This window comes from Myxine glutinosa, chromosome 1 (assembly GCF_964187855.1).
Source record: "Myxine glutinosa chromosome 1, kmMyxGlut1.1, whole genome shotgun sequence".
Classification (NCBI taxonomy): domain Eukaryota; kingdom Metazoa; phylum Chordata; class Myxini; order Myxiniformes; family Myxinidae; genus Myxine; species Myxine glutinosa.
In genome coordinates, this window is record NC_136261.1 from 117,635,229 (window position 1) to 117,707,317 (window position 72,089).

The 72,089-nt window shown below is 42.0% G+C and overlaps 1 long non-coding RNA gene across 4 annotated transcripts; it reads left to right on the plus strand.

The window, feature by feature from the left end:
- Window positions 1-8,051: 8,051 nt before the first annotated feature.
- Window positions 8,052-31,370, plus strand: LOC137413897 (uncharacterized). 4 transcript variants are annotated; one of them, XR_010981783.2, is made up of 5 exons: window positions 8,052-8,211; window positions 8,318-8,468; window positions 23,589-23,768; window positions 28,693-30,591; window positions 30,636-31,370. It is a non-coding gene; the product is annotated as an uncharacterized LOC137413897 (long non-coding RNA). The 4 variants fall into 4 exon arrangements; XR_013622043.1 differs by having other exon boundaries at window positions 8,070-8,211; window positions 23,589-23,647; XR_013622044.1 differs by having other exon boundaries at window positions 8,104-8,211; window positions 8,318-8,452.
- Window positions 31,371-72,089: the final 40,719 nt, after the last annotated feature.

Sequence of the window (72,089 nt, forward strand, 5' to 3'; positions counted from 1 at the left end):
TCACGTGTGCCGAACGTGGCGAACAGACTCTGCCTCGGACGGCACATTTGAGAGCGTATTCATTTATTTCACGTTGGCAAACTATGTTGGCGTTCAACTATGTTTTAAAACTAATTAAAACTAATTTGCGATTCATCGTAACTGCGATATGCGACCTTCCGGACAGTGAAGACTGCACTTCCGGCAGCCAATCACAGAACGCGTTGTTGCGTGGGCGTGGCCGATGTGAGAGCGAGCCGAGCCGAGCGCGTGCGCCATTACGGTTCGTAATTCGATTTCTTCCGGAGAAAATAATAATTTCTCGATTTCTTATGCGCATTATTTCTCCCAATTCAGTCAGAGCGAAGGGCGGAAGCGAAGAGCGTTGTTTTTTTTGTTTACGGGCGTACGGGCGGGGTAGAGCGTACGGGTAGCGTTTTTTTTTTTTTTTGGCAAGGAACGGGCACCCACGTACGGGCATGCCCTAGTACCAGTAAATCCACCAAGGAATGGCTGAAAAGAAAGAAATGGAGGGTTCTGGAATGGCCAAGTCAAAGCCCGGATCGAAATCCCATTGAGATGTTGTGGGGGGATTTGAAACGAGCTGTGCATGCAGAAACCCCTCAAACATCGCACAGCTGAAAGAATTCTGCATGGAGGAGTGGGCAAAAATTTCTCCCAGTCGATGTCAGAGACTGGTAGACAGTTATGCGAAATGCCGAGTTGAGGTTGTTTCTGCCAAAGGGGGCAATACCACCTATTAGAGCCAAGGGTGTACTTACTTTTTCCACATGCGAAATTTGCATTTATGTTTATTTAAATTATACAATGGACTACAAAATGTAAATGTTTCATGATATTTGTTGTATTATATCACCTTTATCTCTCAATATTGTTGAAATGAAGATCAAATAGCTGTATGTTGAAATATGTTTAAAAAGTCAAAACTTTACATGGGGTGTACTTACTTTTTCACGTGACTGTATATATATATATATATATATATATATATATATATATATATATATATATATATATATATATATATATATAGTATATATATGCAGACTTGGCATTTAATATGGAATATTTTTTTTGTGGGGGTGAACTTACTTTTCAAGATGTCTTAGACCCAAAAGTTCATTGGAATTATGTTGAAATTATTCTAGATTTTGTTAATGTGACCTTTAAAAGAAACAAAAACCACATTTGACATTTCGAAACAAATAAATTGATCCTTGAAAGTGATGTAAACTGATATCGAACTCAATTCATGGACAGTACTGTGTTAAACTTCTGTACGTTTTCCAGAAATATCTCTTTATTTTGCACATTAGCCCAAAATTTTTTTTGACATAAACAAAAGCTAAATTACGACTGGGATTACGGACAGTAAAATTACAGTTCAGTACTTCGTGTAACCCCCACGAGCATTCAGGAGAGCACGTACACGTTGAGGCATGCTGTTCACGAGATTTGCCAAGGCTTGGACAGGAATCGCTTGCCATGCAGTGACAATAGTCTGCTGCAATTCACGCACAGAGGTCGGCTGCTGGTCCAAGTGGTCGATTTAACGCGTTAATTCTGCCCACAAGTTCTCTATCGGATTCATATCCGGGGACATGGCAGGCCACTCCATATGCTCTACACCACGGGCAGCAAGAAAGTGTTGGATCATGCGAGCACAATGAGGGTTTCCCCTCAAAACAAAGTTTCAAAACCTCAAAGAAACAAAGTTTCCTCGAAAGGCTGCACGAGCAAATGGAAGCAATGTTTCTTCCAGAATGGCCCTGTACTTGAACTGGTTCAGGTTTCCATTCAGAACAACCAGGTCACTTTTGCCCCCTGCATGAAAAGCAGCCCAAACGGTCACCCCACCACCTCCACCTTGGACTCTTGGCACTATACAATCTTTGTTGTAGGCTTCATGCACTTGTCTGCGCACTCGGACGCGGCCATCTTGACGATAGACCAGAAATCTAGACTCGTCACTGAAGATCACGTGATTCCAGTGTCCTGGCTGCCATTGACGGTGCTCTCTGGCCCACTGCAATCGGCACTGGCGGTGTTGTCTGGTCAGGCGTGGCTTTCTCAGGGGACGCCTGGCACGATAGCCTGCTTGAACTAGTCGTTGGTTGACTAGCCTTCTGAATACAGGCACATTTGTCAGTTGCTGCCATTCAGCCCTAAGCCGATTAGCTGACCTGGTACGGCCATTGCGGACTAACCGGTGCAGCTGGCGATCATCCCTCCTTGTGGTTCTGCGGGGACGTCCTGGCCTCGGTATTGGAGTAGGTACACCCCTCTGAGCATTTCGTTTCAGGATCTTTGACACCTGACCTTGAGTGATGCCATACTGCCGAGCAATAGCATGCTCTTTCATGCCGTAATTTCTTAAAGCCACCACTCCATGACAAACAGCATTGTTGAGTTGATGGACCATCTCCAGAGGAAGCGACAATAACTTTTGTAGACGTGCAGCAGTTGTTTTCCACTAATACAGAACGCACAACCCTTGTATACCCGACTGTGAAGCCAATCGTCAAATGCACCTGTCCGTACATTTTGCCACGCCACCTGTGATATAATCCTGTTGTTGACTTCTTGCTGTGACAGACAATCAGTGACATGGTTCTTTTAACAAATAAATCACCAAAGTGTAAAAGAAACTCACCAGATTGATATCCTGAGTTAAGAAAGTAAACCCAAGTCAAGAAAAAAAAAATTCCATATTAAATGCCAAGTCTGTATATACATGCCGAGTTATACATGCCGAGTGTATATATATATATATATATATGTATATATATATATATATATATATATATATATATATATATATATATATATATATATATATAATCATACTGCCTTCATTCTCTTTTTTTACCTTTTCAAAGTGCATTTGACCATTTTAATTTTACCAGTATCTCATGCTTTGTGGCCCTGACAGAACACAGACTGCAGAGGTAACGTTGTACACTAGATGTCGCTGAAGGCCAGAACTATCGAAAGAATATCAACCTGTGCAATTAATGGCACACGTTTGTGTGTGTGTGCGTGTGCATATGTATGTGTGTTTACACTCCAAGTATTGTATTATTGTATCTCGTAGATTATTTTATTGCATTGAGATTTTTGTCATTCATACATATTAAACGGAGTGAAAATTTCAAGTAGCCTAGATTAATATATGGCGATATTAATACCCGGCAGGTCTTCTTATCTCCATTCCTGGCTCGCTTCGAGTGTTGAGATTAAAATGTCCGGTCCTGGCTCGTCGCTCCATCTCGGCAGTGATTTTCCTCCCATCGCTCGCTAATTGATGCAATATATTAAACGCTCCGATTCCGATAGAGTTATTCTTCCTAGCTTGACGCCCAAACACTCCTCAAAGTCTGCGTGGTGGACTACTGTGGTGTGCAGATGTTGGGAATAGACGTTCAGGCATGAGAAGGAGAACATGTAAACGTCTCTGTGATCATAATGTAGGAATTCCTCCGGCATCAGGCAATGTGATTGATTGTGTTTGAGTGGAGGAGAGAGAGAGGGGAGGGGGACAAAAATATGTAATTGCGCCTCACTTTGGAGTCAAGACAAGATGAGTCAACATAATTTATACTTTACTAGCGAGGTACCCCTGCTATGCTATGCACGGATAGGAAGCCAAAAGCAAACAAACAATGCGGAAATGGTGAATGCTAGGCCATTGAACCATTAAATTCCACACACCTGTGCCACCTTCAGTCGAATGTCAGACATGGACATCCGGCTCGTGAATGACTTAGGTAAAAAAAATGGCGAATGGAAAATGAACCAATAATTTCCACATACCCGTGCCACCTTCAGTCGAACATCAGGCATTGACAGCAGGTTCGTGAAGGACTTGCAGACAAAATGTACCCAGTCTGAATGGATCTATACTCAGTCAATGACGAATCTGCATCTGGCAAATTCGTGAATGTCATGGTTAGAAAGGAGAAACCCTCACGCCATTTCCTCATTCGTATTTCAACTCAATATCTCTATTTTCATTCCAAACACCATCATTCCAATCATACATTAAAAACAAAATATTGTGTTAAATCACAATTGTACTGAGATACCATATTATCAAACCAGCCCATTGTCGTCATGTGTTCACTTCCAGATTTGAGAGCAAGATCCATGTCAATCGCATTTCAAAATCATAATTTTATTGAGGAATTTTTGAAACCTCATACCTACCTTACAACATCCGATAGGACCCCAAAACGTTCCACAGAAGGTTTGGCTGGTCTTGCCCCAAAACTGAGGGAGTAGTCTGCACCCCTAGGGCAGGTTCTGTGTTGGCGAGTGATTCTCTGTTACATGGAGGGTATTGTTTGGTGCTCTGTCTGTGCCTCGGGGGCAGGTTCTGTGTTGGCGAGTGATTCTCTGTTACATGGAGGGTATTGTTTGGTGCTCTGTCTGTGCCCCGGGGGCAGGTTCTGTGTTGGCGAGTGATTCTCTGTTACATGGAGGGTATTGTTTGGTGCTCTGTCTGTGCCCCGGGGGCAGGTTCGGTATTGGCGAGTGATTCTCTGTTACATGGAGGGTATTGTTTGGTGCTCTCTCTGTGCCCCGGAGGCAGGTTCGGTATTGGCGAGTGATTCTCTGTTGCATGGAGGGTATTGTTTGGTGCTCTGTCTGTGCCCCGGGGGCAGGTTCTGTGTTGGCGAGTGATTCTCTGTTACATGCAGGGTATTGTTTGGTGCTCTGTCTGTGCCCCGGGGGCAGGTTCGGTATTGGCGAGTGATTCTCTGTTACATGGAGGGTATTGTTTGGTGCTCTGTCTGTGCCCCGGAGGCAGGTTCGGTATTGGCGAGTGATTCTCTGTTACATGGAGGGTATTGTTTGGTGCTCTCTCTGTGCCCCGGAGGCAGGTTCGGTATTGGCGAGTGATTCTCTGTTGCATGGAGGGTATTGTTTGGTGCTGTGTCTGTGCCCCGGGAGGGGGGGGGGGGCAAAATTAAATTAAAAATCATTAAAGCAGAAAATTAAAAATCATTCCAAGCAGGAAACGAACTCGTTTTATGGGTCATAAAGGAAACAAACAATAGGCACAAAAAAACTTTGTTCGTTCATTTTTACGCAGCATAAGGCTGTGGCATAGTAGCATCGTTGGGTGATGGTGATGGTGCAACAGTGCCGTGGATGCAACGCCCTCTGCTGGTTATGGCAGGAATTTGGAATTTGGCCATAATGCCGGCAATAGCTCGCCTACCCTTTGCGAAGGACACCGTATGGTCTCTTAAATCCACCAACGAATCTCGGCAGACAGAGCACCCGATTAACGTCCATCCACATTGATGAATCACCCTGACTGTGAAACACCAGGATGACCGTTCATGGGTCGGTCACAATTCAAACCCAGGTTAAACAAATAATTATACAACCTTTTAAATCTTTCTTTTATTTAATTTGAATTATTCACTTGAACACTGCACAACACAAATCCCCTTTTTGGCAACTTTCAAAACCCTTCTGTTTAGGACCTGGATAAAATATTACAGCATATTACATCATCACGACCAATCAAATTTTCCGCTCGCAAACCACGTGCATGTCCTGTTCCTCAAGACTGTGAAAGGAGTTCTATGTACTCTCTAGTTAATACTAGTTACCCTCGCCAGATGAGAGCGTATTGCATTTGAATCAGTTTGTCTGTCTGTTTGTCCGCACAGAATAAATATGATTTTCTCTGCAACCGTTCGTCAGATTCACAGGAAATTTTCACCATAGGTGCAGCTCCACCTGTAACATTTTAAATGATAATTATGACGTCATAGGTCACGTGTTGTTGTGGTTAAGGTCAGCGCCATCTTGGAAAAACCCAAAAAAATTGCACTTCTATATCTCCGAAGGCGCTGCATAGAAAAAATTGAGACATGGCTCATTGTACAGAACTTTCAATGGGGGATAAAATATGTTAATGATGATGTCATAGGTGCCTCCATTATGACGTCATAATTCGACAAGTACAAAACGTCATCCGATCAAGATGAAATTTATTGAGCGTCATCTAGGGATAAATTGGTGGACAAAAAAAATAAAATAATAACGTCATTGGTTTCATGTTTCGGCCGCCGTATTTGTGTTAACACAAAAGCCTTACAAACCACTAATAACACGTCCTGGCGAGGGTCTGCAATCTCTGATTGCTCTTTCTTCTTTGTTATGCATTGCTCTTTCTGCAGTTTTTCGTCGTTGTGTCGTGAATCAAACCTAAACTACATAGCTCAGACGTAGGTGCAGTACTATTCGTCTCCACAATCCTTTAGGGTGCATGTACATATATTGAGAATTGCAAATAGAGACCTTTATTATTGCTCGTCTTTCCTCTCTGTTGAAACCCCACGTGTGCTCCAATTCCACGTGCAATTAGTGCTGTGAGGAGTCGCCGCTTATCTGTACGTAGTTCACGACACCGATCAGGAGGAGATCCTCTCAACACGGGGTCTCTATTCTCTCGACATACCCAGCATTGCATAGGTTCTCCAAAGGTCAATTATATAGTTAGGTGGCTAACAACCATTATCAAGGTGAATCGTTCACTTTGTGATACATGCATGAACTTTGGCATTGATCTTTATATATAGATCCTTTTTAGATGCAGTAAATTAGCCAACTCTTCAACATGGCGGCCATGTTTTTTTTCAAAACAAAATTGTTTTGAATTTATTTTCCATTTTTTTCCAAAATGGCCGCCAAAATTGCTAAATTGTGCCATAAACCGATTAATATTAAATTTAGGATGTATAAGTATCCATACAAAATCACAGAACTACATATTATCTAGGATTTTGACTACTCTTTCCATTGTGATGATGCATGGGACTGCGTAAGCAGTTTTTTGACGATTGGACGCAATCCTGGATGGGTCGCCACTCCGACACAGGATACTCGAGTGGCTCATTCATCCCAGCAAGCTGGTACTCATTTTGCCGACCTTGGAAGGATGACAGGCTGATTCAACCCACCTGGTGTTAATTCAACGGTTGACAGGGGAGGGTGGGGGAGGGCTGAGATCTCAAACCAGCCACTTTAACCGTTAAGCCAACACCAGGCCAGATATATTATCTATAAGTGGCAGTTGAAATATAAAATTTACCTAATTAAGACAAATTTAAAATTGAACGACCTCTTGTAGATAAATATGTAGCTCTGTGATTTTTTTATTGATGCTCGTATGTCCTAAATTAAATATTAAAAAGTTTATGACACTTTTTAGGATTTTTATTTTTAATACTTGGGGTAAAGCTCGTAATGGAGTTGACACACACACACACACACACACACACACACACACACACACACACACACACACACACACACACACACACACATAAACATACACCCACACACATACACCCACACACATACACAAACACAAATACACCCACACACATACACCCACATACACCCACACACATACACCCACACACATACACATACACCCACACACATACACCCACACACACACACACACACACACACACACACACAAATACACCCACACACACATACAATCACACACACACACACACACACACAAACACACACATACACACACACACACACACACACACAAGGACAAACTGACGAGACAAACACTTAACAGCCACTGAGCTTGGGGGAGCTCTGTGACTTTAAGTGTTTTGGTTAGAGCGGTAAACGAGCAGCTTGCTAACGGAACACGTTCCAGATCGATGTTCTGAATGATATTTATAGCTGAAAGAAATAGCAGCACCTAGGTGATCATCAGCTCTATAAATGAAGGTATCATAAATGTAAGGGGTAGTTTTTGTTTTACAATACAGTATTGTATGTGCTGTAAACATCACTAACCCATCTTTGGGAGCCTGCAGTGACTTGTTGTTGTAAATGCATCACTTTCTACATGAACAGATGGTGCAGACAGAATCAATTCACCAAGCTCGTCCTCACATACTGACGCGCTCCTAGCGGGCGTGGTTTAAAACCAGGAACAACCAGTCAACTATACGGAGGATGCACGATGGTGAAGAAGAAGAGGTTTTTACTTGGAGTTTGGACTCTCGAGGAGTTTTGAGCTAAAAGGGTGCGATGACATGGAGTGGATAAATACTTTACTTCACTGTTCTTTGGTTTCCCTTGGGACTATCAGCAGAGTTCTACTTCATCACCTGCTCACTGTTCACCCAACCTAACGGGCTTTTTCTACTTCCTGGGGTTATTCTTTTTTTCTCCATTTTAGATCGCTTTTTTAAAGTGGAATATTTATTTTGTTTTCACCACCGCTCTGGTCACCACGAAGGATTGGTATTTTCGTCTCCAGAAAATCAACATTTCAAGACGGGTTTACCGACCTTGGATTGGCTGCATCTCAGTGGAACATCCACCTTTACTCCCGTTTCGCCATGTTCGTCGAGTATAACGGAGATGTAGGACTGCCAGGAAGTATCTAACCACCGTACGACCGACCACACGTGAATAGAGATTCGCACACATAATTTCTACAAGCCTTTGGAGGACTTATCATTGGAGTTTCGAGCCCGAGGCAAAAGTTAAATTAGATGACACATAAACATTTAGATGTAAACAACTTCACAGATATTACACTCCTGGATATCCTATGCATGCACCATATATATATATATATATATATATATACAGTCACGTGAAAAAGTAAGTACACCCCATGTAAAGTTTTGACTTTTTCAACATATTTCAACATACAGCAATTTGATCTTCATTTCAACAATATTGATAGATAAAGGTGATATAATATAACAAATATCATGAAACATTTACATTTTGTAATCCATTGTATCATTTTAATAAACATAAATGCAAATTTCGCATGTGGAAAAAGTAAGTACACCCCTACATTTATCACCACTTCAAATACCTAAAATTAGAATCAGGTGCACCAGCTCAGGTGCAAATGAATAGAACATCGTTAGAGAGGATCTTGGAGGAACCTGTCTTATTTAAACCTCAGACATTTAGTTTGGTTTGCTCTTTGTTGTTGAAGTGTGCGGCGTCACCATGCCTAGATCAAAAGAGCTCTCTGAGGCCTTCAGAAAGAAGGTTATAGATGCCTACGAGTCTGGGAAGGGATTTAAAAAGATCTCCAAACAATTTGAAATCAATCATTCGACTGTCTGGAAGATCATCTACAAGTGGAGAGGATTCCAAACAACTGCCAACTTGTTCAGGCCAGGCCGCTCCAGCAAGATCAGCCCGAGAGCAGACCGCAAGATGCTGAAAGAAGTCTCTAAGAACCCCAGAATGTCATCATGGGACCTACAGGTAACTCTTGCCACTGTTGATGTCAAAGTGCACGAGTCGACCATTAGAAAGAGGCTGCACAAATTTGATCTACATGGGAGGTGTGCCAGGAGGAAACCTTTGCTGTCCAGAAAGAACATCAGGGCAAGACTAAAGTTTGCCAATGAACACCTAGGCAAAGACCAGCACTTCTGGAACAATGTGCTCTGGACAGATGAGTCAAAGGTAGAACTATTTGGCCACAGTACCAGAAGACATGTTTGGCGAAAACCAAAGACAGCATTTGACCACAAGAACCTGGTACCAACTGTAAAGCATGGTGGTGGAAATATTATGGTTTGGGGCAGCTTTGCTGCATCAGGGGCTGGGCAACTCACCATCATAGAATCCACTATGAATTCTTCATTGTACCAGAGGGTGCTTGAGGATAATGTGATGCCATCTGTCAGTAAGTTGAAGCTCAACCAAGGGTGGACCTTGCAACATGACAATGACCCTAAACATACCAGTAAATCCACCAAGGAATTGCTGAAAAGAAAGAAATGGAGGGTTCTGGAATGGCCCAGTCAAAGCCCGGATCTAAATCCCATCGAGATGTTGTGGAGGGATTTGAAACGAGCTGTGCATGCAAGAAACCCCTCAAACATCGCACAGCTGAAAGAATTCTGCATGGAGGAGTGGGCGAAAATTTCTCCCAGTCGATGTCAGAGACTGATAGACAGTTACAAGAAACGCCTACTTGAGGTTGTTTCTGCCAAAGGGGGCAATACCACCTATTAGAGCCAAGGGTGTACTTACTATTTCCACAGAAGGAAATGGCATCTCTTTTAATTTTTTGTTGAATAAATTATTGCAAAGTCAATTTTTCATTGTATTTTGTTCAACTAGATCATCAGTATCCATAGATACTGGTTACATGAAGGTCAAATATTGATATGTCCACCTATGTTAAAAAGATTTTTTTAAATTTCAAGGGGTGTACTTACATTTTCCACATGCGAAATTGGCATTTATGTTTATTTAAATTATACAATGGACTACAAAATGTAAATGTTTCATGATATTTGTTATATTATATCACCTTTATCGATCAATATTGTTGAAATGAAGATCAAATAGCTGTATGTTGAAATATGTTGAAAAAGTCAAAACTTTACATGGGGTGTACTTACTTTTTCACATGACTGTACATATAAATATATTAGCTTGGCTCGGCTCGCTAAGCTCGCCTCACCACGCGTCGTTACTGAGGAACGGGCTTAATTTAGCTGAGGATAATGTTTGTATCTGAGTTGCTGTGTTGTCATGATTTACACCAATCATAATACAAACAATTATTTTGCACAAATTTATTTGTAGTGTTTGTGATATTACATTTTTATAAGCAATTTAGGTTGAAGATTTAGGTTGAAAAAATATTGAAAAAATTCAAAAAAGAACCCTCAGCACATACATACGGGAGGGGAAGGTGCATAACAGAAGTTTGGTACGATTTCACAAAAGTTTGAGGGAGTAATATATATATATATATATATATATATATATATATATATATATATATATATATATATATATATATATAGATATATATGTATGTATATATATATATATATATATATATATATATACAGACTTGGCATTTAATATGGAATATTTTTTTGTGGGGGTGAACTTACTTTTCAAGATGTCTTAGAACCAAAAGTTCATTGGAATTATGTTGAAATTATTCCAGATTTTGTTAATGTGACCTTTAAAAGAAACAAAAACCACATTTGAAATTTCGAAACAAATAAATTGATCCTTGAAAGTGATGTAAACTGATATCGAACTCAATTCATGGACAGTACTGTGTTAAACTTCTGTACGTTTTCCAGAAGTATCTCTTTATTTTGCACATTAGCCAAATTTTTTTTTTACAAAAACAAAAGTTAAATTACGACTGGGATTACGGACAGTAAAATTACAGTTCAGTACTTCGTGTAACCCCCACGAGCATTCAGGAGAGCACGTACACATTGAGGCATGCTGTTCACGAGATTTGCCAAGGTTTGGACAGGAATCGCTTGCCATGCAGTGACAATAGCCTGCTGCAATTCACGCACAGAGGTCGGCTGCTGGTCCAAGTGGTCGATTTGACGCGTTAATTCTGCCCACAAGTTCTCTATTGGATTCATATCTGGGGACATGGCAGGCCACTCCATATGCTCTACACCACGGTCAGCAAGAAAGTGTTGGATCATGCGAACACGATGAGGCCGTGCATTGTCATCTTGGAAGACAAAGTTTCCTCGAAAGGCTGCACGAGCAAATGGAAGCAATGTTTCTTCCAGAATGGCCCTGTACTTGAACTGGTTCAGGTTTCAATTCAGAACAAACAGGTCAGTTTTGCCCCCTGCATGAAAAGCAGCCCAAACGGTCACCCCACCACCTCCAGCTTGGACTGTTGGCACTATACAATCTTTGTTGTAGGCTTCATGCACTTGTCTGCACACTCGGACGTGGCCATCTTGACGATAGACCAGAAATCTAGACTAGTCACTGAAGGTCACGTGAAATCCAGTTTCCTGGCTGCCATTGACGGTGCTCTGTGGCCCACTGCAATCGGCACTGGCTGTGTTGTCTGGTCAGGCGTGGCTTTCTCAGGGGACGCCTGGCACGATAGCCTGCTTGAACCAGTCGTTGGTTGACTAGCCTTCTGGATACAGGCACAATTGTCAGTTGCTGCCACTCAGCCCTAAGCCGATTAGCTGACTTGGTACGGCCATTGCGGACTAACCGGTGCAGCTGGCGATCATCCCTCCTTGTGGTTCTGCGGGGACGTCCTGGCCTCGGTATTGGAGTAGGGACACCCCTCTGAGCATTTCGTTTCAGGATCTTTGACACCTGACCTTGAGTGATGCCATACTGCCGAGCAATAGCACGCTGTTTCATGCCGTAATTTTGTAAAGCCACCACTCCATGACAAACAGCATTGTCGAGTTGACGGACCATCTCCAGAGGAAGCGGCAATAGCTTTTGGAGACTTGCAGCAGTTGTTTTCCACTAATACAGAACGCAACAACCCTTGTATACCCGACTGTGAAGCCAATCATCAAATGCACCTGTCCGTACATTTTGCCACGCCACCTGTGATATAATCCTGTTGTTGACTTCTTGCTGCGACAGACAATCAGTGACATGGTTCTTTCAACAAATAGATCACCAAAGTGTAAAAGAAACTCACCAGATTGATATACTGAGTTAAGAAAGTAAACCCAAGTCAAGAAGAAAAAAAAAAATTCCATATTAAATGCCAAGTCTGTGTATATATATATATTTATATATATATATATTGTAACGGATTTGGGAAACTGTGCACTGTGTGTGTAATTTATTGTAAAAATACTCCCATTGTAAATAATGTAATAATTCTTTGTAAATACCTCCATTTGTGTAAAGGTCAAAGGTCGTCCCCTTAGCTTGTCCATGTACAAGCACGTAGCCAATCATAGAACCTCTCTATCGTTATTTCTTTATTCTATGTTAGTTTAAGGCTCTGTTCCCATTAATTGACTCTGCATTACACCAAATGGAATAAGATAGGTCCCCTTCAAGGATTGCATTTCCCAGCCAAACTTTCCCTCTCTGTCCAAAACCGCTTGACAAGCGTGGGGTGCACACCCTCTCAACTGGCCCTGGTTTGGAAGCGGTGTTCGCCGCCATGGTGAATATGTGCTCCGTGCTCTGTTTGGACAAGAAGGGCAGGGTCGCCGAGAAGAGACAAGCCCATGGCGCGCCATGGGGGCGGGGCTGTTCAGCTCCATGCCCAAGTAAGGCTACAAGACCGTGGCTCGCCACAGGGGGCGGGGCTGTTCAGTTCCATACCCAAATAAGGTAACAAGACCGTGGCATTGCCATATAAGGCCACAAAACAGAGCATGGGGGTGGTACCCAAAAGGCCAAGGGCGTGTCACGACTCCGCTTGATATATGCGTGCGACAATCGCGAAGTGAGAGATATACATGCTCCTGGGCTGGTACGAGAAGCTGGTACGTGCTGCTGAACTGGTACGAGAGCGGGGTGCATGCTGCTGAGCTGGGTTCGAGGCTGGAGCTGGGTTCGAGGTACTGGAGAGGAGAATCCCAGTGTTACCGACAGAGAGAGAGAGAGAGAGTCGTGGGTCGGAACGGAACCTCGCCAGATAAACGAACCTCCTGCCATTCCTGTCATCATCCCCGTGTAAGTCTGACTGTCGTCTGTCTGTTTGTTCTGTCTGGGGTATAAGTTAAGCCTGTATAGATAAGCTAGAATTGCACTGTGTCTTCTTCTCCTTCTGTAATTATTTTCGTTTCTTTCCTTCTCCCTTGGTTTCTTTGATTTGTACATAATTAGTAATAAATTCCTGTTCCTCCTACCTTCATCTTCTTCTTCATGCTCGTCCGATCGTCATTGTGATTTCCATCATTGAACACCTGTGGCACGATTTGGCCAACGCTCGGAATCGGGTTAGTGACTGTTAAATGGCTCGGACCGCGGGCTGCTAAAAACCGCTCAGCAAATACCATCTCGTCTGCGGTCTCAAGCGGAGTTGCCCACCTGCCTCATGGAGGGATTGCCGGAGGCGTACGGGAGTCCCTTGACCAATCGCTTTTAGTGGGGCAGATATGTGAAAAAGATGTTCATTTCCGGCAGAAAGTGTGAAATTTCGCATACAGGGGTATTTTGGGGCGCTGATTTCAAAAATTGGCGGATCCAAGAGATCTAACCAATGGACCGGCCGCCATCTTGAATTCCAATATGGCCGCCAAGACGAAATGTTGAAATTCCCTATCTTGGGTTCTAAATGACCTGTGGCGCTGAAATTTGGTACACAAGGGTATGTTGACATGCTGAGTTCAATAATGCAATAATTTGAAATGTCTGACAAACGGTATGGCCGCCATTTTTAATTCCAATATGGCCGCCAAGACAAACATCGATGTTTTCATTGCTTTAATAGCACAGTGTACGGTAATGTCATAATGTTAAATCATTTGAGCATTATTATGATAACTGGAAAATTGTTGCATCTCAAATCTACTGATGGGTTTGTAATATTGTCGAAGGCAGTAGAAATTTGGGAAATTCAGCGCCCCAAAATACCCCTGTATGTGAAATTTAACACTTTCTGCCGGAACTGAACATTCACATGACATTCCAATAATTTATTTTTTTTATGTTTTTTCTCTTTCAAATCCAATGTCGAAATCAAAGAAAACATCGTCAACAATTCCAATGCCAACAGACTGGAACATTTGCGCTCTTTGCCAGAAAAATTCTGAAAATGAACCACTAAGAGATGCACGTAAGGGCAGCAATCAGTCGTGTCTAGACGTCTACGAGAATCTTGCTCAAAATCTCAAGGCATTGAATGATTTAGGTGCCTTGCCTTGCGGGATAAACATTTCCCGACTAGATGATGGTTGCGGTATTGCAGAAACCCTAGCTGCGCATGCTGCCAAATGGCACAAAAACTTTTATGTGCAGTGCAGCAGCTCTCGTGTGGCCAGGGCTGAATCAAGGGAAAGAAAGCAAAGTTCAGACCTTAAACTTGGTGAAGAAACTTACTCGCCTGTTAAGAAAAGACTCAGAACAAGTTTCAAATCTCCATCCGTTGAACAGAGTACTGCTAGCACATGTTTCTTTTGTGATAGCATTATCAGTAATGAAGAAATAGTCCACAGAGCGGCAACAAAAAATGTAGATTCCAATGTTCGATTGATGGCAACAGAATTGAGGGATACAAAACTCCTGGCTAGATTGTCTGTAGGTGATATGACGGCATCAGATGCTGTTTATCACAAGAAGTGCATGACTGTTCTCCACACTCGATACAGATCATTTGTAAGAAAGAATGAGGAAGCCAGTTCAAGTGAAAATATGCCACCAGAATCAGTAGCTTTGGCCGAATTGATAGCCTATTTGGAAGAAATGAAGTGTACAGATGACAGTTACACTTTCAAGTTAGCCGATCTCATAAAGCTTTATACAGAACGTCTGGCACAACTGGGAGGTGATATCTCAAAGAGGATTAATTCAACTCACCTTAAGGACAAGCTTCTCAGACACCTTCCGCAACTTGAGGCACATAAGAGCAACCATGAAGTGGCACTGTCATTCAAAGAGGACATTGGTGAAGCTTTATTGCATGCTTGTAGACAAAACTCTGACAACGACGCGGTCATTCTCATGAGAGCTGCCCAGATTGTGCGCAAAGATATTTTGCAAAAGCAATACCAATTCAATGGATCCCTAGTTAACGAATCATATAACAACTCACCACCATCATTGGCAGCGTTGATGGAAATGATTCTTGCTGGTACAAACATACAAAAACAAAACGCAAACAACAAGGGAGGCGTCTCTGTGCAATCCTTAACTCAACTTGTAACATTCAACACTATGAAACGAGGAAGGTTGGAAACTACAGCAGTACGTCACAATTTGAAACGTGAAACATCACTGCCACTTTACCTGGGTCTTCTCATTCATAGCAAAACAAGGAAACGGGATCTCGTTGACGTTCTTTTTCAACATGGTTTGTGTGTTTCCTATGATCGCATACTGGAGGTATCCACAGATGAGGCCAACAGAGTCATAGAAATATACAAACATGACGGCGTTGTGTGTCCAACAAAATTGCGAAGTGGAATATTCACAACAGGCAACCTAGACAACATAGATCACAACCCATCATCAGCATCAGCACAAAGTTCATTTCATGGAACCGCGTTATCACTGGCTAGACACAACATGTTTCACATGACAAAAGTGGCAGCATTCGAAATCATGAGAATGTCACTGAGAATGAGAACAAACAGCGCTCCAAAACCATAGCCGCCCTTCCTGCATCTTACAGTGATGTGCCTCCTGAAACATTTCCAACTAATAATCCCATTCCAAGAAAACCAAAAGGTCCATCCACTCCAAGTGTGTCCTCCGGAATACAGGACAAAGAAAGTCAGTGGCTTTCGTTTGTACAAAGTCTGCAGGAGAAGGAAGGTCTTGAGAGTGAAGATAATATCTCCTGGTCAGCATACATGGCAAATCTGCAGGTTGAAGTTCCTCGGCCTCCTGCAATTACAGGACTGCTACCTCTGTTCCGCGAGAGTGCTCACACATTGGCAATGGTGAAGCATGGAATGAATTTAATCAAGCAGGCGACAGAACTAGTAAACCCCGGACAAGTTCCAGTTCTGACCGTTGATCAACCACTCTATGCAATTGCAAAGAAGTCAATGGACTTGGCCAGGTATATATGGTGAAGACAAGATTGTTGTGATGATGGGAGGCCTTCATGTAGAGATGGCCTTGTTGAAAGCGATCGGCAGCTTCCTGGAGGGGAGTGGCTGGGCAAGTGTAATGACCAGTGCTGGTGTAACAACAGAGGGAAGAGCAGATAGTCTTCACAAAGGTTCGCAAATATCGAGGTCACAATGGGCACACCAAGTCACAGTAGCGGCGTTGTACGCTCTGCAGCGAAAGGCATACGATGACTACCGGAAAACATGTGAAACTGAAGATTTACAATCATTTGATCTTTGGAGCAAGAAGATGGCTACAAAGTACCCCCAGTTTTGCTACTGGAATAAAGTCCTGCAGTTGGAGTGTCTTCTCTTGGCATTCATAAGATCACAACGGGAAGCCAACTACACGCTCTATGTGGAGACTCTCACGGCGATCATTCCGTGGATGTTTGCCATGGACCATTACCATTACGCCAGATGGTTGACAGTGCATGTAGCAGACCTTCAGGAACTTTCAAACGATTCCATGGATATCCATCGTGAATTTGTCAAGGGGAACTTTGTCACTCAGAAGTCATCACACAAGTTCTCTGCTATGGCACACGATCAGATACACGAACAGCAGAACGCTTATGTGAAAGGTGATGGTGGAGTCATTGGAATTACTGAGAATGAAGGGGCTCTTCGCCGGTGGATGGTAGCTGGTGCAGAAATAGCCAGAATCCTGAATGAGTTTGAGGACCAGTTTCAAAGACAGAGGCAAACTGATGTCCGCCACCACAAACAATTGCCTAGTGTCCAGAAATCCTTTGCATCAGATCTCAATAATGCAATCAGTTCCTTTGAAAAACTTGGAAACCCGTTTGCGGAAGACAGTAATGACTTGTATGTGCTTGACACAAAGGTCATCATGCCTGATGAAGTGATAGCCGCAGTGCGATCCATGGAGGACACTGGCAAAACACAATTTGACGGATTTGTGGGGCAGCGAATCAAGGATCCTTCTGACAATTTCTATGATAGCATTTCAAAGAACAATCTGCCACTGTTGAAATCGAAGCCCAAGAAAACACCTGGAAAGTCTGAGGCGAAGATTACACGTATGAAAAGTAATGTGGAGCTCTTCTCACGAATGTACATTTCTTGCCAAACTAGAGATGGTGATCTTAACACATTTTATGAATATGAGTGTCATGGGTGGCCACCTGCATTGGCTGAAGGTATCAATACAATGCGGCCACCAACCGGCAAGGCTGATCTTTTGCCCTGTTTGGAAGCTTTAGCACAACGTCCTCGTGATGCGCCCAAAGGAGAAGTTCGTATTTTCGATGGGGCTGCCTTAGTCCATCATTTGGAGCCTAAGAAGTGCAACAGTGTGATCAGGACATTTGGTGACTATGCACAGAAACAGGTCCTTCCGTACATTGCCCGAAAGTTAAATGAGGGGACTGTGATGCGTGTTGATGTGGTGTGGGACACCTACAGAACGGACAGTCTCAAAGAAGGCACCAGGCTTGGTCGTGGCACTGGCATACCACTCCATGTGACTGAACAGACATCCGTGCCACGAAACTGGAGCAGCTTCCTTCGTGTAGATTCCAACAAAAAGACATTATTCAGTTTCCTTGCTGATTCCCTGCAAACGATGCCTATTCCAGAGGGAAAAACACTTCTTACAACCTTAGAAGAAGAGGTTAAATCAAAGCCCCCTTCTGATGTTTCTCAAATTCAACCATGTACGCATGAAGAGGCTGATTCACGAATGATGCTACATGCTTGGCATGCATATCAGCAGGGGTACAGAAGTATCGTCATTCATGCAACAGACACGGATGTGGTTGTGTTGGCTATCGCAATGGCAAGCATTATGGACGGTTGTGCAATGTGGTTGGCATTTGGACATGGAAACTATTTCAGGCACATTGCTGCTCACACTATTGCGACTCACATTGGCCCTGAACGCTCATGGGGGCTTCTATTCCTGCATACTGTTTCCGGATGCGATACTGTTTCTGCCATATGTGGGATTGGCAAAAAGACTGTGTGGAGCATATGGAATTCCATGCCAAACTTGGGGGAGGTCTTCAATCATCTCTCACATGCACCAGCGGAAGTAACAGATGATGACATGGACAACATAGAGAGGTTCTTCGTTGTTCTGTACAGTAGAACTTCCCCTCTGAAGAAAGTGAACGAAGCACGCAAGCAGCTGTTTGCTCAGGGAAATCGGCAATCGGAAAATATTCCACCGACAAAAGAGGCACTGCGTCAACATGTGAAGAGGGCAGTCTTTCAGGCCGGTCACATCTGGGGACAGTCCCAAATTGCTAACCCAGAGCTGCCTTCACCTGCAGATTGGGGATGGGCTAAAAATGCAGATGATGTCTGGCATCCATTTTGGACAGTAATGCCAGAGGCGTCAAAAGGGTGCCGAGAGCTGATCAAGTGCAAGTGTAAAAAACGGTGTGCTGGAAATTGCAAATGTTCTGCTGCTACTCTACCATGCACAGAACTATGTTTCTGCTCTGGACAATGCTTCCGAGATGAGCAGTAGGAGAAGTAAAACGGATGGAAAAAAGCTTGCAGCATGTTACGGCTGCCAACTGGTACGAAATATACTTTGAAATGAGCTCTTTGACTTGTTATATGATTTGTCAACTAGGGATCCATTGAATTGGTATTGCTTTTGCAAAGAACCCGGGATTTTCAACATTTCGTCTTGGCGGCCATATTGGAATTCAAAATGGCGGCCATACCATTTGTCAGACATTTCAAATTATTGCCTTATTGAACTCAGCATGTCAACATACCCTTGTGTACAAAATTTGAGCACCACAGGTCATTTAGAACCCAAGATAGGGATTTTCAACATTTCGTCTTGGCAGCCATATTGGAATTCAAGATGGCGGCCTGTCCATTGGTCAGACCTCTTGGATCCGCCAATTTTTGAACTCAGCATGTCAAAATACCCCTGTATGCAAAATTTCAAACTTTCTGCCGGATGTGAACATCTCGTGCAATTTTTGTTACATATCTGCCCCACTATTTGGGCAATCACACCCCACAAGGGAGCGGGGTAGCTTCAGGATCAGAGACGGCCAGTGAAAATAGAAGGGGGATTAACCCCCCCCCCCACCCCCCCGCTAAGGGGAGCGCCGTACTCCGTTTCCGTAACAATATATATATATATATATATACATATAAATATATACATATAAATATAATATATACAGTGTATATATTACAGAGCGTTGGTTCTGCCGAATCAGTTTCGAAGCCAGAGTCATGCTGGGTGGTTTGGCATCGGTCTCCCAGTAGTAGACAGGGGGAGGGATTTGCCTTCACGAAGGACACTGTGGAATCTTTAATGTCCACCAACCCATGCTGGCAGATGGGACGCCCAGTTTAACGTCCATCCGAGGGATGGCGCACACCTTGATGAATGGGTTAATGTTTGTGTTTTAATTATTGTGCACTCTCTGCTCTCCCTAAAAAGTGTGTGCACGTGTGAGTGTACGAGTGAGAGTGAGTGAACACAGCGCTGGTGCACGTGGGTGTGGTTATAGTACCTGTGAAACATTGAGGGGAGTGAGGAGGGGAGTGGAGTTCCGATAATTAATTTACATCTGGCAACAATGCCAACACTTCCATAGTTTTACTAGTGGAGCCTACCCGTCGCTTCGCTGATGGACCAATTTGTCATTCTGGATGCAAAAATAAATTTACCTTTGCGAAGAGTGCTGTAAAAAATTAATAAATTTAATACTATATATGCAATAAATAATATATATATATAATAAATTTATCGAAATATAATATAATAACATAATATAATATAATATTAATCTAATAATATGATATAATATAATAAATAATTAACATATTAATATAATATAATATATATAATATATATATATATAATGTAATAAATAATATATATATATATATGTGTATGTATATATATATATATATATATATATATATATATATATATATATATATATATATATATATATATTGTTGCGGTTTTGAGAACCCACACATATAACATCATTAAAGGTTAAAGGTTGCACCCCATAGATAGGCCACAAGCAACACGTAGGTCACCATAGGACGTCAGTTATTTCATAGTATGTGTTTAGATAAGGCCATTCCCAATAGTTGCATCTGCGTTGCGTAAAACAAATAAGAGTAGGCCCCTTTCGTCCATTTTGCAGCCTCCCTCCACACGATGCCATTAAGCGCTCTCCAGTCTGTACCCCATGGCCCCTCCCAATTTGGTACGCTCCTTTGCCAGCAGCCTTCGCTGCCCTTGGGCTCGCTCAACCCAGCCAAAAGCCACGAGGTGAAGCCCGGGAAAATGGGGCGGAGCAACAGGATGGAGGTGTGGCCACGTCAACCAGCCATCAGGGCGGAGCCGGTAAGCCAACACCAGCCAACCAGGGCTGAGGTGAGGTCGCCTGACCGGGCGTGGTTTGGGCTTCCAGAGCGTTCGCTGGCTTGGGTAATAAAAAGCGCGCACGCAAAGCCCTTTGAAAGGACTCGAGAGTATATGCGCTTGACCAAGAGAAGGACTGTGCAGAGAGGACTGCCTGAGCGAGCTCGAATAAAAGAGGACTTGTTGGAAGGTTGGCTTATTGAGGACTTATGAGAAGGACTCGCTGGGGGAAGTTGACATTCATGAAGGACTCGTTGGAGAGCGCGCTAAAGAACTCGCGTTATGAGCTTTTGATTGAGGCGGCTGCTTTGGGAGGACATGTGCGAAAAGCGTTATGTATAACTGCCAGTATACCAACCTCTCCCCGTCACGATAATTGTCTGCTCGCGCCTACGCTACGCGGAGAGCTGCCTGCCGGGTTTCCACCATCATCGCCTGGCACGGGTCAAGGACCGCAGCCGGACTGGAGCCTGAACGCCATCGCCGGACCTTCTACCCTACCATCTACACCCCCCCCCCCCCCCTCCCGCATGAGTCTGAAGTCTGAGACCGAATCTGAGAGCGAGCGGGCCCAACTCCAAGTGAATAAGTTAAGACTGTGGTTAAGACTGCCCTGTGTACTTTTCCTTCCTCTTTCTTGTACATTCTTCCTTTTCCTTCCTCTTCTCATTAATTGTACAAATTGTGAATAAATTGCCTTGTCCTTTCTGGGTTCCTCTTAATCCGATCGACCCAGTCTTTTCTCAATTGGGTAAGCGTGGCACGATCCCAACCGTCATAATCGGGTTAGTCCTAGGTAACAGCTCGGATCGCAGATTGCTATCCGCTCGGCAATATTCCATCAATATCCGTGATTCGGGTGGGAGTTATTCCCTTGCTTCATGGTCGGTGGTAGTACTTAGGTAATAGGACTACAATTCGACCAATAACCCTATATACCACCGACCGGAAGGAACGTGATAACTTCGGATCGCGTCGGCCAGATAAAAGGACAAGGGGATTAACGCCCCCTTGATAAGGGGAGAGCCGACGTCTGAGATCCGCAACAATATATATATATATATATATATATATATATATATATATACGTATATATATATATATATATATATATATATATATAATGGTATCTGTAATCTGGTTCTCCAACCTAATGAGCGGACAACATGACGTCATCGCCATGCACGTCCGCCTTGCCTGCAAAGTTCCAGAGGAACCATCTAGCAGTGCGTCATTACGGATTATAAATACAGATACTGTCACAAGTGCATGCAAAACTCACAGTTACCGACCTGGTTTTGCCCTTGTTGGGGCTTCATCAGGGCAATGCAGTGAGGCTTTCCATACACTTGTAACTCTGTGACCCTTTCGGTTTTTATATCAGTCACTATGCGACCTTCATATCATCAGGGGAGAACCGCCAGCAAGGTGTCCCATACAGCTGCTGCTGCACCTTACTGGGAGCGATAAGCACCGCCTGCCACGCGGTGACGTTATCTCTGGTATCCACTCATCATATGGAGTCGACCTGGTTGCGGTTGGGAGTTACCTTGGGTCGACTCCATATGATGAGTGGATACCAGAGATAACGTCACCGCGTGGCAGGCGGTGCTTATCGCTCCCAGTAAGGTGCAGCAGCAGCTGTATGGGACACCTTGCTGGCGGTTCTCCACTGATGATATGAAGGTCGCATAGTGACTGATATATATATATATATATATATATATATATATATACATATATATATATATATATATATATATATATACATATATATATATATATATATATATACATATATATATATATATATATATATATATATACATATATATATATACATATATATATATACATACATATATATACATATATATATATACATACATATATATACATATATATATATACATATATATATATATACATATATATATATATATATATATATATATATATATATATATATATATATATATATATATATATTTCATAAATTTACCTGTGCGAAGAGTGCAGCATTGGCCAGGTAAAACAGGAAAATGTAATAACCTCTGCAACCACCACTAGGTGGCGCTACACGGTACACATTCAAATAGAAAATGTATGCAACCCCCTCCCCCCCTCCCCCTCCCTCTCCCACCCCTCACACAAAGGTACCCCGAGTTTAGAGTTTGTAACTTAAAATATGTGATCGATATGCCCAACCTTCCCACCACCCCTGCCCAAACCAAGGGGGGCAATGAAAGTTGATACAGCCGAAAACCTTTTTGGACACACCCCGAGTACAATGTTCCGTCCAGCGGTTTAGGAATACATCGAAGTCAAAATAAACAAACAAACAGACACTTCTCAAATTATATATTCGCTATAGTTACATATCGTATGATTATATTTTTTTATTCACTCTTTGTTGAGTGGTTCATTCATTTTCAATGAAAGCAGGAAGAATGATAGAGGCACAAGTGATTAAGTATGAATGTCTGTAAATATCAATGAAAAAAATTTTGGCCCTGTATTCTGACAAATATTCGAGATATCACATTTGAGATGAAAAGGAAATATATTTTGTGCTCAACATGTGTAATGGAGACAGTGACGTCATTTCACAGGGTGTAAGGACTGATGGTGCACAAAGAAGAAAGAAGCATCAAGCTTCTCATTTCCACAGGTGATACCACAATGATCGATGGCCAAATGCATTGCCTCTGGTTTAATGCTCAAATGGCTTCAATATCAAGTTCTGCAGAAGATGTTACGGATAAGACAAGAGAAAGCACCAGGCCTTGACAGTATGTATCCCAGAGTACCAAAATTAATTGTAAGTGAGATTGCCAAACACCTGAGCATGATATTCACAAATCCATGACTGGTGGTGAAGTACCTGGAGAGTGCCGAAGAGTGAATGTTATTCTGCTATACAAATGGGAAAGGAAGACGAGTGAACCAAATAATTACAGGCCATTGAGTTTAACCTCGAGAGCATGCAAAGTAATTGAGTGGACAATCAGAGATTGTATCATGAAACATTTGACTGACTTTCAGCTGTTAAAGAACTCAAAACATGGGTTAATGAGGGGATGCTCTTGCCTGTCAAACCTCCTAGTTTTTGTGGAAGAGATCACTCGGTTATTGGATAACGGTGCTCCTGTGTATGTCATTAATTTGGACTATTTCAAAAGATTCTGATAAGGTTCCTCAACAGAAGCTACTAGTCTTGGCCCACGAAGAGCTCATGGACTAGGAGGAATAATTATTACCTTCACCACTGAAGGTGGTAATAATTATTGCTAATAATAAGTAATAATTAGTAATAACTAGCCGAAACCCGTGGAACATCCACGGAAGGGAGGATGTGGTGTATGGATAGAGTGTACCATTATGGATGGCATAGGGGATTTGCTTGTCCGAGTAAGAGTTAGGAAGAAAGATGAGAATGAAGAGTGCATATATGAACAACGATCACCGACACCGGCACAAATGCATGCTCTGGATTGTCCACTCAGTGGACGGCTTGCTTTCGCCTTCGCCTGTCCAATCAGCGGACGGCTTGCTTCGCCTTCGCCCAGCAGACGCCAATACGATGGCGTCGTAAGATGGCGTCGTATCGGTAGTTAATCGGATGCTTTTGGGCCCCAACGTCGGCTAATTCAGATTTTTCGAGTATGGCTGTACGTGATAAACAAAGAGCACGGTTCGTAGATCGTAAATCCATTAGTGCCGTGGGCATCGGGTCACTGGGTGCGGCGTAAAAGGGATAACAAAGTCGAGTCCTTACGCTATTATTATATAGATTGTAATAAGTAATAATAATAGGTGGTAATAATAAGTAATAATTAGTAATAATAATAATAAATTATTATTAATAATATATTAATAAGTAATTAAGTAATAATAAGGTAATAATAAGTAATAATGAGGTGTTAATAATAAGTAATTAGTAATAATAATAATAAATAATTAGTAATATTAGTAATAGGTGGTAAAAAATAAGTAATAACTATTACCTCCACCACCACCACCTAACCCTAATTGGAGGTTATGTTTTTACACCTGTCTGGTTCTTACTTAACAGAAATCGAAGATTTTTCAAGTATATTGCTTAGCCGTGTGCGGTATTCTTCCTGTTTGTCTGTCAATTGGCTACAGGTCACAATTTTAAACCGATATTCACGAAATTTCTCCAAATGGTAGAGTTGGTCATAAGGAAGAAGCCTATTGATGTTGAGGTCAAAAGGCCAACATAGGCCAAAAGTCACCAACTTTGACAAATTTATAAAATCCTCAATTTTCATACACTTGAAATTTGAAGAAGATTTTCAAATCAGGTTAATGAATCTAACCACCTATTATTTTTGAGGTCAATATAGGCCAAAGGTCAACAACTTGGGTGGAATTCCTAAAATACTCAATTTTCATCCAATTGACTTGAAATTTGTAGAGTATTTGTATATCATGTCACTGAATTCAACCACTAATTATTTTTGAGAAAAGCTCAAAAGGTCAACTTCGGCCAAAGGTCAACTACTTATTTTATGGACTCTGCAAGTATCGTGCTATGCACGACATATTTCTTGTTTGTTTGTCTGTCTGTTTGTGAAAAGGATATCTCAAAAGGTTGTGGACGTATTTGGACGAAATTTGGCAATGTAGTGCATGTGACAATGACGAAATTATTAGATTTTGGTGAAGATCCGGATCTGGATCCGATAATTTTTTAAGTGATTATTCACCATTGAGAGATGGAGCAAAAAAGGATAAATAGGACGATATCTCAAAAAGTTAAAGACAGATTCGGAGGACGTTTAGTGGACAGGTTGGGTGTGTGACAAGGACGATTCGATTCGATTTTGGTGAAGATTTGAATCTGAGTCCGGATCAGAGAATCTTTAAAGTTATTCTTCACCATTGAGTGATATGGCTAAAACAGATATATAGCAGTTTAATCTGAATAGTAAGTTATGTGTAGTTTCAGAGAAGAAAGCAAATACCTATTTTGGGGGGTTAAACCTGGACCCACTTTGACCCTCCCGTAAAGCCCCCTAGACTTCGATTTTTTTTAAATTCCGTGAACAAACTTTAGTCACAACACAACAAATATCACTTGTGCCAAGTTTGGTCACAATCCCTTCATCCGTTTCGGAGAAGAAGGTGCAAGTGTTTACGGACGGACGACGCGTCATCACATAAGTTCCCCTGTACATAACTTCGTACATATCACATAACTTCGTTCCAGGTGAGCTAAAAATCGGGCCCTGAGCGGGTGTACGGGGGTGGGGGGTAGGGGGGAGTGATTCCCCCCAAAATAAGTATTTGCTTTTTTTTCTCAGAATATACACATGCAATTCTGATGAATCTTGACCACAATCTTAATCACCGATGTTGTACCAAAGTTTGTTCACGGCATTAATTTTTTTTGGGGTCTGAGGATGTATACGGGATGGGGGTGGGCGGGGGGGGGGGGGGTTCCCCCCAAAATATGTATTTTTTTGGTCTGTTTGTTTAAAGTCTTATGATTATGTTAGTATGATCCTACATGCTGCCCTGTGTTCTTCTAGAAACCATTGAAATTGGTTTAAAACACCTTTAGTCAGTATGGTATACTGCTTTATTCCACCAGGTGTGCGCCAGGGGTATTGCCCCTATGTTTTATTTTATGCTCGTGATTATTGGGGGGTACCCAATGTCATGCCATGGTATTAAATAAATCTCCCAATGCTCCACCCACCTCCCCTACCCCACCATGAGTATGGGGAGACGACTTGCGGTTTTCATCTGCACACGTGCAACAATGCAAGTGATTTAACCACTGACAACTGCCGGAGGAAGTGGGTATTATGGGTAGGAAACGATGCCAATTCTGAAAACAAACCTTCTCGTTGCTAGAGGGAGTGGATATTGAAGAATATTTTCAAAAACAGCACGTCCTTCTTTTTGCGACCATTTGTGGGTACTTTCTGGGTACTATGCTGTCTATGGCTTTTCCACTGGCAGCAATAATTGTCATCATGTGTGAAGAATTATGTCGGTTATAATAATCGCCTTTGATCTTGCAATGACTCTGTGGCACTTTTATAATAATCCATGACAAATTAGACGAGTTTTTCGAAAGAGGAAGCCAGCTATGAAATTGCTCCTGATGGATTATTCTGTGTCAGTTTGTTGGTTCTTCACATGACAAACTTGTGATGCATCTGCAAGGAAAATATCCTCAGGATTTGTGAATGACCCCTTAAAGCAGGGGTGGGGAACCTTTTTCCTGTCAAGGGCCATTTCGATTTTTAGAACATCCTTTGAGGGCCATGCTAATGTCTCGGTCAGATTGTGGTCTTATGAAGACTGCTTGTTGAGCACCAAAACTCCGCCGAAGAACGTTAACTTTATCCAAGCGCATTTGTCCTTTCAACTCGTCCAGTTTAGCATGTTTCGAGCTGTAATGACGCTCGAGGTTGGCCTTTTTCATCACCGAGAGCGCTTCCCGACAAACTAGGCAGACTGGCTTGCCTTTTACTTCCACAAAGAAATAATCGTTTGCCCATTTCTCTTGGAAAGCGCGACATTACGCATGTACCTTTCTTTTCTTGTTAGTCGCCATGTTTGCATATACTGAATGAAATGATGACATGAGATCACGCGATCACTTGACTGTCCGGAAGGTCGCATATCGCAGTTACGATTAATCGCAAATTAGTTTTAATTTGATGGCAATTATTCTGTTAGCGCCAACATATTTTGCCAACGTCAAATAAATGAATAAGTTCTCAAATGTGCCGTCCGAGGCAGCGTCTGCTCGCCACGTTCGGCATTCGTTGACTGTTACAACACGTGAAAGCTCGCTCCTCTCTGATTGGTTGAATCGTTTTTGGCCATAACTTGGTTACCCTTTGTCCGATTAATTTAAAACCTTGAAAAGGAGAGATTACTGGAATTATAGATAGATGAATTGCCTCGCGGGCCAGATCAAACGGTCTCGCGGGCCGTATACGGCCGGGAGGCCGGAGGTTCCCCACCCCAGCCTTAAAGGGACACACACAATTATGAAATTTTTTGGAGATATATGTTTAAGAAGATTATTATCCCTGACCCATTAGCACAAAATAAATTGGGTGAGAATAATAAGCCGGATAATCGTTCTGTTCGCGTGACGTCACAGGTGCACAACTCAAAAGTGTGCACTTAGAGTGAATTGACTTGTCAAAATAGCACATACACATTTCTTGTTGATTTCGCATTACAAAATATTTTGTTTCTCAAGATATAATTTCAGAATTGTTTATAAAATATGCTGAATGACAAAACTACAAATGCCGAATCCGCGAATGTCACGGGTGGAAACACTCACGTCATTTATTCAATCTGCTTTAAACTAAATCTCTATATTTCCATTCCACAAAGCATCATTCCAATCACAAATTAATACTTTCGCATTAATATAACAAAATAAAGTGTTAAAAACACTCGTGATGCAAACTAATAAAGACTCCGATCTGACGTGATAACCAATACAGACGAATCTGCCGGCGAGAAAGGGCGGATATAAAACATTTCCAAATCGAAAAATCCAAATTACAATATTGTAATGAGAGATTTATATGAAACTTCCCACTCACCTTAGGATGGATAAAAGGGATGCTGTTTGGGTGGAAACTCAAAATCACGATTGTATCGAGATATTATCAAACCAGTGAACGTTCGTTATTGTGCGTTTACTTACAGATTGGGATGAGGATAACTACTTCAGGACTATCTCTGAGGTGGCTCACATGGGCCTGGCTTCAAATCAACACCGAAGGTGCTCGAGCCCGACACACGACGATCTTCTCGTGGGTCAGGGAATGCATAAAAATGACTTCTGAGTTCTGTGGGCAAATTTCTCGACGAGTAGAACAGTTAAAATCTTGGCACATCGGCATCTAGAATGCTAGAATAACTTGTGATGAAGTGCAGACCAAAGCATCCATCAATTGAGTTGTGCACATGTGACGTCACGCGAATAGACGGAAGTAGTTAATTTGCATAACGGAAGTGAAAATAGTCGTATCCCATGTGGCATATAAAATGTCCCATGTAGCAGAGAGAAAGTCCCAGGTAGCATAGAAAAAGTCCCAGGTGGCATAAAAAACGTCCCATGTGGCAGAGAGAAAGTCCCATGTGGCATAGAAAAAGTCCCATGTAACATAGAAAAAGTCCCATGTGGCCATTGAAAAAGTCCCATTTGGCATATAAAAGTCACACGTGGACATATAAAAGTCCCATGTGGCATATAAAAGTCCCACTTGGCCATATAAAAGTCCCATGTGGCACATAAAAGTCCCGTGTGGCATATAAAAGTGCCACGTGGCCATATAAAAGTCCCATGTGGCATATAAAAGTCCCATGTGGCATATAAAAGTCCCATGTGGCATATAAAAGTCCCATGTGGCATATAAAAGTCCCATGTGGCATATAAAAGTCCCATGTGGCATATAAAAGTCCCATGTGGCATATAAAAGTCCCATGTGGCAGAGAAAAAGTCCCACGTGGCCATAGAAAAGTTCCATGTGGCATAGAAAAAATCCCATATGGCCATTGAAAAAGTCCCAGGTGGCAGAGAGAAAGTCCCATGTGGCAGAGAGAAAGTCCCACGTGACCATTGGAAAAGTCCCATGTGACCATTGAAAAAGTCCCACGTGGCCATTGAAAAAGTCCCACGTAGCCATTGAAAAAGTCCCATGTGGCCATTGAAAAAGTCCCACGTAGCTATTGAAAAAGTCCCATGTGGCATATAAAAGTCCTAGGTATCATATAAAAGTCCCATGTGTCATATAAAAGTCCCACGTGCCCATAGAAAAGTTCCATGTGGCAAAGAAAAAATCCCACATCGCCATTGAAAAAGTCCCAGGTATCATATAAAAGTCCCATGTGTCATATAAAAGTCCCACGTGCCCATAGAAAAGTTCCATGTGGCAAAGAGAAAATCCTACATCGCCATTGAAAAATTCCCATGTGGCATATAAAAGTCCTAGGTATCATATAAAAGTCCGATGTGGCATATAAAAGTCCCAAGTATCATATAAAAGTCCCATGTGGCATATAAAAGTCCCAGGTCTCATATAAAAGTCCCAGGTATCATATAAAAGTCCCACGTGCCCATAGAAAAGTTCCATGTGGCCATTGAAAAAGTCCCACGTAGCCATTGAAAAAGTCCCATGTGGCATATAAAAGTCCCAGGTATCATATAAAAGTCCCACGTGCCAATAGAAAAGTTCCATGTGGCAAAGAAAAAATCCCACATCGCCATTGAAAAAGTCCCATGTGGCACATAAAAGTCCCAGGTATCATATAAAAGTCCCATGTGTCATATAAAAGTCCCACGTGCCCATAGAAAAGTTCCATGTGGCAAAGAAAAAATCCCACATCGCCATTGAAAAAGTCCTATGTGGCATATAAAAGTCCTAGGTATCATATAAAAGTCCGATGTGGCATATAAAAGTCCCAAGTATCATATAAAAGTCCCATGTGGCATATAAAAGTCCCAGGTCTCATATAAAAGTCCCAGGTATCATATAAAAGTCCCACGTGCCCATAGAAAAGTTCCATGTGGCAAAGAAAAAATCCCACATCGCCATTGAAAAAGTCCTATGTGGCAGAAAGAAAGTCCCACGTGGCCATTGAAAAAGTCCCATGTGGCAAAAAGAAAATGTTGTCCATGACAACAATTCTTCCCCATTATAATCAAATGTGATATTTTTGGATTTTATTATTGCCAAACCTCAGCAATTTTTCAAGATATCGAATTGAAACTTTGCACTGCTTATTTGTACGTATGGGTAGTACATGTGCATAACATCTGGTCAAAATTAGTCAAAGGTCAAGGTCAATGCCATCCAAAACATGTAAAACACCTATTACGCAGCAATTAGAATATGTATCAACCAAATTTGTTACGCACAACATTCTATCATGTAAAACAATTGATAGGTCCAATTTTCCAAATTATAAAATTGCTGTTTCCATGGCAGCTATTGTTTATTTGGATTCCACTAGCGTTATGCTATGCACAACATCTAAAATCACTTACGATAGTTCTTCTGAGGGCACTGCCAATAGCTATATGGTAAAAATGTACCACGTGTCACAGTCCACATCTTCACTTTACGTTGAATTCCCGTTCATACCAATACATACTCCAAAAAATTGCTTATTTGAGGTGAGACATCCACGAACCCGTCTGATACGGGTACCCTGCTCGTATCATTGAGTGGTACAGACTTTAGCAAGCATGGCTCTGTGACAAACTGTGTTAAATCAGATGGTTAAGGTTATTTTGTTACACGAAATGTAAAAATATAACTGAGTTGATTCGCAGAAAATGTAATGTTTAGGAAAAATAAACTGATGTCATACCCAGCAAACTCTTGTCGATATTTCTGTCACACTCCTGGCCTGAGCCTTTATGATAGTGGGAGGGCTTCAAGGGTCAAACGATGAGTCATAAGAAGTGCGAGTCAGGCATGAAATCTATTTATTTCACCATAATTTGAAAGTCAGACCGCGAGGTGGCGCATTAAGTAAGGCCAACGTTTTCAAGAATTTACACACTGATTTTGTAGAAGGAGGCAAGCCAAACAAAAATAAAGAAAATACATACAGGATGGTAATGATCACTTTGCACACCATCAGTGTGAATCGTTAATCTGTGACAGCTATGTGACTTCCCAACTCATACTGACATGATTCTAAGTTATGGCAGTAACACTGCGCAGGTCAAAAATCCCATAGAAAAACCAAGAAGACAAATCCCATCAAAATCCCATAGGAAATTGCACCAATGGGATATATTGGTTTCAATAAGGAAAGTGAAATACTGGATCAGTAGAAAATACCATTAAAAAACCAGTAGGAGAATGGGACCAGTAGGAGACCAACACATAAATGAGCAGGATTGAAAATAAGCAAATAACATATGTGGGAAAATTATATGTCCAGCCTGGGAATTGAACGCAGGTCGCTCTGGTGAACTGTACCAGTGCTGTGCCATCTGAGCTAGCCGACTTCGGGATGGCAAACCACTTGTATTCACAGGGAAACCCTGTCATAAAGAACATGGCTATAACTCAATCCTATATGGAACTGTGTATTTTGTGTTTGTTTATAACAAAATTTAATTAAAGCAATTGGTTGCTCTATTGGTTTTCAGACAAGTTGCATCTAATGCTTTATATTGCTTTAAACTGAATCTGAGTAGGTTTCTAATGGAAACTCTGCTGGTTTATGTAGAAACCAATAGAAACCGTGATTTGCAATGGAGACTGTTTCGTATTACCTCCCCAAACTCCGGTTACGGTGCCCCTCAGAGTCTCGAGAGGGAACACGGCAAAAAGATTTGTTATTTTGAGTGTTCTAATAAATCTTGGTAAAACCACACCAATGCAATTGTAGAACAAAACAAGTATTTGTATTAAGAACTCTCACATACACAATAATAACACTCTTGAAGAAAGTACAATGAAAATATCACTTGCATCAAATGAACAATACATGTGATGGTACCATCATTCCCCAATGCTCTCAAAGCAATAAACTCACGATACGCCAAACGTGAGTGGAATGTAACATTCCCCAAAGTCCGTGCACAAATCCCAACGCGGGGTGAAGGTTGAAGTCATGCAGAGCGACAAGAACAGGCAGTTATTGGCATGGCGGTGGACGAGGAGTTACAAGGTGAGAGGTCAATATGGGAATTGAGCTGATATGGGAACCAATGGCAATCAACACGACGAGGTCGATATGGGAATCCCAACGACCAAACACGATGCACCAAGCGGATGGCCTCTTAGAGGACAAAATGGCGGATCAGCCTGTAATGGAGGCGCTTGCTTTCCCTCCAACAATAGCTCACGCTTGGTGATAAAACCCGAGATGCAAGTTGAATTGCAATCGCAATATGTGACGATGTCACGGACAATCCCTTTCCCGGGAAGCCTCAACTAATTCGTGACCAATATCAAAAAAGTCCGCTCGCAGCCTCAATGCGAGTCACAGCTGTCTGCTCCTATCTCTGCCAATCTCCTCCTCTTCCGGTTTCGTTGCCGCGTTTTTTTCTTTTTCCTCCACAAACATTTCTTTTTACCTTTTACTAAAGTCATCTCCATTTCACACAAAAATCTTAACAACAATACTACCTGAAACTAAAAATCCTACAAGTAAATAATCAACAACAAAGGTGGAAGTGACGGATCCGTAACATGAACCATATAAATGTCCTACTGGTCTCTATTGGTTTCTATGGAATTTTCAACCTGGGTGTGCAGTAGCCTACCTAGTAACCTCAGCCTCACTGGTAGTAAAGTGGATAAACTGATATATTGGATTGATGTGGTGGTGATAAAGTACAGGAATGATGTGCCTAATAGTCAACTCCTGTTTTAAGTTAATTGTTACAGTATTAGAACGGCACTCGGTGGAGCGCATACCTCCGCAAAGCTGAACAGTTTACGTTTTGTATGAACTGATATAGGTCGGATCTGGATCCAGACCTAAACCAAAATCTAAACGTCTTGTTCTTGTCACCTAGCTAACTCATCCACCAAATTTCGTCCGAATCCGTCTATAACTTTTTGAGATATCATGCTCACAGACAAACAGAGAGACAAACAGACAGGGGTGAAAACAAAATATCCATCCACCTTCGGTGACGTATATAATGAGGCATTTGGTGGCTTACCGTTCTCATAACTATGAACTGTCCGGTTCTCTGTCCAAAAATTATCGCACTGATATCGCCCTTCATTTACAGTTAGGCTATGAGCCAGACCCCCCAAATTGACCGGTCGGTACCATACAGATGGAGTAAGGCTCATTGTGATTTTTAGCAAGATATATGTCCCTAGATATGAAAAAAACGTGATAGCAGTGTATAACTCTCGGCCATCTCTGTGTTATCACCCGAAATATTATTATACGCCCGCTTCACTTCGCCAAAAAATGTGATATTTGCTAAAATTGGAATAAATATGTTTTTAAGGACCACAGAGTGCCGAGATCGAGATCGAGATCGTATTTGTTCGAGAGATCATGATAAACCTAGAGTGTGGAGCAAGTTTGCATGCATTGTGAAATTTAATGTCGCTGATGTTACAAACCTACTTTAGGATACTAGCTAATACCAAAAATTACACTGAGATACCAAAAGTAGTAGACGAATAAACCTAAAATGTTCAAAAGCTATGTTTCGTTCCAAAATATCAAAATTAGGGGGTATGGTTGAACATATTTTGAACTTTGCCAAAATATGTGCCCCAAACAACCACCATATTACAAAGTAATGATATATTCCAATGCAGTGGTTCCTTGCGAAGATTTTGAGAGGTCAAATGTTACTCTGGGAGTTTTGATTTTTGAAATATTGACAAAAATGTACAATGTGAATTCTGAACTCGAAGCGATTTCGACCACTTTTTCACTAAATTTAACATATTTTTTGTCATATATAAATATTTTGATAAATAACCCCCACAAATGTTCTATATTTCTATTACTATATTAGTTGGCATCCAGTATGCAAATTATTGGCACTCTGTGGTCCTTAAAAACATATTTATTCCAATTTTAGCAAATATCACATTTTTTGGCAAAGCGAAGCGGGCGTATAATAATATTTCGGGTGATAACACAGAGATGGCCGAGAGTTATACACTGCTATCACTTTTTTTTCATATCTAGGGACATATATCTTGCTAAAAATCACAATGAGCCTTACTCCATCTGTATGGTACCGACCAACCCCCTTGGCTCATAGCCTAAGTGCTGTATATGGGAGTAGCACACAAGAGCACAGCATCCTGTTAATGGGGACGTAAATCACTTAATAAGTCATTTTAAATAACAAAAATCATTTAATGAGTAAATGTATTTGTGTTTTGACGTCAAATATACCTCTGCTCTGAGATGAACCAATGAGTAGAGAGATGGGCAAGTTTGGCCAGTTTGGCATTTCTCTACAGTTGGCTCATGACGAGGGCCAAAAAGGGTACTCAGGCAATTATTGGAAGGCCGAATTATACAAAAATGCGCAATTTGGTGTCTGCATGTCTGTCTGTCTTTTTGATCGCGATACATTTGTTCATTACTTATCCCATCTCAACCAAACTTGACAGGAGGACTAAGAGTTGCACGTCGGAGGTTGTAGCGACTTCATTCGCCCTCCTCCCCAAGAAGGTTTTCCGCCATGGGTGAAATCCATGTTAAGGTGTATATCCGTGTGAAGATAGCTAATTGCGGTGTTTTCCAAGGCCGCTTCGAATAACAAAACTAAAAACAACATTGTTTCGAATAGCATAATAATAACGTTATTATAAAACAATATTAATACTAATAATATCCCCTCTCCCCAAGGGGTTTTTCCTCCTTAGACAAATGTTAACATGTATAAATAAATAGCTTATTGTGGCATTTCGTGGGAGCATCCCTACCAGAAGTAAAAAATATGATAAACCGCAAACACTTATGATTACCCTTTTAAACAGTCGCTACCACGAAACGGGAAGGGAGGAAACCGACGTTCTTGGGGGCATTAAAAGCTTATCACGTCCCCGACAGACTAACGGACCCAAGCCTAGATCTACTGTAATCTATATACCCCAGAGAGGATAAAACATGACCCTTCTTGCCACTCCCATATGGAGTGGGTGTACTAGTTGAGTGATTTAAAATAAGATAAGAATGAAGAGAGGGAAGGTAAGGGGAGTGTGATGAGTTCAGATAAAAATTGGAGTGGGGGGGCTGGAGGGGGTGGGGGGTGGGTAGGGTTTGTCATCAGAGTAAATAGTGGAAAGGAATCATGAGTGCGTTTCATCTGCCAGCATTAGTTGATGAAGAGTAGGCTAGTTATCGCAGGCATCATGGCAAATTACTGCTCAGACTTCCTGTGTCGCAGTGGCGACGCATCCAGCATTGTAGCTCTGGCCAAACAAGCTGGTATGGCAGTACCCATGCTCTGCATATAGCAGGGTACATTATCTGAATCATTGAGTGAGCATAGTGAGAGGTTGAAAATTTTCGTCATATTTGCATATATGATAAATAGATAGCTATTAAACCCCTCTACATTTGGATAATTTCGGAAAGACAAAAAGAAACAAGTGTGGAAATACAAGCCAGATGTAGATATATCACAATCTAGTATGCACCCAGAAAATGCTCTTTAGCCCATTTTAGCCTCTTTCTCCCACGAAACAGTGGGAGACAAGGTTTTCAACCGTCTGTGTGTGTGTGTGTGTGTGTGTGTGTGTACAATCACAACTGTGTACAAGTGTATATGTAAAATCACGATTCATGTGTGTGTTTGTATGTATACATACAGTGCTTTTAGAAAGTATTCACACCCCTTAACTTATTCACATCTTGTTGTGTTACAGCCTGAATTTAAAATGGCTTGAATTTTAAAAAATCTACACAAATACTCCATAAAGACAAAGTGAAAACATGTTTTAAAATGTTTTTTTTTACAGATTTATTGAAAATGAAATGCACAAATATCAAATTTACATAAGTATTCATCTCCCTGAGTCAATACTTTGCAGAAGCACCTTTGGCAGTAATTACAGCTTTGAGCCTTATTGGATATGTCTGTTATCAGCTTTGCACATCTGGATTTGGGGAGTTTCTCCCATTCTTTCTTGCAGATTTGCTCAGCTCTGTCAAGTTGGATGGGGGAGCATAGGTGAACAGCAACCTTCAAGTCTTTCCACAGATTCTCAATGGGATTCAAGTCTGGGCTTTGGCTGGGCCGCTCAAGAACATTCACGTTCTTGTTCTGCAACCATTCCAATGTTGCTTTGGCTGTTTGCTTGGGGTTATTGTCCTGTTGGAACGTAAAATCTTTGCCGTAGTGTAAGGCCTTTTGCATTCTGTAGCAGGTCCTTCGCAAGGATTTGCCTGTATTTGGCTCCATTCATTGTTCGCTCTTTCCTTTCAAGTCCACCAGTCCCTGACGCTGAAAAGCATCCCCATAGCATAATGCAGCCACAACTATGCTTCATGGTAGGGATGGTGTTAGATGGGTGAAGAACTGTGCTTGGGTTCCGCCAGACATAGCGCTTTGTATTCAGGCCAAAGTGTTCAATTTTCGTCTCATCAAACCACATAATCTTTGGCCTCGTGCTCTCAGTCTTTCACATGCCTTTTTGCAAACCCAAGGTATGCTGTCATGTGCCTTTTTCTCAGGAGTTGCTTCCATCTGGCCACTCTCAAATAAAGTCTCGATTTGTGAAGTGCTGCAGAGACTGTTGTCCTTCTGGCAGGTTCTCCCATCTCAGGCAAGGAACTCTATATTTCTGTCAGAATGGTCATTTTGTTCTTGGTCACCTCCTGAACCAAGGTCCTTCTTGCCTGGTTCCTCAGTATAGTTAGACAGCCAGATCTAGGTAGAGTCTTGGTAGTTCCATATTCTTCCATTTCCTAATGATGGAGCTCACTGTGCTCTTGGGAACTTTCAACACTCTAGAAATTGTTTTGTTCCCTTCCCCAGTTCTATACCTCCTCACAATTCTATCTCGGAGTTCTACGGACAGTTCCTTGGACTTCATGGTATAATTTCTGCTCGAACATGCACCGTCAACTGTGGGACCTTATACAGAAAGGTGTGTTTCTTTCTAAATTGGCCACAGGTGGACTTCAATCAAGCGATGGAGATCTCAAGATTGATCAAAGGAAATTGGATGCACCTGAGCTCAATTTGGAGTGTCATGGCAAAGGGGTTGAATACCTATTGACTCAAGATATTTCAGCTTTTAATTTTTAATTATTTTGCAATGTTTCGAAAAAATAATTCCACCTTGACATTATGGGGTATTATGTGTGGATTTGTGACAAAAAAATCAATTTAATCCATTTACAATTCAGGCTGTAACACAACAAAATGTCAAAACTAGAACGGGCACTCGGTAGAGCGCATACCTTCGCCGCAGCTACTGTTCTGTACTTGGCATGGGAGTGTAGGGAACAGAACAACAAAAATACGATTTTGACCTTTTCGTGACCTTGACCTTGACCTTTGACCCGATTGCTCCCAAAATCTAATCAAATGTGTCCCGTATAATAACCAATCATCCCACCAAATTTCATGCAATTCGGTTGAATACTTTTTGAGTTATGCGAATAACATACACACACACACACAGACATACAAATAAATACACAGCGATCAAAACATAACCTTCCGCTTTTGCGAAGGTAAAAAGTCAAGGTGTGTGTCAACACTTTCTGAAGGGACTGCAATCTGCAGGTGTATTATCACCTGAGCTTTTGTTATCAATTTCTCAACAAACCCTTATTATGAGAATATGGTGAATGAAAATTAAGAATTTTTACATATTTCTTTTAGCTGTTGATTTTTTCAGGTTTAATTGGACGACTGTACAAAGTGGACGTGGATATTTGCCACGTTTTGCATTTACACAATTGTGATGCTTTGCATTTTGAGATGCTTTCTAGTTATCTTATTACTTCCGCCTCCTAAACTGGACAGGGGTTATGTTTTCACCTTGTCTGTTTGTTTGTGAATAAGATCGCTCAAAAAGATATGGCCGGATTGGGCGAAATTCGGTGGAGCGGTTGGACATGTGACGAGAACGAATTGGTTAGATTTTGGTAAATATCCGAATCCAGATCTGAGAATTTTTACAGTGATTCTTCACCATTGAGAGATGGGGCCAAAAGCGGCATATAGCACGATATCTCAAAAAGTTTTGGACGGATTCGGATGAAATTTGGTGGACATGTTGGGTGTGTGACAATGACAAATTGATTCGATTTTGGTTCAGATCAGCAGATGCAGATACGGCCTGTTATTGGGCTCCAAAACGTAAACGTGGCGGAGGTATGCGGTCTACCGGGTACCGCTCTAGTTTATTCTGCATTTACACAATTATTCCGTTTTAATGTGTTTAATAACATATATTTCGCTAAAACCTGAACAATGACTTCACACTGCACATTGTTACATCTGTGCTGTAGCCATTCCCTCGTACTTTTCAAAGCCACGTGGACTCTCGGGCATATGTTATACGACAATATATTCGTAGTTTGGCTTATACACTTGCAAGTACTGTATATATACAAGGAAGTTGGACACAGAAGGCCATTTGGCCCATCATGCCTATCTATGCCCAGAATATCCCATGGTGGAAAATGCTGGAGAATGCAAAAAGTTGCATGTTTTTTTGATTACAATGTCAGAAGTCTCAGGGAAGGGAGGTGGGGTGAAAGGTTGAGGGGTGTGAAAGGGCAGTGGATTGTGGGGCTGGTGGTCGAGGAAATGGTGAATTCATGCTTCAAAACCCTGCTAAGAAGACAAGTGGTTGGGTGACATGCACCGAATTTTCTCTGAGGAGGCCCACCACACTCTTCATTTCCTGGATCCACACCTGGTCTCGTCCTGGTTTTTACATTTGGATTTTTTGACTTTTTTGACATACCCCAGTAACTGATACAAGAAGACAAGTTACAATAGATTAAAAAGTAATGGTATGTGTATGTTTGCAGCAGTAGTAGTAGTAGTAGTAGTACTAGTAGTAGTAGTGGTAGTAGTAGTGGTAGTAGTAGTAGTGGTAATAGTAGTGGTAGTGGTATTATTAGTGGTAGTGGTAGGAGTAGTGATAGTAGCAGTAGTGATAGTAGCGATAGTAGTAGTTGTAGTGGTAATAGTAGTTGTAGTAGTAGTGGTAGTAGTAGTGGTCGTAGTAGTAGTGGTAGTAGTAGTCATAGTGGTATTAGTGGTAGTAGTAATCGTGCTAGTAGTGGTAGTAGTAGTAGTGGTAGTCGTGGTAGTAGTAGTGGTAGTAGTAGTCTTAGTATTAGTAGTAGTAGTAGTAGTAGTAGTAGTGATAGTAGTGGTGGTAGTGGTAGTAGTAGTAGTAATGGTAGTAATAGCAGTGGTAGAAGTAGTGATAGTAGTAGTAGAGATAGTAGTGGTATTAGTGGTAGAGGTAGTAGTGGTAGTCGTTGTAGTAGTAGTGGTAGTGGTGGTGGTAGTAGTAGTAGTAGTAGTAGTAGTAGTAGTGGTAGTAGTAGTCATAGTAGTAGTAGTGGTAGTTGTAGTAGTAGTAGTGGTAGTGGTAAAAGTAGTCATAGTAGTAGTAGAGGTAGTAGTAGTGGTAGTCGTGGTAGTAGTAGTGGTAGTAGTAGTGGTAGTGGTAGTAGTAGTCATAGTAGTAGTAGAGGTAGTAGTAGTAGTGATAGTAGTGGTCGTAGTAGTAGTAGCAATGGTAGTCGTGGTCGTAGTAGTAGTAATGGTAGTAATAGTAGTGGTAGTAGTAGTGATAGTAGTAGTAGTGGTAGTAGTAGTGATAGTCGTTGTAGTAGTAGTAGTAGTGGTAGTAGTAGTAGTAGTGGTTATTATATCAAAGTAAATTGTATGCTTTGATCTGAAAACCAAACCTCGATGATTAACAACATCTCAATTAAAGTGATGAAACATTTTTGGTTGTAATGTTGTATCAAGTTATAATACGGAACAATTATAAATGTCGCAGGTGCAGACACCAGCGATGCAAATAACCAGAACAAGCTTGAAAGCCTGCTGCTGGCCAAGCTGCCCCAACAGGGTCGTAAAGCCATTGGCAGCAGGGAATCGACAGAATTGCTGGATCAGATAAAGAGGTGGAGAAAACAACAATATTGCAACAAAACAAAGTTCGTATCACATTTTGGTTTCCAGATCGGTGAAAGCAAATGCTGGGGATTCTGAAGAGGCACGTTGATTATAAAGGTGTATAATAAATAATGAAATGTGATATCTTTCAGATATCCATCCATCCGGTGTACCCCTTAACAATGGAGTAGGTACTGGTACTGGCAGAGCAAATCTCGCCACAAGGAAGTGCAGGTTTATGGAATGCCTTCCCACCGGGGTTGGGATTAAAGCCTGCAACCACCAGATTAAAATACAGAACCTCGACCCATTGAATTAACCTTTTCAGAATTGCATCATTGAGCAAAAAAAACAAAATCCTCATTTGATTGGTTTATTGAAATCCTCATTTGATTGGTTTATTAAAAAGTAGGAAATGAAGACTGGAAGAGAACAAAGTAGAATATGAAAGCAGCAATCCATGATGCAAATGAGTGAGAGCATACTAATAGAGTGAGTGGTATCCCCAAGAGCCTGGGACCGTGGTCGCAATCTGGGCGAGTGTCGCCTCGCCCTAGGGTTGGGCTGGGGTGCCCAATGACCACGGCAGCTGCCCATGGGCCGACCACAGAAACACGCTTTTCTCATGCAAATCTAGGCCGAGCACGCCGCACGCCGGCCGGGACGCGTTAATTGCAGATGGGGCGGTACAAGCAATTTATTAAGCAGACGGCTTGTAATTTCCAGTTAACTTAACCCGATCCCCTTAATTAAAACATCTTCTCTCGTTTACGATGTGGATATAAGTAGTTCCCTCGGGGTTCGTTTCTCTGAGCTTCCAGATGGCGAGGGAGAAGAAGGCTAATTTGTGTCTCTCTCTCCCCCTCCTCTCTCTCTCTCTCTCTCTCTCTCTCTCTCTCGCCCTCTCTCGGTGTCTATCTGCTGCCTAGTTTGGCGACCTTTAGACACAATGGAGGCTGTGGACCCACTGCTCGGAGGGCTTCCGGGATTAATGGTCGATACCTCATTGATGAACGGAGCCCAGCTAATGATTTGAATAGTCTAAAATCAGCCATTCAACAAAGGCTGATGGAATTCTTAAAAGATTCTCTTTCTCCCTCCCTCCCTCTCCCTCTCTCTTTCTCTCTCCCCCCTCTCTCTCCCTCTCTCCCTATCTCTCTAACCCCTTCTCCCTCTATCTCTCTCCCTTCTCTCACCCTATCTTACTCCCTCTCTCTCTCTCTCTCTCTCTCCTTCTCTCCCCCCCCTCTCTCACCCTCTCTATCTCTCTCACCCCCTCTCCCTCTCTATCTCCCTTTCCCTCTTTCTCTCTCTCTGTACTGATCCTAAGAGATTTCTTTATCAGGTATAAGTAATATGGTTTTTTTTCTTAAGATTTTTTTTTCAGGTTATAGTCTTTTCTTTCAGGTTATAAACATTTCAGGTTATTGTCAAGCTCGATTGCTTAAGTTTTGGAATAAGTATCTACCTTACTTCACAAGGCCTGTACGGTCCTTAAAAAATGTCCAAAATGGCTTGTAAGTGGTAGTTTTGAGCTCCTGCCATCATGTGTGAAAATGATAAATTGTTACCTATTTTTTGTCTGCTAAAATTTGAGAACTGTTGTTGGACCCATCAATATACCCATCATATCATGAAAGATGATTCTAATGTGAGATGGTTACCATGTATCATTTTTGTTTTTCCAAATGCTTTTGAAAATAGATTTTAGCATCGTGGACGAGTTGAACAACAGAGGGTTGAGAACGTAACTAATGATAGTGGGAAGGACAAGAAAAGCAGACGATTGCCTGACACACAGATATAACGAGGAAGAGTATAAAAGTTGACGCGAGGGTGTAATGAAAGGTAATGATGAGCTGACATATGAAATGACAAAAAAATGGAAGAGGCAGGATTGAGCAGAAGTCAAATGATGGCCACAGATGGGAAGCAAGGTGATGAAAGAGTGAAGGGAGCTGTCGTTTTGCACTTAGGTAAGCAAACTGGGAGTGGGTCAGGTGCTGCTTATCACGGGTGTGCTCAACCAAGCAGGGCTGAAGAGGGGATGGATGATCTGGAGAGGGATGATAGAGAACAATACCATAGCACAGGTATTTTAACAATACGAGACGCGAAAAAGTTTTTTTTTAAAGGTTTTTTTTTTAATGTTCCTGCAGCCCAACCACATTTACAGCTTACTTTAATCCACGATTCAAACAATTTACCTCTGAGATAACAAGCTAAAGTGAGTGCACCTACCAACTCCATCCCTGAAATTTATTTGTTACTTCTCAAATAAAATCAGGTATTATTTATAACAGAAGAGGTGGGGATGTTAGAGGTGTATTGTCAAAGATTTTGCTGTTTTGTATCCTCAACAAGTAGAAACAATATTCCGAAGCAAACTGTACTAGTACGATATAATGTATTTTAAATTTTTTACCACCATTAATGCATCATGGGTCTGTTTGGACCCGGGCCAAGCATGATTTTTGTTTCGCTCTATCTTTGTTATAAAAACGTTTTTACCCATGATCTTTCATGTTTGCTTCGAATGAAGGGTAATAAATACATGTTCCTGTATGTGTGTTTTGGGGGGGTTTTTCTTTCAGGATTGGGGGATTTTTTTTTTTTTACCCCCATGAATGCATTTGTGGGTGTTTTTGGACCCGTTTGACATTGTGTATAACAGGTTGTGTTATCACTGGTCACAACCTAACAGGAAGTGGTGACAAGTTAGCCTGCCATTTTGCAGTCCTCTTGCAATCCTTGTTTGTGAGCCTTCAAAAACATTTCCTGTAAGTATAAAAATATAGTCCAACAGTTCATCTTGTTATATCCATCGGAATTATGCACATATGGTTTGCACAATTGAAACATTGTTTGTGTGCTGAATTTATATTCCCAGCTCAATCGGCCTTGTCTGCTATCGAGTGTCATAGGGCACCTGTTGACACAATTGTGTTATGTGGCATCACTGTGGATGAGCAACTGGTACTGTTCAGAGGCCGTTGTAAATTTATCCAATATATGCCGAGCAAACCGGCAAAATATGGCATCAAGATATTTTGGGCTTGTGATGCATACACAGGTAGACAGCCTGGGCAAGCCGTGCAAAAAACCTAGGATCAAATGTCCTACATATATTGTGTGGTCCATTGGGGGGTTCAGGACGAAATATCACCATGGACAACTTCTTTACAAGTGTCCGACTTGCTCGGACACTGCTGGAGAAACGTCTGACGCTTGTGGGAACTCTTAAGAAAAATAAGGCCGATATCCCTGCACTGATGGCAGCCAGAAAGGACAGAGAACGTCACAGCAGCGAATTTGGATTCAATTAAAATCTAACTATGGTGAACTATGTCCCAAGACCCAACAAAGCCGTAATTTTGCTCTGCACACTACACCATGACAAGGCGATCATGGAAGGAGCGAGCAGGAAAAAAAAAGCTATTCTGGGGAAGCAAACATTCTTCATGCCAAGTTTGAGCCCTGTGGGTCAAAGTGTGTGGAAGATACATCAGAACACATAACACACACACACACACATTCAGCGATGCTATATAAAGGGGGGGGGGGGGAGGGGGAATTTGGAATGTAATAATTAAATAATAATACTAAAAATAAAAAATAAAAAATCCAAAATAAAACAGCAATAAAGAAAATTACATGTTATTGGTTTGTTTTTACCAACAATAACCTAAACACTAAACCGGTCCAAAAAGACCCCCAAATGCATGAATGGGGTAAAATTTTAAAAAAGCATTCTCTCCGACCCTGAAAAAAAAACAACCAAAACACACACAGGAATATGTATTACCCTTTATTCAAAGCACATATGAAAGATCATGGGTAAACACGTTTTTATAACAAAGTTATCACAAAAACAATATCATGACCCCAGGCAATGTGATGGGATAAAAATTTAAAAAATTCCCCCAATCCTGAACGAAAAACAAAATCCAGACACACAGGGACATGCACTACCCTTTCTTCGAAGCATATATGAAAGATCTTGCATAAAAACGTTTTTACAACAAAGTTATAGCGAAACAAAAACACAGCATAGCCTGAGGGCATAAAAGACCCACTAATGGAAGAGTAGGGGTATCGTACCTGAATGCATCCTAGGGTTAAAGGTCGCCAGTCAGCCATTTTTGGTCAGATTACAAAACAATCTTCTGCATATGTATACTCTCATGTATTGTGTTTGTGCCAAGTTTGAACAAAATCGGTCCATGCATGTCCGAGAAATTGTTGGCGACACGTTTAAGTAATGAAATGGCCGCCAGTCGGCCATATTGGATCTTATCTCGAAAATAAATGACGTGCATATGTAAGCCATCATTACCTATCTGTGTGCAATGTTTTAGTAAGTTCGGTAAATGCATGTCCGAAAATGGTTGAGGACGTCTTTAATATCAGGGTTTTTTTACAACTAAAATGGCCGCCAGTCCACCAGTCGGCCATCTTTGATCAGACCGCAAAATAAAGTGAGGTGCATGCTTATGCCATCGTGTATTCTGCTTTTGGCAAGTTTGAACAAAATCAGACCATGCATGGTCAAGAAATGGTTGGGGATACGATTAAATAATGAAATGACGGCCAGTCGGCCATATTGGATCTTATCTCAAAAATAAATGACATGCATATGTAAGGCATCATTCCTTATCTGTGAGCCAAGTTTGAACAAGATCGCTAAATGTATATGCGAGAAATGGTTGAGGACATGTTCAACATCAGGTTGTTTACAACTAAAATGACCGCCAGTTGGCCATCTTTAATCGCACCGTGAAACAAAATGATGTGCATATGTTATACCGCCATGTGTTGTCTTTATGCCAAGTATGAACAAAATCGGTCCATACATGTCTTAGATATGGTTGCAGACGCATGCCCGGACGGATGAATGGACAGATGGACGAGACACAATCCATAAGCCCCCGTTTCAGACCAAGTCCAACGGGGGCTAAAAAGCTATAAAGCAAACATTGAAACAGAGTGTATAATTTGGGAATTTAAAGATGGAGAAACAGCAGGAGAAATGAAAAGATGAGAAATTAATTCCATGACAGCAACAAAAGAGCAAATATCAGAGAAGTTCCAAACTGGGAATATGGATTCAGGCAATGGGGTGAAGATTCCTCAGAAGATCTGAATGAAGCAGACATGGAGAAGATATAGGAACAGGCAGAAGGAGCAAGACCAAAAAACGGGCAGTGTTATGGTGGAAAATGTACCTACAGATACCTCATAAATACCAGAAATACTAAACCAGACATGCGTCCACTCCGAGTCTGGGAAGCCGGCGGTTCAAGCACCGTCTGAGTCGTACCAAAGACTTTAGAATTTGGTACATGCTTCTTCCTTGCTTGACGCTCAGCATTTAATAGGAAAACAGCACAGACAATCTCCATAGGTTGGTATATCCATAGGGAGGAGGAAGTTCTTCCTTAGTAGCTGCTTCCAAACGTTCCTTTCCTCAGATGCTGTTCCAACAACTGGAACATGTGATTCAGTCCTGGCAAATCTGTCATTCTCACCCGTTCTCTCTGAAATGATCATCGAAAGAACCCATGGATCCATCTATTTCCACAATCAAATTCGGGAAAAGTTCAGTCTCTCAAACGTTTAGGTTTCCCCATTAATCTAGAACCTCTCGTGGGATGAAAATGTACAGTACCGAAGGGAAGCCTCTGTCGTTCTAAGTCTGTCCTTGCTAAAGCTAAACTTCTATTCTGTGTTGGTTGGTAGACCCACTCTTTGCACCGCTTCTGGATTATGTGGAATACAAATCTCTCGATAATATTGCTATCTCACAAAGAAGCATAAGTACAAAGCCTGCTGCACCCCTCTCCATGCAGACAGGTTTGCTTGGCATATTTTCTACCCCCTCCCTTCATCTTGCTTCCTCTGCTCTTTCATCCCTCCATCCCTCCCCAGTTACACCATGTCACACCCATTGTTCCATAAATCCCCTCCTTCTGAAAGTGCTTGTGGAACATTCTTCATCAGCCATTTTAATCCCACTTTCCCATTCAGGGCTTAAAGTTAGCAGTGCAACACCATCTCAGGTGGTATTGGTTATCTTTTCTATCCTGACATTTTCTTGTTATCTTTTTCATCCAATTGTTAACACCTCCAACCATATTGGTGATATTTTCCATACTTGTTAACATTTCCCTGCCTCAACGCATCTACTTGCAGGTTGCTATGTTCCCTTCACTCTTTTCTCTCCTCCTCCCATTCAGTCAATCCTTTGATGTGTTCATTGTCTCCATTGCACAGCTGTCGTTGCATGCTCTTCGACCCTCTGTCACCTTGCTCTTTCCTGAGCTTATAGGCAAACATTTCAAAGGTAGAACCAATCCTGGACAGATTGCCTCTCCATCAAAAATATATAATGAGCAAGTGCTTCCTAATTATATACATTTTTTTGAAACGGTCAAAGAAACCCATCCATCGATTTCCACATTCAGCCTCGGGAAAAAGTTCAGTCTCAAACTATAAGGACTATAATATATGTTTCATATGGCTGTGTCTTTTAGCTTAAGAAGGCTTGTGGACCACAAGTGAAACATCACCTGAGATTGACCCCAACCACCTCAACCTAACTAATGTCAAACAAACCTAAAATATATGTATATGTATATATGTGTACATATATTTTTTGTTTGTTTGACATTAGTTAGGTTGAGGTGGTGAGATGTTAGAGTTTGTTATTAGAGTGAGATGTGCATGGAAGAAGTTTCGGGAACTGAGGGGCGTGCTGACGAGGAGGGGAGTGTCGTTGAATCTGAAGGGAAAGGTGTATGCTGCATGTGTGAGAAGTGTTGTGATTTATGGAAGCGAGACATGAGTAATGAACGAAGAGCAGCAACGAAGGCTGGAAAGGGTGGAAATGCGAATGGTTCGGTGGATGTGTGGAGTATCGTTGAGAGAGAGGAAGACAAATGATGAATTGCGAAAGATGATGGGAATAGAGCCTGTGATGGATGCTGTGAAGAGAAACAGTTTGAGATGGTTTGGTCATATGTTGAGGAAAGATGAAAGTGACTGGTTGAGAAGAGTGATGGAAATGAATGTAGAAGGAAGTAGAGGACGGGGAGACCGAGAAAGACTTGGCTAAAGATGTTGGAAGAAGAAATGCTGGCAAGGGGGTTAACAAGGGAAGATGCAGAAAATAGGGCAAAATGGAGAAGATTGTCATGGGGACCGCAAGGCTCACCCCCGCTCTTGCAGGAAAAATGGCCTTAAAATGCCTGTTGGTGTTTGTTGTTGTATATATATATATATATATATATATATTGTTACGGTAATGGGGACGGCGCCCCCTGGCACACACTCATCGTTCGCACACTTCATCAACACACCTCCTCACGCCCACTCCTCGGTCACATCCTCTGTGACAACCATGGGTGTGCACTCTTCTGCACACCCGATCATGCGCTTCAATGTGCCTTCTCGCACCCGTGCCACCACCAACTCAGGTGTACATTCCCACACGCGCTCAACCATTCCAGGTGTGCATTCTTTCTCACTTGCCACAACCGACTCGCACTCCATGTCACTCTCACCACCACACTCTGTCGTGCATTCACTCTCACTCTTGGCAGCGCACTCACTCCTCAGCGCACACTTTTTCCTCACACACACCTCCGTTCCACACCTTTCTCGTGCACCTTCTTGCGCACCCTCTCCCGTTACGTCCTCCGTAACACTCACCACAAGTGTGCACTCTTCTGCACACCCAATCATCACCGCACACCCTTGCTCACCAATACTCCTTGCACTCCCCATAATCGGACCTCCTTGCACACCTCCTCTTTCCACACACTCTGCACCTGTCGCACACCTCACTAGCGGCCTCTCACGAACGCCCGGGTCTAAACCAACACCCAAACTCACTGAATCTCCCCTCACACCATATACATTCCCGAGCATATCGCCACTCACCTCGGCACCTCTTCTTCGCTCCTTCTCTGCCACCTGCAAACTCTTTATTTGGTCAGTAAACACATCATCACGACTTGAGCACAGACCTTGCACCAATTCCATTACTTCCTTCTTCAGCTCCTTCTTAGTTTCCCTCCGTCTCTTTTTAATTTCACTTACCCCCTCTTCCACTTCCTCTAATTTTTGTTTTACCTCCTATATTTCCCGGTGCGCCCCTTCAATTTCTTCCTCTAAGGCTACCTTCGTCATTTCTATGTGCGTTCTGACTTCCCGTTCTTTTGTCTCCATTGCCTCTGTCACCTCTTCTAACCTCTTCGTCAGTCCCTCATGCACCGTCTGACATTCCTTCTTCGTCGCTATTAACTCCTTCTTTATTTCCTTCTGCGTCACCTTCAACCCCCCTATTACCACAGTGTTCTTTTCCACCTGCTCCTCTAACTCCTTTTGTCCCACCGTCAGCTGCTCTACTCCCCGCGTCAGGTGTTCTATTCCCCCCTGTAACCTAGCCGTACTATTCCTCACCTCTTTCTCCATGCACTCCTCACCCCGCTTTACCCTCCTCGCATACGCCCGCGACCTCTTCGCCCACTCCACGCCTTATCTCCTCCCCCATCTCTCCAATCTCTTTGGTAGATGCCGCCTTCATCTGTTCCAAATCATTCCTCTGGGCATCCAATTTACCTTCCAACCCGATTTTCACCTCGTCTATCTGATTCCCCATCTGTTTAATTTCCCGGGCGGATTGCTCCCCTATTTCCCTCAATTTGCCTTCCATCTTGTCTTCTAGCCCCGTTAACCCATTCTTCACACCTTTCATCCCGTTGTCTAACCCCTCAAATTTGGCTTCCAGCCCCCCGATTTTTCTGTCGACCCCCCCGATCTGGCTTCCCATGTCATGTCTCAATTCCCCGATTTGGCTTTCCATATCATTCCTCAATTCCCCAATTTGGTTTTCTAATCCCCCAAATTTACTGTCCAACTTCCTAATTTGGGCACTGGTACCCCTTGCTTTGTCCCTCATTTTATCCATCTTTGCATCCAGTTGGGTCAGGAATAATCTAAAATCAAACCCGACTGGCACAGCGGCCCCAGCCGCCACTGCGGGCTCGACCTCCGCGGCGCCGCCATCTTGTGCGTCTGAAACCCCAGCTACCGAATCCTCATTGCCTTCCTCCTCCCATTCCTCTCCAGGATCCTGGGTTGCCTCCAAACCCTCTTCTAGCTCCCCTGCCAGCATCCGATCACCTTGATCATCCATGGCACGATTTAAATTTAGGATGTTAAACAAAATTTCGGCCGTTTGTAAATTTTGACAAATGTTTTTGATGTTTTTTAAAAATTTGGTTCGCGTCCAAATCCCACTCCTGACACCAATTGTTACGGTAATGGGGACGGCGCTCCCCTGACCAAAGGGGGGGGGGTTAATCCCCCTTGTATTTTGCACTGGCCGTCTCCGATCCTGAAGCTACCCCGCTCCCCTGTGGGGTGGGATTGGCCGAGGTGATTGGTCAGGGGATTCCCGTACACCTCCGCCAATCCCTCCACAAAGCAGGTGGGTAACTCCACTCGGATCCCGGACAAGATGGAGTTTGCCGAGCGGTTTAGCAATCCGAAATGCGAGCCGTTAACAAGTACTAACCCGATTCATAAGCGTTTGGCCGAAATCGCGCCACAGGAACTCAATGGGGAAATCTCTAAAGCGATCGGATCAGAAAGAAGAAACCAAAGGGAAGAAAGAACAGATATTTATTAACTACTATTTACACAAACCAAAGAAGAGAAGAAACGAAGGTCATTTACAGAAGGAGCAGATACACAGTGCAAATCCTTAGCTTAGACAGTCTTACTTATACCCAGACAGGACAACACAAACAGACTCACACGAATGGGGAATTGCAGGTTGGATTGGCTGGAGGGAGAAGAAAGTGGGACCACAGGGCTGGAGGGATGACGTTCGATCCCGTACAGGACGGCAGGGTTGATGCGAGCGGCCGCCGACTCTCCGCGCTCGGGTCCACACAGCAAGGTTTGCTTGAAGCAGCACGTTAGAGCTGCACGCGGCTGGGGGCTGTTTGAAACAGCGTCCCTCCTCTCACTCATACCTCTCGCAAGCGCCTTCCTCCTCAGAACCCAACTCGGTCAATGCCCCTCCCTCCACGTATCTCTCAGTGCGTGCTCCCTCAATCATCTGGTGGTGGGGGCTTCCCGTAACGGGTTATATAGCCACGCCCTGGAACCTTCACGAACCTGCTCGATCTTTCTGGTCACGCCCTACCAAGCCATGCCCACCGATTCCTGGTTGGTCATAAGGGCTTTCTGGCTCCAACTTTTGATGACGATGGGCGGGCCACGCCCTTCTTCTCCTAGCTGACCGCGTGCGTAATGGAGTCTGAATGCTGCTGGAAATGTAGGCGCACGCTGCTGGCAATGTAGTTTCTGGGCTATCGATAAGGGGATCTATCTTATTTGATTTGGTGCAACGTAAGATCGACTAATGGGAACATAGCCTTAACTAGAACACAGAATAACGATATAACTATAGAGAGGTTCTATGATTGGCTACGTCCTTGTACATGGACTAGCTAAGGTGCACTTATTTCAATTAACAGCCAATTAAGGGGAAATCCCTGGTGTTGGGCTAGCGGCTAGGGTGCCGGCTTAGGATCCTAGGATCCTGGGTTCGAATCCTGGTCAATCGCTGAATTAACGCCAGGGTTGTTGACTCAGTCTGTCATCCTTCCGAGGTCGGCAAATTGAGTACCAGTTCACTGGTAATTCCCTGCTTGTCGTTAAAGGCGGCAAAAAGGGTTGGCTTCAGGAAGGGCATCCGGCCGTAAAACATTGCTTCAAAAAGGGGACCGAAAAACAACAACAACCACAGTTCCCGAAAAAGGCCAACCCCCGCTTGCGGGGAAAAATGGCCTCTAAAGGTGGTTTTTTTTTTGTTTGTTTTTTTTAAGGGGAAATGTACACAGGGGTTATTTATAAGGGATTTTAATACTAAATGTGATAAAGTGAAGGTTCTAAAAACTGCAACAATATATATATATATATATATATATATATATATATATATATATATATATATATATATATATACATATATATATATACAGTCACGTGAAAAAGTAAGTACACCCCATGTAAAGTTTTGTCTTTTTCAACATATTTCAACATACAGCTATTTGATCTTCATTTCAACAATATTGATAGATAAAGGTGATACAATATAACAAATATCATGAAACATTTACATTTTGTAGTCCATTGTATAATTTAAATAAACATAAATGCAAATTTTGCATGTGGAAAAAGTAAGTACACCTCTCCATTTATCACTACTTCAAATACCTAAAATTAGAATCAGGTGCACCAGCTCAGGTGCAAATGATTAGAACATCGTTAGAGAGGATCTTGGAGGAACCTGTCTTATTTAAACGTCAGACATTTAGTTTGGTTTGTTCTTTGTTGTTGAAGTGTGCAGCGTCACCATGCCTAGATCAAAAGAGCTCTCTGAGGCCTTCAGAAAGAAGGTTTTAGATGCCTACGAGTCTGGGAAGGGATTTTAAAAGATCTCCAAACAATTTGAAATCAATCATTCAACTGTCCAGAAGATCATCTACAAGTGGAGAAGATTCCAAACAACTGCCAACTTGTTCAGGCCAGGCCGCCCCAGCAAGTTCAGCCCGAGAGCAGACCGCAAGATGCTGAAAGAAGTCTCTAAGAACCCCAGAATGTCATCACGGGACGTACAGGTTGCTCTTGCCACTGTTGATGTCAAAGTGCACGAGTCTACCATTAGAAAGAGGCTGCACAAATTTGATCTGCATGGGAGGTATGCCAGGAGGAAACCTTTGCTGTGCAGAAAGAACATCAGGGCAAGACTAAAGTTTGCCAATGAACACCGAGGCAAAGACCAGCACTTCTGGAACAATGTGCTCTGGACAGATGAGTCAAAGGTAGAGCTATTTGGCCACAGTACCAGAAGACATGTTTGGCGAAAACCAAAGACAGCATTTGACCACAAGAACCTGATACCATATTATGGTTTGGGGCAGCTTTGCTGCATCAGGGCCTGGGCAGCTCACCATCACAGAATCCACGATGAATTCTTCATTGTATCAGAGGGTGCTTGAGGATAATGTGAGGCCATCTGTCGGAAAGTTGAAGCTCAACCGAAGGTGGACTTTGCAACATGACAATGACCCTAAACATACCAGTAAATCCACCAAGGAATGGCTGAAAAGAAAGAAATGGAGGGTTCCGGAATGGCCAAGTTAAAGCCCGGATCTAAATCCCATCAAGATGTTGTGGGGGGATTTGAAACGAGCTGTGCATGCAAGAAACCACTCAAGCATCACACAGCTTAAATAATTCTGCATGGAGGAGTGGGCAAAAATTTCTCCCAGTCGATGTCAGAGACTGGTAGACAGTTATAAGAAACGCCTACTTGAGGTTGTTTCTGCCAAAGGGGGCAATACCACCTATTAGAGCCAAGGGTGTACTTACTTTTTCCACATGCAAAATTTGCATTTATGTTTATTTACATTATACAATGGACTACAAAATGTAAATGTTTCATGATATTTGTTATATTATATCACCTTTATCTATCAATATTGTTGAAATGAAGATCAAATAGTTATATGTTGAAGTGTGTTGAAAAAGTCAAAACTTTACATGGGGGTACTTACTTTTTCACGTGACTGGTATAAATTTTTGGGGTATAAATATATATATATATAAATATATATATATATATATATAAATATATATATATATATATATATATATATATATATATATATATATATGTATATATATATTGTTATGAATTTTGGGGTCATGATATATAGATTCAGGTAGATCTGCATAGGTAGGTGCTCCGATGATCGTGGGTAGAAATAACCATTTCGATGTACATAAGTCAGGGACCTGTTGAGCCCGAATGTCGGATTAAGTGTATGTTCGTCCCCGTTACGAGGAATGGGGCATGCTAACTAGTGTAGGGATTATGTTAATTCCCCTGTGCGTGAGACCTTGTGATCTATCCTTTGGCCCTTTTGGCACTGCAGCATAGACACTAGTCAGGCCCATTAGTGGACTAATTAAATCCCCCCCCCCCCCTCCCCACAATAAAACTCACCGGAAGCCAGTTTGGAGCACTGCCGATGGAACCGCGGCCAGCTACATCACCAACTTGTATAGCAACACACATAGCACAGGCAGGCCGAGAGCCACACCCAGAAGGACTCACTATTGTGCGGGAGTTGACTCCAATGGGAAGAACGGAGTAAGGAAGGACTTGTGATTGGCCAGGGGCAGGGCAAGAAGCTTCCTGTGTATTGGTGGAAGGGAGGCTGAGAGGGAAGCAGAGGACTGATTGGTAGCGCACGCCGATGACGTCAAAGGGTGGCCTTGTGGGCATTGGTGGAGAGCGAAAGACAGTAGTGGTGGCCTGCGGGTATTGGTGGAGGGGGCACACATGACGTCACGAGGCGGTCAATAAAAGAATTCTCAGACCGACATTTTCTCTCTCTTGCCTGCTCTCTCGCTTGCCTCTCACGCCTTCCTCTGCCATCGACTCTCTCTTGGTTTCGGACATTGGCGAGCGACGGTGTGTGGGACGTGACCTGTGGTCAGAACGAGGGGAGCTGCGGATCGTTCGCTCACTCACACGACCTGCCTGGAGGGGGCGCATACTGTTCCACGAGCACATGAGGGAACGGAGGCCTGTTTTCGTGCCAACAGCCGGGCGGTTCCCGTCAACGCAACGGGCGAGTTTGGGGCCAACCTTTTCTGACGAGACCCCAAGCTGGTTGAGCTAAGTGCAATAAATCTCATACCATTCCTTTCCACATTATTTTATCCCTGTGTCTGTGTTTAAGTCTGATGTGAGGGATCCCAATTTAGGAGTTTAGTTTATCACGTTTCCTTTGTCCCACCCAGCATTCCATTGTAAATAAATCCTTACATTATTTTCCCTGTATATTCTAAATCCGTTTTTCGTGTGAGTTTATTTCCTGCAGGCTTTGGCACTGCCGGCGAACGCGACAGGTAAGCTTTGGCATCTTCTTCTTCTTCTTTCTTCCTCCCACGTGTAGATATAAAATCCACTATTGAACTGAACGACCTTGGAGTTAAAGGTGGCTTTGGCTATCCGTGATTTTCCAGTCTTCACCGAGGGGAATCACTATTTATATATAGTCGACTACCCTTGGTGAACACCGTAGGTTAGCACGGAGGACCAAATGAGCTTTAACACTCCGATGCGTTCAGTTCAAAAATATAGCGGAGGATATGCGTGGTGGCAAGTGGGGTAGAAGCCCGGAGCGCTTACCTTTACGGATCCCCGGATGTCATTGACCCTGCAATAAATCAACTCAAACAACACAGCTTTAATGAAAGAAATGCCGGTGCAAAGAAAATGCACAATAAATTAATTCCAAAATGGAGCACTCCCACAAAAGACTCGAAAACAGACGAACGATAAAATAACTGGAAAATATATAGCGTGGTTTGTGGCACTTAGCTCAAATCAGCTGGGGCGTCTCGTCAGGGGTCGTCAAAATTGTCTCAGGCCTTCATGGCAAAAATGTGCCCGCTCTTCCGCACAGCTTGTGGCAGAAAACCTGGCCTCGCTGTGTGTCGCGCTCACTCCAGGCCTCGCGCGTGAATCGAACGGGCCGCGCCTCTCCACTCACCATTCCCGTGCGGAACTCCGCAGCTCTTCGTTGTGCAGCTCTGCCTCTTCACAACCACCAGCAAGATCCCGGAACACGGCCACCCGTGATGAAGCCTCCCCATGCAGAGAGCAGAGAGCCTACCCGTGCAACCATCCACCATGACATCCAGAACGAGAAGGGAAAATGTCCGCCGCTCCAACTGTCTTGTACATGCCGCTTTGACGTCATCCATGCCTGCTTCACCAATCAGTGTGTGCCACCTCTTTTAGTCCATCTCTGCTCCTCTTATCAAGTCCCATCTTACTCGGGCTTGTGCCAATCAATTCTTCCCACCCAATCACCGCTATTCTGGGTGTGGCTCTTGGCATGCCTGTCCTGGTGGTGATGTAGCGGCTGCGGCACCAGCGGTATTGTTCAATCTGAGATTCCGGTGGTTTTATTAATTAGTGGTGTTTAATGGGCGATTTTGGTTGGTGTCTAGTGCGGTGTCATAAGGAACAAATGTATAGATTACAGAGGTATTTACAAACAGGGAATTAACTTACCCATAATCCCTGAGCTCATTTAAAAGCCCCACCCCTCATGATGGGGACGAATATACAAACTTAACCCGGCAGTCCAGTCTAATATAAAGTCCCTACTTATTACATGGGTTGGTTTTTCTTCTTCACAACAATTGAAGCACACTAATCTATACATTCTACCAGGTTCTAAGGTAATCATTGTCTACCCCCTACAAACGTAACAATATGTTTATTATACATATGTATGTACAGACTTGGCATTTAATATGGAATTTTTTTTTTCTTGACTTGGGTTTACTTTCTTAACCCAGTATATCAATCTGGTGAGTTTCTTTTACACTTTGGTGATTCATTTGTTAAAAGAACCATGTCACTGATTGTCTGTCGCAGCAAGAAGTCAACAACAGGATTATATCACAGGTGGCGTGGCAAAATGTACGGACAGGTGCATTTGATGATTGGCTTCACAGTCGGGTATACAAGGGTTGTTGCATTCTATATTAGTGGAAAACAACTGCTGCACATCTCCAAAAGTTATTGCCGCTTCCTCTGGAGATGGTCCGTCAACTCGACAATGCTGTTTGTCATGGAGTGGTGGCTTTACGAAATTACGGCATGAAACAGCGTGCTATTGCTCGGCAGAATGGCATCACTCAAGGTCAGGTGTCAAAGATCCTGAAACTAAATGCTCAGAGGGGTGTCCCTACTCCAATACCGAGGTCAGGACGTCCCCGCAGAACCAGTAGGAGGGATGATCGCTAGCTGCACCGGTTAGTCCGCAATGGCCGTACCAAGTCAGCTAATCGGCTTAGGGCTGAGTGGCAGCAACTGATAAATGTGCCTGTATCCAGAAGGCTAGTCAACCAACGACTGGTTCAAGCAGGCTATCATGCCAGGCGTCCCCTGAGAAAGCACGCCTGACCAGACAACACTGCCAGCGCCGATTGCAGTGGGCCAGAGAGCACCGTCAATGGCAGCCAGGACACTGGAATCACGTAATCTTCAGTGACGAGTCTATATTTCTGGTCTGTCGTCAAGATGGCCACGTCCGAGTGCGCAGACAAGTGCATGAAGCCTACAACAAAGATTGTATAGTGCCAAGAGTCCAAGCTGGAGGTGGTGGGGTGACCGTTTGGGCTGCTTTTCTTGCAGGGGGCAAAACTGACCTGGTTGTTCTGAATGGAAACCTGAACCAGTTCAAGTACAGGGCCATTCTGGAAGAAACATTGCTTCCATTTGCTCGTGCAGCCTTTCGAGGAAACTTTGTCTTCCAAGATGACAACGCACGGCCTCATCATGCTCGCATGATCCAACACTTTCTTGCTGACCGTGGTGTAGAGCATATGGAGTGGCCTGCCATGTCCCCGGATATGAATCCGATAGAGAACTTGTGGGCAGAATTAACGCGTCAAATTGACCACTTGGACCAGCAGCCGACCTCTGTGCATGAATTGCAGCAGGCTATTGTCACTGCATGGCAAGCGATTCCTGTCCAAACCTTGGCAAATCTCGTGAACAGCATGCCTCAACGTGTACGTGCTCTCCTGAATGCTCGTGGGGGTTACATGAAGTACTGAACTGTAATTTTACTGTCCGTAATAGTTAGGTCCAAAACTTCAATTCCGTGACCATTTTCTGGCTAGTAAGGTTTGACGATTGATTTGACTTCTATTGACATTTTATAACAAAAATAGCCTCTATGTCCCTCCCAAAAATCCCGGCATTTTTCGCCAGAGGCCCGAATCCAAGATGACCGCCGGCACTATCTTGAAAAATTAAGTTTTGAACCAGAACACCTAGAAGGATTTGAAACGAGCTGTGCATGCAAGAAACCCTTCAAACATCGCACAGCTGAAAGAATTCTGCATGGAGGTGTGGGCAAAAATTTCTCCCAGTCGATGTCAGAGACTGGTAGACAGTTATAAGAAACGCCTACTTGATGTTGTTTCTGCCAAAGTGGGCAATACCACCTATTAGAGCCAAGGGTGTACTTACTTTTTCCACATGTGAAATTTGCATTTATGTTTATTTAAATTATAAAATGGACTACAAAATGTAAATGTTTCATGATATTTGTTATATTATATCACCTTTATCTATCAATATTGTTGAAATGAAGATCAAATCGCTGTATGTTGAAATATGTTGAAAAAGTCAAAACTTTACATGGGGTGTACTTACTTTTTCACGTGACTGTATATATATATGTATGTATGTATATATATGTGTGTGTACACACTGCCTTTATTTACATTTTGAAGACCCCTCCAATCAAGGTTCTTTTTTTGTTAACCATTCACATTGAGCTTTCACTTTCTTTTCTATTTATACTCGTTTCTTATTTCTCCTCCTTTTTCTGTGGTTATACTTTCACAGCTTTAATTTTGCCAAGTTAACCATATGTCTGCACGACCATTACAATATTGTCTGATGTGATGATTATCCATGAATCGATCCTTCATTTTTTTCAACTTTTTTTCTTTGTCCTGTCACCCATTGACAGCCAGCATGAAAGCTTCTCAGAGTTGATAATGGGAATAGTGCAAATATCAATGGCCCATTTTAATTTACTTCCTCTTTTTCATTAATGTTCATTTTCACATGAATGATTGTCTTAAAGTCCCAATTTTCTTGAATATTTCCACAGTTTTTGATCAAAGTGTGGTGCTTTTGCTAACCAGTCTCAGATCAGGTAAAGCTGAACACAAACGCAAAACTTCCCTCATTGTCACACTCCAATTTTCTATTTATATGTCTGTCAGATCCCAAATAACCTGCACATCTTTAAAATGGAACATTGTAGGGCCACCAACCTTGGCAGATTCAATTGCGGCCCCATGGAGGGTGTCACTGGGAGAGGGGTGGTGATTTGGGGATGGCCATGGGTGGGAGATGCAGAGGAGTAGATCTGTGCCACTGATTAGGTGATTGCAACCAAACCTAGTACACATAATGGGGCACAAGAAGGCGAAAAATAGAGAGGGGTTAATAATTTTAGGGTGGCGTGTGTGAGGGAGGGAGGAGTTGAGTTTTATTATGTCTGTGGCTGGCTATTTACATCAGCCATATGGGCTGCATTGCTATCAATTGTGGCTTGTATAATGGGGGCCCCACGGGGGGGGGGGCGGTTATGGTGAAAAAAATTAAGTTGTTAGCTTTGACAGATTTTCATTTTTGGAGGATCGGGAATGGGTGGAGGGGGAATATCTGTAACGGCTTGAAAGATCACCACCCAACCCAACTTGGTAGCAATGGTCTAGGCGGCATGGAGAGTGAATGATGAAAATAATTATGAGCTTTAATAGACTTTGAGATTTAAGTGTGGATTTGGAATCTCGGAACGGTGGTCTATTTAACCACTTTGATCATGCCCAAACTTTTAAAGAGGGGGTGGAGACTGTGGAGGTTTTCAGAAGGGAGCAGGTTTTGGTTGTGTTTGCTACCGTAAGAAGACGAGGGGCTTAGCCCAGTGGACCCCCAAGTACTTGGTACTTGTTTTGAGTTTCAACTTCTTCCAAAACTGGGAGTCCCAAACACTTCATGACCCTTGCATGTTCCACCGATATCTGTACCCTCAATATACAGAACAAAGCAAAATGGAATACCTTATTCAAGGAATACCTTATTCAAGTTATATGATGGAGAACACCTCTCGGTGTTCTCCATCCTAAAACAAACTGACACAAAATCAACACATCATGAATCATAGTTGCGTTTGTTTGTTAATGTCACAGTAATGGATATGGGAGCATATACATATGACAGTGTAGGTTGAAAAGGACAGGAAATATAGCTAAATTAATACAGAAGTGACCACGAATAGTAACATTTGGAAAGGAGAAGACATATATGTATATATATATATATATATATATATATATATATATATATATATATATACAGTATATATATATATATATATATAAATATCATATGTATATATGCTTCCGTGTTACACATATATATTATGATATATATATTATGATATATATATATATATATATATATATATGGTATCTGTAATCTGGTTCTCCAACCTGTTGTTGTTCAACCTGGAGAACCAGATTACAGATACCATTATTAGTAACTCCCAACCGCAACCAGGTCGACTCCATATGATGAGTGGATACCAGAGATAACGTCACCGCGTGGCAGGCGGTGCGTATCGCTCCCAGCAAGGTGCAGCAGCAGCTGTATGGGACACCTTGCTGGCGGTTCTCCACTGATGATATGAAGGTCGCATAGTGACTGATATATATATATATATATATATATATATATATATATATATGTTATATATATATTATATATATATATATATATATATATATATATATATATATATAGATATATATATATATATATATATATATATATATATATATTTACATGAGAGTCATCCCGAAAACATTACGCTTTTTCAGCCTCTCCTCGTCTTCATACAAGAAAATTGTCTTTGACATTTAATAAATTTAATATTAGTTGCAAAAAAAATCAACATTCAATAAATTCAACATTAGTTACAAAATAAAATCCAATATTCAATAAATTTAACATTAGTTACAAAACAAGTACAAAAAGTTTTAATTAAAACAAAAGCCGCGTCGATGTTACACAATGCCTAGATGCAGCTGTGCCTATAACGTCGATGTTATAGGCACAGGACATTCCTATTGATTCGATTACTTGATGTTATTTTTGTGCAAAGTGAAAATATATCTCGGCAATTTCCCGTGTGTGGCGACGAATTTTTAATATATCTCGGCATTTTCCCGTCTGTTATTTCAGGCGGTGTATGACTGACCATGCCGCGATTTAAAAAATATATATCTCGGCAATTTCCCGTATGTGGCGACACGTGAACGAAGCTATGCTCCTCTCTCCACATTATTGTGATGCCGTATAAATTAAATATTTCATCGTGACGATTGTCATCAAATGGACGAATTTTTAATATATCTCAGCATTTTCCCATCTGTTATTTTGGGCGGTGTATGACTGACCATGCCGCGATTTAAACAAAATATATATATCTCGGCATTTTCCCGTCTGTTATTTCGGGCGGCGTATGACTGACCATGCCGCGATTAAAAAAAAAGAAATCTCAATGGACTTGAAGTTACAGGCCTTTGAGAATTCATTTCGTTCTATAAAGGGCAACTTTCATCGGATTTTCTTCCGGTCTTTTTTCAACCGAGTCTAAAACTATGTTAGCGACTGTGAAAAATGAAATGATATATCGAATTTGATTTGAAATAAAACTGTGTGAGAGAGGAAGACACCACGGGCCTACAAAACAGGCCTCAAAGCTATGTGAGTTAATAAAATGGTGGATATTTGTTTATATGAAGCCTCTCCCACAATGGGTGGAGCTATGGTTCCCAGAATGGGTGGAGCTTTGAGGCTTTGTCTTCTCTGCAAGTACAACAAGAACAAGAAGAAGAAGAAGAAGAACAAGAACAACAGCAGAGGGCACTCTATGACCAGCGTCTTGCGACGCGGCTAAAAATAATCAACATTCAATAAATTTAGCATTACTTTAAAAATCAACATTTAATAAATTTAGCATTACTTTAAAAATCAACTTTTAATAAATTTAGCATTACTTTAAAAATCAACATTTAATAACTTTAGCATTACTTTAAAAATCAACATTTAATAACTTTAGCATTACTTTAAAAATCAACATTTAATAAATTTAGCATTACTTTAAAAATCAATATTTAATAAATTTAGCATTACTTTAAAAATCAACATTTAATAAATTTAGCATTACTTTAAAAATCAACTTTTAATAAATTTAGCATTACTTTAAAAATCAACATTTAATAAATTTAGCATTACTTTAAAAATCAACATTTAATAACTTTAGCATTACTTTAAAAATCAACATTTAATAACTTTAGCATTACTTTAAAAATCAACATTTAATAAATTTAGCATTACTTTAAAAATCCACATTTAATAAATGTAGCATTACTTTAAAAATCAACATTTAATAAATGTAGCATTACTTTAAAAATCAACATTTAATAAATTTAGCATTACTTTAAAAATCAACATTTAATAAATTTAGCATTACTTTAAAAATCAACATTTAATCAATTTAGCATTACTTTAAAAATCAACATTTAATAAATTTAGCATTACTTTAAAAATCAATATTGAATAAATTTAGCATTACTTTAAAAATCAACATTTAATAAATTTAGCATTACTTTAAATATCAACATTTAATAAATTTAGCATTACTTTAAAAATCAATATTTAATAAATTTAGCATTACTTTAAAAATCAACATTTAATAAATTTAGCATTACTTTAAATATCAACATTTAATAAATTTAGCATTACTTTTAAAACATTTCATTAAAATAATATTATAGTTATAAAAAGCAACCTTCAATAAAGTTAGCATTCCTTTTTTTTAAAATCTACATCAATAAATTCAACACTAGTTACAAGAAATCCACATTAAATAAATTAACATTGCTTAAAATATCAACATTCAATAATTTAAGCATTAGTAACAAAAAAATCCGTCTGTCTGTCTGTATAATTCACCAAATGTCCGTCTGTCTGTCTGTCCATTCGAAGGTACCGCAAAAACGGCTGAACCGATCACAACGATATTTTGGGTGGGTAATCCTAGGACCGAGGGTAATCCTAGGGTGATCCTAGGATTTCGGGCGGTGTATGACCGGGCGGTGTATGGTGTACGGTGTACGGGCGGTGTACGGTGTACAATAGGCTATATTGTTTTTCCAAGTTTTCCAATTTTCCAGTTTTTCCAAACACGATGGAATAATATTTACCGATATGAACAGTGATGTGGCTTTTGTTGAAATTCTACGTACCAGGAGAGAGTAGATCGACTCCTGACGAACTCTTCCTATATAAACGTGCGGCTCTGAAGTAACACGGCAGCGTGTGCAAAGCGACTGAGAAACAGGTGTCGCGGCCGCTTCCGTTTTGCAGAATTCAATCTTTTTTCAAAATGGGCGCCATGTACTGTTTAGATTTTGATGATTCGTATGTGATATGATTGAACGGATGTTTATATGAATCGTTTAAAATTAAAAAAAGCCTTCAATTTCTGATATTTTGCCTTTTCATTTGTGCTTCCCAATTGAAGCCCCGCCCGTAGGGCGGGTACCGTTGCTAGTTCAATTAATTAAAAATGAGACATTGTTGTTTAGTGTATCAAAGCAAATAAAATAGGCCAGGCCAGCGTTTTTCTCGGGATGAACTGGCGATCAAGAAGCACCTTTACTTTGCGACAATCATTTTATCGTCAAACCTCGTACTTGCAAATCAATTTCACAACAAAATTGGAACAACCAGCTCAGCTCAAATATAATTGAAATTCGCACAAGACGTGTGTAATGTAGCCAATAACGCAGGACCTTATTTGTTGGGAAACGTACACGAAACGCGATTGAAATGGGCATTTCTTAATATCACGTCGCTTTATTAAACGCACTTTCCGAAATTATACGTCTAAACACATTTGTTTTTGCAATAAGATTTGAAAATGTTGACGCATAGGAGGCGAACTTGCTGCTCTTACATGAGTGTTCTCTCACTCCCTATTAGGGTTGCTTATACATACATATAGAGCATAAATACTGATGATAAACCTGAAAGTAATTCTTACAGTGATGTTTGAAACACGTTTATTTATAATATGTGAGATATATACACATAAAAGCATGTTTATTTGTATATTTTGACGAATATACGTGTCGTTTTTGAAACATGCAAATTTTGCAAAACATTACTTGTGCATGCACTCATAAAGTCTGGCAATTAACTAACAATGCCTTTAGTGGGGAAACCATCTGATCTGATCTTCCAATTGGAGACTCATGGGGCCACAGAGGCTATTATTGACGGAGAAAAGACTAATTAGATGAGGGGATCAACTCTACAGGCTCAGTTATTGCTGTAAATTTGGCCAGGGCACCATAGCCCAAAGGCTCTATACTCTTGCAAAATATATCATTGGGTTTTTGGCGTATACATGTAAATTAGGGCAGGTGGTTGCAGGTCTTTTATGAAGGACAGCATGTTCATTTATTGCAGGTTTGGATTCAACATTATAGGAGTCTGGACCGAGGACTATAGGCAAGCTGACTGTACTCTATACCTGCCAAAATGTGACGGAGCATCCTTAAAGCGATAGTTGTACTGGAATCAATGTGTTATGGTATTGTATTAAACTTCATGCAATCAGCTGGTGGAATCCCATCGTGATAAAACTTTTATATTTAAGTTAATAGCCTAACACAACCACAACTCAACATATAACAGGCCTGTGATATGAACTGACCAGTGATGAACATACAGGTTCTGAGAGTGATTGTTCGGTCTGTTTTTGATTATTATTATTTTGGCTAATCCCTCAGGTTGAGCTGTTTGTTCCCATCTGAGCACATCGCTCAAATTGCTGGGACCCCAAGTTAAAATCCATGATAATGGATTCAATAAACAGAAATCAATTGATTGAGGTATGTTAGAAAACAAGGTCAATCTTGCTTCCCAAAGAAGAGCAAAAGAGTCCTTTATCGCACCATATTTTGCTCTAACGAAGGGAAAACGTCCAAAATGTCAGCTTATTCTTGCTTCTCACAATGATTAACATACTACAATCAACAGTCTTTTGATTCCATCCATCGCGTTCTACCCCTTCGCTGACGCAGATAGACACTAGACTTCACGACCAAGAATAGTTCATAATTCTACTTAAAATCCCTTATATTTTACTGATTTGTCCATTGCCTTCTAATGTACATCCTTTTCCGATTATTGTATGTTCCTCCATAAGTCTAACATAGATCTGAAAAAAATAGAAATCAGCAGGTCATCTGTTTTTTCTAAATTGATACTTGGACCCATGTATATCTTTACAATAATTTACATTTTCATTTTATAAGGTGACCTAGTATATAAAAACATCGACAACTTAAATGCTTTATTACTACACCTATTTTCCACCAAGGTAAACTACTCATGTAGTGCAATTACCGGGGACTCCTCTACACAGTGGTTGTAAACCCCAATGCAAGTCATGGGCCAAATCTTCCCCATTCTTTCCTGCACCCCAGAATCGTCAGGGCAGCGCAGTCACGGTTAGAGTGCCCATGCCGATCAGTCCCTGGACCAGCTCTTTCCCTCTTATCTCTCTCTCTCTCTCTCTCTCTCTCTCTCTCTCTCTCTCTCTCTCTCTCTCTCTCTCTCTCTCTCCCTTCTGGATGGTTGTGAGTCGTGCGTGGGTGTGGTAATCATGGCGGCTGTGGGTGTTGAGCTGTGAGTACGGTGCTGTGTTGGTGGTCTTTCCTATCCTCCTTTCACTCCATTTGTGTCCTTGTACGAGTTTGTGAAGTTTTCTCCGTGTTTCCCTTCTGCTCTTGAGACGAGAGAGGGAGAGAGAGACAGCACGGTAACGGTTAGCCACCTGTATTAATTTATAACGTGGGTTGGTTATATCGTGCCGATTATTTATTTATTTATTTACTTATTTAACTAATTTTGATTTGTTTGGTTAGTTTATTGCATTGTTACTGTTTAGTTTGTTTAGTTTATTGCCGATAAATGGCTAATAGGAATAGTCAAAGGACTGCTGATCGTGTTAGTGATGAGGTGTTATCGCGTAAGCACGGGCTGTGCCTTGTTCCGCCGGAAGACGTGCAAATGGACGATGTTCTACTTGCAATCGGGGATTTGATCGGGGTAAATAACATTCGTGCTGCGTCTCGAATGAACCACAAAGTGGTGGTTTTCGTGTCACAAGTTAGCCTTGCAGACATCGTGGTGCAAAACGGGTTAACGTTGGGGAACGACCAATTTGTTCCGGTATCGTCCATGGACACGCCGGCGGTTAAAGTTATTTTAAGTAACGTTCCGCCCTTTCTGAGGAATGAAGAAATCCTACGAAAATTAGGGGAGCATGGGACTGTCGTCTCACGAATTATCACGGTCCCCCTGCGAACCAGGAACGGAAGGCTGAAGCATGTCGAGTCGTTTAGACGTTTTTGTTTCGTCGTACTAAAGGATGAGGCAAAACAGCTGAACATATCTATAAATTTTAAAATAGGAGATCATGATTACCGGATCTTTGCAGCTACTGAGACCTTGATTTGCTATACATGTGGGGCATACGGACACACTCGGCAGTATTGTCCTGATGTGAGGAAGAGTTATGCCACAGCAGCTGGGGCAGCCCCTCCCCCCACCCCCCCACCTGTAAATGACTTGAACGACCCTGTAGATGAGCCAGGTGTCGAAAAAAGGTCAACACCGGAATACGAGGGTGCGGGTGACAGTGGTGCTGGTGGAGAAGCCCATACGGTAGTGGAGCAACCATATGTGGAGGAGAGGCTGCAACCTCAAGAACAAAGGGACTTCGAGGAGGTGAAGCTGATGGAGACCGAGTCGAGGAGAAACTTGAAACGCTCTCTTGCGAGCGATGAGAATGGAGGAAAAGGAAACAAAATGGTTCTCGTGCAGGAAGATGGTAATACAGACCAACCTGATGACCATGAGCAAAATGGTAATGCAATAGGTAGAGATGCGAATCTGCCCATTTCACAGGATGAAGAGAATCGAAGCATTACCGAGTGTGTCACCGTGTGTGATGGTGGACACCCTGCACCATGCGACGAGCAGTCAAGGACCCCCATCTCAACGGAAGATGATGAGAAAGAGATCGATAAGTCGGTGGCAGACAACAACGATGGGGTAGTTGGTGCCATGCAGACGCAACAAAAATACCATGGTGACAATGACACAGATGAGGTGCCAGTACCTGACACACCACTGGGTGAGAGTGGGGTCGAGGCTGATGAGGAAGGATGCAGTCTTGCTGCCCTGAGTGAGTCTCAGAAGGAGCAGGTGAGGCAAGCAGAGGTGACAAAAGGGAAAGTCATTGATTTCTTAAACGTAACGTTTAGACAACGTCACGTTGTAATTAGAGATCACTTCCCTGATGTTCAAGCTTTCATTAAGGTTTCGAAACCTCTTTTACAGAAAAATGACCCCATGCTCTCAGAGCCTCAATTTCAACGTCTTCGCAAAGCAGTAACAAAGGCGAACAAAGAATTGCAGGCAGACGGTGAGCTACCACCTTAGAATGACAACGCGAGAAATACATATTGCCTCCCTGAACATCAATGGGGGATGTGCCCCCTTACGGAAAATTCAAGCAATCCAGGCAATGGAGAGGGTAAAAGCAGATGTCATTCTATTGCAAGAGACCCATGCCACAAACAATTTGGCAGCTGAATGGTGTAAACTTTTTAAAGGGCAATGGTGGCTGAGTGGGGTTTCCACACCCAAGGCTGGTGTTGCCATCGCCTTAAGTCCCAGGCTTCCCACTCAGAGTGTTATTTATAGGGAGGTCTATAAGGCACATTTGATAGCGGTGGAGTTCTACTGCAATACACAAAAGCTTATTATAGTAAATGTGTATGCACCAAGTGAACCTATAGAAAGAAGAACATTCTTTTCCACACTGCGGGACTTTGTAGAGGGACTGGATCCAGCTGCTCTCACCTGTATCGCAGGGGACTTTAACTGTACAATTGATCCTTCAGTTGACAGGAGTGGACATGAACCCCACGGCGCTTCTGCAAAGGTGTTAGCGAGCCTCATCAAGAACTATTGTTTTGAGGATGTGTGGAGGTTGCAGCATCCAACTTCACGGGCCTACACATGGTGCAGATGTCATGATGGCGTCATATCAAGGGCAAGGCTGGACAGGATCTATATCAATAAGCCAATGCTGAATGTGGTGTCCACTACCCAAATACTCCCAACAGGGTTTTCAGATCATAATTTAGTGGCAATGTCCTTTAAATTACCCCTGACATCAGGAGGTAGCGCATACTGGTCACTCAATACTCGGTTGTTAAGTGATAAGAAATTTAAAGATGCCTTCCGAACCGTGTGGGGGAAAATCCGGTCATCTAAGCTTGAGCATGCCAACCTTCGCATATGGTGGGACCTTGCAAAGTGTCAAGTTAAAACGTTTTGTCAACAGTATAGTCTGTTTACTACTAAAATGCAAAGTCTCTCAATTGACTCATTAAAGGCCGAAATTGCAGAATTGGAACAGAATCGTAATGGGGCTGGGAAAGATTTTGGATATGATCAGTTGCTATGGACAAAAAGGTCATTACTGACCGAAATGGTGAGGCAGCGGGCAATGGGTACATTGGTGCGTATGAGGATGAGTTACTTGACCTTGGATATGCCAAATAAGGACTTCTTTAGCTTGGAGAATTCGGTGAAAAACTCGCAGCAAATTCATAAGCTCTGTACTGCTAATGGGTCAACGGTTACCTCCCAACCGGAGATTAAAGCGGCCTTGAAAGCATTTTACTCTGACCTGTACTCTGCCCAGAGTATCAACAGTGAGGCGATACAGGAGCTGATTGCTGGGCTCCCAGAAGTCGAGGAGGACAAGCAGCACACACTGGAATCGTCAATTTCACCTGATGAACTTGAAGCAGCCATGCGAGGCTTGAAAGATGGTAAAGCCTCGGGGATTGACGGGCTGCCTGGAGAGTTTTATAAGACATTTTGGAATCTTGTGGGACCGGATCTGCTTGAAGTCCTTGACGAAAGCCTTCGTGCTGGAGAACTTCCTCTGTCCTGTAGAAGGGCGGTCGTATGCCTTTTGCCGAAGCCTGGGAACATTCAACTCATTGAGAACTGGCGACCTGTTTCCTTACTGTGTACTGACTACAAAATCTTGTCTAAAGTACTAGCGAATCGGCTGAAAGAGGTGATCAGCTCTGTCATACAGCCGGATCAAACCTACTGTGTTCCTGGACGGTCCATGCATGATAACCTGTTTCTGGTAAGAGATATTATTTCCTGTAAAAAGTATGTGCCTGCCAGTTTTGGATTATTGTTTCTGGATCAAACAAAGGCTTTTGATCGTGTTGATCATGCATACTTGTTTTCGGTTCTTAAGGGGATGGGCTTTGGTGAAACCTTCACAGCATATGTTAAACTGTTATATACAAACACTTTCTGTATGTTGAAAGTAAATAATAACTTATGCTCCCCCTTTTCCTTTCGACGGGGTATCCGCCAAGGCTGTCCTCTCTCGGGACTGTTGTACACAATTGCCCTTGAACCACTTTTGGCATCCTTCAGGAAACGATTGCCTCAGGATATGGGGGTAGAGGGGTTAAAATTTGTCGTAACAGCTTATGCTGATGATGTTTGTGTTTTACTTAAAGGCCCGGGCAGTGTAGCTGCAGTACAGCAGTGCTTAAAAGACTTCTCTGCAGCCTCTTCTGGTGAAGTAAACTGGAGTAAAAGTGTAGCCTTGTGGTGTAGTTCAGGTAACCCCTCAGTCATATCACCACCATCACTCCCACAAAATCTGGTATGGAAAACAGACGGGGTCAAATATCTTGGAGTTTATCTTGGAAACCATGAAATGGAAATGAGGAATTGGGAAGGAGGTGTGGAACAAATCACATATCGTTTAAAATCATGGAAAGGACTACTGCGGTCTCTTTCATACAGAGGCCGCGCTCTTGTTATCAATAACCTGATTGCAGCGAGATTGTGGCATAAAGTCATTACCCTGCAGCCACCCAAGGAGCTGATCCCTGCCATCCAGAGGAAGTTGATAGACTTTTTTTGGAGCGGCTACCACTGGCTGCGGCCCAGTATACTGTACCACCCTCGGAAGGAGGGGGGCCAAGGAGTCATTGACGTCTCTGGGCGGCTTATGGCTTTTCGCCTGCAGTCTGTGCAGAGACTACTGTATGCGGAGGAGCTGCCCTGGTGCCCATTTGCACATTTTCTATTACAACAGGCTGGTGGAATGAACTATGATCGGCACCTTCTCTTGGTGGACCTTGATTGTGTCAGCAGTGCTTCACTTCCCGCTTTTTATCGGAGTTTGCTGGATGCATGGAAAGGCCTTGAGGTTAAACGTTGTCTTGAGGCATATAATTGTCGTAATTTCCTCCAAGAGCCTCTGTTCTATAACAGCTTTTTCCCATGTATTCCTCGTAGCCATGCTTTAATTCAAAAATTCATTAAAGGAGGCGTAAGCAAAGTGAGTGATCTAAGGGATGCATCTGGAACCAAGTGGAGGTCTGCTGGGGTGGTGGCGACAGGTGTTTGTGTAGCATCTGTTCGAGTTGTTCAACAAATCAAACAGGTAGTCGTAAAAAAATTCAGGCAGCTAAACATTGGCTGGGAAGGTGCCGGAATTGTCGAAGATCTTCGACTATCTTTCCCCGAAATCAAGGTGCTGCCCTCTGTCCAGTCCAATGATGATGGGTTTCCCTCCCCCTTTCACTTAGTAACTAAGGCTGGCTGGTGTCCTTAAACTCGTGAAGGGGAAAGAAGTCTCATCCCTGTCTGGAGCGATGCGTGTGGCCTTGTGGTCAGAACGGTTAGGGCCGGGGTTTCCCTCTACTCCACTGTGGCATAATATGTTTGTTCCACCCATCTATGGGTTCTTAGCAGATATCCAATGGAGGCTAACACATTGGGCTCTCCCCTCAAACACTTTTATCCACCATCTTAATGCCTCGGTGCCTGTAAATTGTCCCTTCTGCGAACAGGAGGAGGACCTTTTTCATGCATATGTCCAGTGCAGGAGGTTAGCACCTCTACTTTCTGTGATTGCACACCTTTCTTATAAATTATCCTTCACTTTTACCTTGCATATGTTTATTTTTGGTGTACCCTTTACCTCCTCTTGTAAAAATGCTGGTGCCTTGATGAATTTCCTGATTGCCATTGCAAAATATGCAATTTATAAGTCAAGGAAAATTAAAATTGATAAATGTTATGGTGATGACGTCATTCCAATATTTAAAGGGCTGGTGTCAGCAAGATTAAGGCTGGAATTTGATCACCATATGAGTAACGGGAATATTGAATTTTTTGAATGGAAATGGTGCACTCACGAGGCCTTGTGTGTGGTTCAGGACTCGAAACTCGTCATGATGTTTTAAGAATTGCATCAAGAGTGTGATGCTTTGGTGTTGTTGTACCTTTTTTTTCTCTGCCCCTGCTTGTAAATACCCTCGCGGTATAGGTTGACATCCTAGTGCATTTTTGTGGAAATAAATGGTATCCATTCTCTTTCTCTCTCTCTCTCTCTCTCTCTCTCTCTCTCTCTCTCTCTCTCTCTCTCTCTCTCTCTTTCTCTCTCTCTCTTTCTCTTTCTCTTTCTCTTTCTCTTTCTCTCATTCTCTCTCTTTCTCTTTCTCTCATTCTCTCTCTCTTTCTCTTTCTCTCATTCTCTCTCTCTTTCTCTTTCTCTCATTCTCTCTCTCTTTCTCTTTCTCTCATTCTCTCTCTCTTTCTCTCTCTCTTTCTCTTTCTCTCATTCTCTCTCTCTTTCTCTTTCTCTCATTCTCTCTCTCTTTCTCTTTCTCTCATTCTCTCTCTCTTTCTCTTTCTCTCATTCTCTCTCTCTTTCTCTTTCTCTCATTCTCTCTCTCTTTCTCTTTCTCTCATTCTCTCTCTCTTTCTCTTTCTCTCATTCTCTCTCTCTTTCTCTTTCTCTCATTCTCTCTCTCTCTTTCTCTTTCTCTCATTCTCTCTCTCTCTCTCTCTCTCTCTCTCTCTCTCTCTCTCTCTTTCTCTCTCTCTCTTTCTCTTTCTCTTTCTCTTTCTCTTTCTCTTTCTCTCATTCTCTCTCTTTCTCTTTCTCTCATTCTCTCTCTCTTTCTCTTTCTCTCATTCTCTCTCTCTTTCTCTTTCTCTCATTCTCTCTCTCTCTCTTTCTCTTTCTCTCATTCTCTCTCTCTTTCTCTTTCTCTCATTCTCTCTCTCTTTCTCTTTCTCTCATTCTCTCTCTCTCATTCTCTTTCTCTCTTTCTCTTTCTCTCATTCTCTCTCTCTCATTCTCTCTCTCATTCTCTTTCTCTCTTTCTCTTTCTCTCATTCTCTCTCTCTTTCTCTTTCTCTCATTCTCTCTCTCTTTCTCTTTCTCTCATTCTCTCTCTCTTTCTCTTTCTCTCATTCTCTCTCTCTGTCGCCCCCTGCACAGGGGATATGGTAAATTTGGAAGGGTCTGCAAAGAGCGCGGAGGTCTTTGACCCTGTAGAATTGCTGTTTCCCAAACTAAGTGTTTAACAAATAGTAGGAAAAGGTGCAGATCAAGATGAAGCACTTGATTCTGATGAAACCTCTTCGACTCCACTCTTTAGTGCTTTAAGTGCTCAAGAGAGTGAGGCCGGTGATGACAAAACCATCACCATGGTTTCTCAAGAAAATGTTATTAAGTTCCTTGATGAAACGTTCAGGAAAAGAAATGTAAAAATCAAAGACTACTTTCCGAAT